We start from the raw sequence: 72,089 nt of genomic DNA, 5'->3' as shown, positions 1-72,089 counted from the left end.
TTGAACTACCGTACACTCTGCTTATTCACATCCCCTGGCATCAGGGCGCTGCGGGGCCATCTCATGGGAGAAGAAGAGGGGAGCACGTCCTGCACGAAGAGCTCTGTGACACACCCCCAACGTAGGGCTGAGCAGCCGGAGGCACTGCAGTGTTGGGAAGATGCTAGCAGAGCGTGGGAAAACGCAGAGGTAAGCAAAGAAATATCAGAGGGGCAGGGAGAAATCGGTGAGGTAAGGCAAAAGCACTCCATATCTAGCTTGGCTAAGTAAAGATGTAAAACTCCACAGCTATTTAAAGTATGGGCTTGGCAGTGAGGGAATTGCCCGTTTTACCCCGAACGATGGAGCATAAGCAGTGTCAGCTAACCGTAACCAGAGCGATACCCAGCGAGTAGTGGTGCAAGCTCCCCAGGGGAGTTTTTGGAAATACCGTTCTTCAGGAGTTACGCAAAGCAGGCCGGGGCATGGCATGGGGCATCACAGCTTTGGCAACTTCAGCAGCCTCCGAGGAACCAAAGGGGAGGAGGGTGGACTGAGAGAGGATGGGGGCATAGGCAGAAGCAGTCTAGATGAAGCTTTCACATTTCCTAGTTAGCAGTCATCCGTGGTTTTCTGCATCTTTATGGTTTGCTCTGAGTGCCAACGCATGGGCTGGGCTTTTAAAGAAAAAATAAAACGAGGGAAAAAAAAAAAAGTTTGAGCACATTGAAGAGAAGACATATTATTAAAATACCACCAGAGGTCACAGAAAAAGCCATTTTGAACCTACCCAGGCTGTCCTGTTGTACAAGCTGCCGGGTTTTTGCAGCGCTGCCTCTGCGACTGTGACCAAGGCACCGCTGGCAAGTGGAGCCTCTGAAGCTCATTGTGGGCAACTTGGCAGCGACAGGCAGTTTATGGCAGGTGAACAAAACTCTTGCGGTTGGCAGGCCTCTATCAAGACTGTGGAAGTAGAGGATATAAAAAGACGACTGTTTTCGGATCAACCGGAGACGGGGCTGCACTTGCGGACGAGCCCCCGGTGGCCCGGCGATGCGGGAATGCTGCTTCGCCAAGGGGCTTGGCAAGGGACGCTGGTGGGAACGGGCTGAGACATCTGCTCTTCGTGGAGCTGGGAAGAGGTCATCAAGGGTTACTACTAGAAAAAAAGAAAACTGACATGGCTCTTCCAAAGTAGCTGATGTGCCGTAAAACCAGTTATGAAAGTACTCTTCATTTTATATACAACTTGGCAACAAAAGCTTTTACTTTAATCCACTCATTTCAAAGTGCCTGGGGTAAAAACCAAGCTCCCTTGAGAAAAGTTTCAGTTTAAACAGATTTTATGGCAGCTCCACTGGGTATTTAAGTCCGGTTAACTTCTTATAAGGCAAGAAAATTTCCAGTGACACCTGGATTCCCCTTTTCCTCCTGCAGGCAGACCGTGCCCAGTCTGTGCTCTCATAGTAAAAGTTTAGAGCAGGCTGAAAAAAAATCACCTGCAGACTTGTAGAGGAGGAGGCAATCTTTGGTTGAAAAGCAAAAAAAAAAAGTTTTAAATGGCATCCTTTCCCCCAGCTGAACTCTGAATCAGTTAGTGGTAGTCCCCATCCTCACCTGGCTGAAGAACTCCTACTGAACACTTCAGGGTTCTCATTTCCCATGAGAAGGATGTATCATTGCCTCTACATCATCGCTCTGGCAGACATCAGAGGAAAGGCCTGGTTTTTCATCACTGAGTAAAGCAGACCACTATTAAGATTCTGGATAGATCCAGCATCCCAGGCTTTTTTCATCTGCTGTCCTTTTTGACCAAGTGAAGAGCTCAGGTTATTCTAGTTCTGAGAAGAAACGGAGACCAGCATCAGATGACTCTGATGTCAGCTTATTTGTTAAGAAGACCACACAAAGTCCTGCTTTGATGGAGAAATCATCAAGTTTTCCTACTAGCCATGCTACATCCCCTCTAGCCAGCATCCTGGCCCCTCCCAGGAGGTCTGTTCTTTGGGTCACAAAAGCTTGCTCAGCCTCCATCAAACTCCTTTTCACATACTCATATGTGTATACTTACACATCCCATCTGCTGAATAATACTCAGCTAAAAAAAAGTGTACCTGAAGCGTTAGATTCCTCAGCATTTGCCTTGACAAAGGCCCATCATGCAGACCAAAACCAGTTTGCCCAGTAAGCTCTGGATAACAGTGTTTGAATTCAGAGTCGGCAAGGTATGGAATCTGTAACAAGACTCTGAAGACAAAAGGTCTAAGCTCTCCTCCGAACTTCCCTGTTAATGAGCACATGCATCAAGAGGCAGAGCGGGCCCACGCTACCTACCAGACTGATTGCTGCTGCTGCTGAACAGCCCTGATTAAAAGCTGTTTTTTTCTGTCCACGATAGTATTCTGAAGGAAGTTCCTCTAGTAAATTAGATCTTGAGCGAAATGATCATTAGAGGGTGTAGGTCATTAAAGTATAGCAGAAAGCTGCTAAAACGGGGGTAGAGTTGAAAATACTTTTAATTAATTTAGGGTCCTATAGTCCCTGGGCTGTCAAAGTGATCTGTCGCTATCGCCAGTCCAAATTATACTTTCAAGAAACAAGTGAGAGAGGCATCAGGACTGATCAGATAACAAGTGCCAGGAGGTAATTAGCGGCTCCACTTCTAAAGCAGAGGCAGCGGAGAGCAGTGTGCACCCTCACGCCAGCCTGCAGACGGCGTGCGGGCCCTGACGGCCGGGCTGCCTCTGCTCAGGCTACCGCAGGATCCTGGCTTCAAAGCCTATGAGCGACGCTCAGGGTGCCGGGAGGCTCCCAGGGGCTGGCTGGTGCTCGCAGCCCTTGCCAGCCCCTTGGGTCAGCGAAAGGGCAGTAACGGTAACGAGCTGCGGACCTGACACCGTCTGTCGGTACCGCGGAGACCTCTGAAACGTGGACAGCAGAACCAGGGAGTCGTTCAAAACAAATTCAGAGCTTTAGGAAACAGTTGGCATGGGAGGTACCACGATGGAGCTGAAAACCGTCAGGGAAACAGGAGAGCGCTGCGGGAGAGGCCGGCTCCAGCCCCGGGCCGCCCAGGGCCAGCTCTCTGCGCCAGAGCTGTCGTAGCTGCGGCTTCCTACGGGCTGTGCAGGCAGGCAAGGCCGCTGCTGCCCCGGCAGGGTGTCGTCCCGCTGCCCGTAAGGGCTGACGTGGCTGAGCTTTTCCCCACGGGAACTGCTGCCTCTGGAAAGAGCAAGGGAGACCTCGAGAGAGGCAGGGGAGGCGGAGCTGGGAGCTGCTGACCAGCAAGGGCCGGGAGGCGTCAGTGCCAGGCTCATCCCAAGCACCGCCACAAAAGCAGAAGAGGGCCGGGGAGGCAATTTGTGAGGCTCGGTGCAAACGGTGGGTCGAGGTGGTGTGGCGGCCTGCCCCGAGGCTTCCAGCACGCCGAGGAGGGCGCGCTGAGGAAGGGCCTTTTGCTTGCAAGGGAGCCAGGCAAAGGGGGCATTCCGTGAACCCCATGGTTGTGCAGAGGAGGGAGAACGGCAAAGCAGGAACTAAAACTGACCTTTCGTTCCTCAACGCAACCCCACCTTCTCCATGCTGGTACGCGGCGTGAGGAGTGAGACGAGTCGGTACAGGCTCCCGAAAATAAGCTCCTCCGTCCATCATACACATTTGAGATCTGAGAGAAAGGTGATTAAAATGCCCAGATTGTTAAAGACTTTAAGCAAGCAGCTAATCTTGTATTGCAAAATAGCCTCTGAGTTACCCTGGAAGAGGCTGGGAGCCTGCCTGAGTTCTTAGCACAGTGTTAATGTTAAGGAATGAGAAAACAGAAAATCTGTCCCACTGCAGGCAGGGAGTGCCCCTATCCTGCAGTCCTTTACCCAGGCAGCAGATCAATCATTCTGGTTTTTGCTTGCCTTGCACTAATTATTTGGACATGTTAATAAGTTCTTTGTCATGGCTAGGTAATTGCAGGAAGCATCTGAGGCCTTGAGAATGGCATCTATAAAACCAGATGCTTAGTTAATGAGGTCTTCGAGAAACCCAGCTAGCAGTAATTAAACAGATAACAAGTTTAACATTTAAGAATAACAATTACTAATTTCTTTCCTTAGCAAATTATTACTAAATTAGAAATTGCCATTGCTTTTCTCTGCAGATATTTTTTAACTCAAAATGACAGCTGGGGCGGCGGGAAAGCAGCTCACAAAGCCTTTGCTTGTCTCAGTTTTTCCGTGTGGATACAAAGCAGGGAAGGAAGGAAGGACAAGTAAACATCACTGAATTGGAAGTAGAGTCATGAGTAGCTGGACACGGAGAGGAGTATGTGGAGAAGAAACTGCAGGAAAGTATTACAAAATTACAGTGGATTTGGGTGGTGGTGGCTGAAGGAGAGCAAGATCTAAGTGCTCCTTATGGGAATTACCAGCGGCTGACAACAAATGCATCCTCAACAGGCAAAGGTGGTGGCACAGGGAGAGAAGTCAGGGACTTCTCTGAGGCTGGAGTAGCTGGGAGGACAAACTCTGGAATATGCAAGAGAAACACCAGAACCTGGCATCATGCCTGCCAGCTCCCAATGCCTTCTCTGATCCTTACTCTAAACATACTCTCCCCTACCGCAAATCTAGACTGTTGGGACCATCATTGAGCACTCTACAGCTGCGTGCCTTGCCCTGTCCTAGAGGCCCATGTCACGATGAATAGTGTAGGCCACTTAAAGAATCACCGCCAAAGATATTAGAAAGCAAATGATTTTAATACAAATTTATAAAAAGCATGACTTAAGAGAATTCAATGGCAAGGTCCACTCTATTACTTACTCGACACGGAAAAAGTATACAAAAGAGAAATCAATCAGAACTGGGTTGGACTGATTTGCACATGGATCAGGGGATGTGATTGACACAGAGCCAGGGAAATCAAGTCAGGATCATGTTGGTGTGATTTGTATATGGACTAGGGAAAGAAAATGAGGGAGACCCTCCCGTTGAGTCAGGAGGTTCAGAGTGGACCCCGTTGCTTCCTAGACTCCTGTTTGGAGGAGTCTAGGGGCAGCTGAATTCACTCCTAGTCCTAGACTTCATCAATGGTTTATGACTAAGGGAATTAAGTGCAGGTATCTTCATGTGATGATTTAACATATGATGTTGTGTTTTGTATAACTTTAGAATGGCAACAGGCTAATACAAAATAGCAACAATTTAAAATTCACTAACACTGTTATGGCAAATCACATTAGATTATATGCTTTTCTAATAAAGCTTAGCAGCACAACAACTTAAGAACTTTAGTTAAAGTTCTCTAATTACACATACACACACACACACGTAGATACAGCCATAGAAGTATATAAAGAGATGTATATATAAAAAGTGATATGTATGTAAGAAGAGATATATGAAGAAAGATAGATATAGCTATAGATACACATATATAGATAGATACACACATATATAAAAAGGTACCTGTTAAAAGTTTCCCCTAGAATTCTGTGAAATACTCATGTTGAATGCTTTTGCATTTCTCAACGGGTGAAGAATTGAGCCAACAGAGGTTTCAGCCCAGGTCCATGAGAGTCCTCTGAACTTATCGCGAACTTGAGAGTTCATGAACTCTGAGAGGCGTCCCACTCAGAGGGAGATGCTGGTCGCAACCCGTTGTGGTCCAGGAGAGCTCAAAGGGCCTCACTGGGAACTACTGTTTATAGGGTCAGGGGATGATTGACTTTAGGCATCTGTAAATTTAATCTTTGTCACAATCAATTGCTGGTAATTCTCAAAATTCCAGTGACATTGACACTGATCTGCCAGTGTCATGATTAGATAAAATATGTTCCAGGGCTACCAGGGGAAGGTTAATTACTCCCACAACTGATAGTCCTGGGACAGTCAGTACCATCCCCTACCTTAGCTATGCAAGAGTCAAGGGGCTCTTAACTGCCAAACTCATTGCACCACGGTCAAGGCTTGACAAGAGTTTCAGGAGCAAAAAGGAGAGGGGAGGGGGGAATGCACCACCACAGCCAGCACGAGCTGGTTGTCTAAAGAAGGAATATGACCCCAAGCTCCCCAAATTACAGGAGTCATTCTCCATACCGCTTCAGTGATGCTAAGCATAGACAGCTACAGCCATTCACCAGCACAGAGCACCATGGAGCCACACAAGCTCCCATCAGTAGGTGAAAAACAGCGGAAAATTTAACTGGAGGGAGTTTCAGCAGGTAGGCACAAAACCTGCCCCGGGACAGCTTGTGGATAGGCTACCACTGTTAAAATGCTTATGCTTAAAATAGTGCCTGTGGTATTGTATCATTCTTTTTAAAGTGAGACTTGTCTGGTGTTGATGATGCTCTGCAGCACAGCAGGTCCAGGTGCTAGCGCCCAGCTGTAGTCACTATAACTCAGCTATACTTACTGGCTCCTCAAGTTCTCTGTGCCATGAATAATTCTACCCCACATTTCTGTAAAGCTGCTGGGCTTCAGTTTTCCACGTTATTGTTTAGCCCGTTCCTGGCTCAAGCATGGGACAAAACACCCCCATCACCCTGGAGCACACGAGAGCTCAACGAGGTGAGAGCGCCCTTGCTCCAGTCCCAAGGTCGGTACGAAACAGCACCTGAGCCACTTGCATGTGTTTGAGCAGGCAGTGAAAGACGAGCAGAGATGTCTGTTGACTGGGCATTATCTGGGCAGCGTTCCTGCAGCACCTGCGCAGAACTTGCTGGCTGCAGCCGCAACACTTCCAAGAGGCAGCACCAGAGGTACATTCCACCTGCATGCGCAGGCATTGGCAAGATGATGCATGTTGTCACAGTTTCTGGCTACTCCATCTTCCCTCCCCCGGGGTTATCAATCATTTCCCCAGGCTGATCCCACTGTTCTGAGGTGGGGTAAGGGCCTTCAAGAAAAAGATGAAGAAAACCCCAGCTCTTTAATAATGAATTAAGACCAAAATCAATTTATAATCATTGAGGTAATGAGTTAATGCTTTGGATTGTGAGCCACTTGATTTTAAAATGGAAACCACCTTGCAGTTCTTCTTGCTCAGCCTTTCCTTGGCCTTTTGCAAGCCCACACAGTCTGTGTGGCAGCTAATTGAAATGGAACTTTGGGATACAAAAAGGATAAAAGGACTTTCTAAAAGCAAACTTCTGTCTTGCTCCCCAGCACCTTCACACTGCACTGCAGCTCCTGTGTTCAGGACAGCACACAGGACTGTACTATGTCCTCAAAGTCAATGCTTTAGGGTAAGGTCCATTAATTGCTGAACCACAGCCTGAAGTTCTTGACTACACAGCACCCTCAAGATGCACATTCCTGGGCTGCCACAGTGGGCACCAGCCAAGTATCAGGACTTCCCATGTGGGCTGAAGCTTTAGACAATTAAATGCATGCTTTACACATCAAGGTCATACTTGATAGATGGGTATTAATATGGGTATTACCAAGAAGACAGACGCAGCAGCGCAGAGCGGGCACTGCTGGCAAGCCAGTCCAGCCTAGCCCAAAACTCTTGCCAGGACAGCTGTTCTTCATTTGCTGTTCAAGTGAGGTGGATCAAAACCTGAGGAGGAGAGCACCCCAGCCCTGACAGACCCAAGGGGGACAACCCAGGGCTGACCAGCTCTGGCTTCTGCCCTACAGCCCAGGGAAATGCTCCCTTTGGCTTCAGCAGGCCCGGGGGACGCTGCAGGAGAACATCAGTGACAGCAGTGGGACTTGACCCTGCATGAGAGAAACCAAATCTGGGCCACAGCGCTGCAACACTGGGAGGGAGGCAGCCAACAGCTGGAGGCTCATTTGCGCTTTCCTCCTTCTTCTGGCAAGGGAGTGTAACCCACCACTGCTCCCTCTGTCCGTCCTGCCTCCAGCACTGCAGCGTCTGAGCCCTCCACAGACACAGCGAGGTGTCTGTCTGGTCAGTGCCTCAGCTAAAGCCTCTCTTCTTATCACCAGCAGGTTTTCCATGGATTTTTCTCACCTGTTTCTTCTTCCAGAGCACGACTAATGTCCCCCAACATGATGCCTGCTGGCAGACACCTCAGTCAATGGGAACCAAGCAGAGGCTCCTCGTCTGCCTTTTCAGCAGCCAAGCAGAAAAGCAAACCAAGCCTCAAGAACGGCCTAAGCTCCTGGTGGAGGTCAGTATCCTGCCAACAAGGGCAGGTGGACCTGCAGTGGGTGGGTGTATGGACCCACCTAAGCCCCATACCAGCACAGACAGGTGTGGCCCAGGGCAGGGAAGGGTGCGAGAGGGATGCAGCTGGAGGACAGCTCCCCCAGCATGTCCTGCAGCATGTACAGAGCTGTTGGGAGGATGGGGCAGGCAGCCCCAGCCCGGGGGCTTGAGGTGAATCTGCACAGCCATGCCACCAAACCCAAAGAGCAGGGACCTCTTCAGCACCTCCTATCCCACAACAGACAGCGAGCATGTACCCAGCTCCATCCTGCCCACCTGGGGAGTGACCATTGATCCTTCCTGAGCCTCCTGCAGTGACGCTGCTGTGACTAACCCCCCAAATGACTCTGGAAGGAAGAGGATGGAGTAAGCCCTGATTGCAGGTTTAAGTGCATAACAGCGATGGGGGCTTAGGGGGCTTTTGTTCATTCACAGGCTGAAGACAGGAGGATAATGTCTGAACAGTTGTACTATGAAATCACCAAAGATGAGCAAAGCCAGGACTTCCTTGAGAATACCTTGGGACAAACTTGCTCACAGGCTCCAAAATAAAGAGGGTGAGGGATGGTACCCCAAGCATACCCCAACACTGCAAATCCATCCCAACTGATTGCTACCTTTGCTTACCTGTTTGCAAATCCCCCATCTCTGTGATGTTCAATCATCTTGCACAGAAGTGAATTTACCCTGTAGTTGTTCTTTAAGACAGAGAAATCCTAATCCCTGCCTACAGACACAGAAGCACGGAGACACAGAGATGACACTGGCTGCCTAAGGTCACACCAACGTTACTTCCACAAAACCACCAGACCAGGGCACCAGAGCTCTGTTTGAGAAGGAGCAGGAGGATGCTGAAGAACCTCTCATCGCACCTGGGATGCTGTGCGGTAGCTTGCAGGGCAGCTGTGCGGTAGCTTGCAGGGCAGCTGTGCACCTCTGGTAACACCATTCAGTGGTGCACCAGCCCCACAGGCACCCTCTGCTCACCATCCCAGAGCGTCTGGGGGAGGGCGAGCAAGGAGAGAGGAGATTGAGGTCTGAGTGCTGGGTCAAGATGAGGTGGAAGAGGGAGAAGAGTAAACAGAAACATGTAAGACAGCTGAAAAAAAACAGAAGGTGGGGAAATATGGGAAGGATAAACTGAGGGGGAAAAGTAGAGGGTGGGGGGCAGGAGAGGGAGCTTCACCCAAAACCTGACTGATTCTTCAGGCTGCGGCAGCAAGGGAGGTAGGGGCTGTTCCTGCAAAGCAAGAGTGTGTCACTGCATTTGTTGTTACCATTAAACACCAAATAAGTATCTGTCACTGATATATAAATAAATACAAGTTGTAAAAAAAGCAGGTTTCCTTTATGAGGAAGCTTTGAAATCCTTGCTCCTCTGAAAGGAGCTGGCAGGCCCGTGCCCCACGGGCCAGGCTCAGCTACGACGCGGACCCCGTACACACACTTACCTACGCGCCCAGCTTTACGGCAGGGAAAAGCCATTCAGGTCTCAGGGGACAACTCACCACCTTCTGTTCAAGTACCCTGTTTTTGTGAGATTTTGGGAGGGAAGAGGGAAAGGGTGGGTGGGGGGTGACCCAGACATGCCATTTTCACCATGGAGGGAAAAGCCCACCCATCCCCACCCCACTTAGGAGGAGCTGCCCCGAAAGGCTGCTCAGAGGGGAGCGGCAGCCCTGCCTTTGCCCCACGGTGTGACCAAGGTACTTCCAGCCTGGGGGCACGTACAGCGCTGCCATAACAGGACAGGAAAACATCAACCCACTCCTCTGCTATATTTTCCAAAGCCATTAAATACATCACAATAAAGGTAGTTTTCTTTTAAACACTTGGAAATAAAGCTCAGACTTTTTTCTTTCCTCCATTGCATTTTTGTCCAGTTAACACTATAGAGATTTTCTTTTATATTTCCCATGCCCCTGTTCCAAAAGGTCACTCCCACCCACCTCCAACAACTCTGGGTTTTGGGGTAGGGACCTCCTGGGGTTATCCACAACCCTCCATCTCAGGCAATGTGGAGCGTCTCTCACCTCTGGGAGGGGCAGTGATGAGCAGCCCAGTATTTGGGGGGCTCTTGGGGGTCTCTGAGAAGGGGGAGCAGAGAGGGAAAAGCTCCCATGGCTCTGCTTGGGGCGGTGAGACCAAACCATGGAATCCATTCACCTGCCTCTGCCTTGCAGGGGCTGGTTAGCCCAGGTTTAGCAACCACCAGCACGCTTCGCCATTGCAAAGGTTAAGTCAAACTTTTCCTACTTAGCTAATAAATCAGCAGCTTCATTATTTCTTAGCTACCGCATCATTATTATTTCATGCCTTACTCTACTCTGCAGGAAACCGTTTAACAGGCAATAAAACAGTCCCTGGGAGTGCAGGGACTTTCACAATATTCCCCAAAGGCAGGGCCTGGGGGACAAGTCACCTCCCTCCTCCAGGGTCACCCTAAAATCAGCACATCCCTGGTCCCAAGGGAGAAGCAGCAACATACCACTTCTTAACCTCATTTACCTACCTGTATGAAGGAAGAGTCTCACTACCTGTGTTTACGTGAAATGCCAGGATCACTGCAGAAGAGCCTTTATGTTGAGAGTTAACCTCCCTGGCCCAAGGCCTCCCAGTGAGCTAATGAGTTGTTAAGGGCTCAGCCAGGTGTTAAGAATAGTCTTTATCCACCTGAGTCTCAGGTGCGCAGGTGAGCCTGCTTGGGCACAGCCCAAAAAGTGGTATAGCTGCTTTGGGGAGCTTGGGGCAGCCTCTCTGCTGCTATGGCTGGGGGGAAAGGACTCTGAGGAAGCTTTCCTCAGGAAGCTCTGGCTCATACCCCGTGGGCAGCTGGAGGGTGAGGGATAGGCTCTCTGCTGGGTGTCCTCCTGGGCACCTCCCAGGAAAGTGTGCAACAGCTCCTTGGCTTGCTCCAGAGAAGGAAAACAAGCCTCTCAAGAGGGTAAGACCCCAAGCATTTTCTCACATTTCTGTGATGGATTTACTTGAAGGCCTTCATAGCCATGCTGGCTATTTTGGCTGCAATAAACTCACCTCTCTCTCCTCCTGGTGGCAGGGCAGCTTCTGATAAATTTTCCAACTTTACAGCACATCACATTTAGTTGCCTGTTCTCACGTGTACCCCGCTCATCTGTGCGGGTCGGTTTCAGCCCCATGATGAAGAGAGCAAGGAGGTGGGGAAGGGTCTTTGGCGAGCGGAAGCCAGGAATGGGCTGTGGCAGGAGGCTGCACAGCTCAGCGGCTCTGCTCTGGCTGGAGCCTGGAGCACCTGGTGTGACCTGTCGGTCCCCACCAGCGCCGGGATGCTGTGGTCAGTCCCCCCTTGCTCTCCTTCCACCCCCTTGCCCCTGCCATTTCGTGCCTGTGCTGTTCCTGACGGCATGGTGGCTCAGGGAACCGACCCCGCTGAAAAACAATCCCATTTTTTGGTAGTTGTTGTTCCAGCAGAATCAGTTCCTTGAACCACCTCACCGCAGGCTTCCTTGCCAGCTGAAGGCACAGTTCTGGGGGGTGAGGGGCAGGGGTCAGTAGGGCCACAGCAGCCCTGCACTGGACCCACCTTCACTGCTGTGTAGCTGCATCCTCAGCTGGTTTTAACTGTGTGTATTTAACTAGCAGAGCACTTAGAAAATTCACCACACACCTGAAAACCTCATCTCTCCCTGCCCACACCCCCCAACCCCTCCGAGGGATGTACGGCCTGTTGCAGCCGGCGCTGCCAAACCGGCCGCTTGCTCAGTTGCTGCAAGAGCCTGAATTGTGCCAGTGGGATTAAAAAAAAAAAATAGTGAAGGTCTCGAGAATTATTCAGTGCCTGGGAATAACTTTGGTGACCTCTAAAAGTGGGCCTTAGATTATTTTGGCATGTTTGCTTGTGCCGACAAGGGCACTTACTCTTTTGTAGTAGTAATTTAGCCAAACTTCACCTAAAGAATAAACACAAAACAGCCTTTACCACCATTAGTAGTGTTTTTTTGCACTTGGGCAGGCTCTCTGGATCAACAGCACAGCTTAAAACAAACCCAGGCTGAAGAGATGCGAGTGGGTTGGTGCCGTATCATCACCTTCCACACCTGGGACCCAGGCGTGAAATGCTGCATGGTGGGTACCAGTGGAGTGTTAAGCTCCTCCCCGGCTTCCCTGCAGCTGAGGTACTGCTGAAAGCAGGAGATTTAATTGCCTGTGTCTTAGCAGGCGCAGCTAACGAGCATTATGAATAATGCCACAGCTTTCCAGCTCTCCCGAAGCCCTTCCCCAGACCCGACCCCCAATCAGCTCGATTCAAAAGGCTGCCAGTGCTGCGTTATTACCCTTCTGTTCATTTTTTACACATTTTTGCTTATTATTCAAGCTAGTCTTTGGAATAAAAGTGGGGCGAGGGGGTGTGGAGGTGGTGCCAGCTTTTATTGTTTCCTTAAAATTCCTCATGGTTATGTGGCCTGCGATGATCTTCTGCTGTGTTTGAAACTAACTCTACTTACCAGAGGAAAACGGGGGGCGGGGGGGGAAATCCACCATGCTTCTATGGCAGGGCTAACCAGCCTGCTCCATGGAGAGGGCTCGGCTTTGGGCAGCCACACTCCGTGGCTGGGACAGAAACGTGAGGACTCCAGCTCCCTTCATCCGCAGCAGCGCTCCTGGGGCACAAAGAGGACGAGCAGGGCTCAAAGGCGGAACGTGGCCTTTTTCTCCTCCTTTTTTCAGGAGATGGTCCTTTTTCCGGGATACGTGAGAGCCGCGTGTCCCACGTCAGCCACGTAGATCCCCTGGAGACCGGCATCCCCCCCAGGCCCTACTGCTGGCATGGGGGGCGGCTGGGACTGAGCCACGGAGAGAGCGTGCGGCAGCTCTCGCTGCTGCAGAGGGACTGGCTGTAGGCTCTGCTGGGCCTCCCCAGGAGGAGGTACCACTCCTCTCAAGTCTCTCCTTCCTTTGCACGTGCTCCACTGCTTCTCCTAAGCAAGCTGCAAAGAAGGGCAAGAAGAATATGAAGGGGCCGCTGCTCACAACGGGAGAGGGCCCCGGCCGGTGCGGTGCCCCATCTTTGAGGACAGCAGCTTCAGCACTTCCCCCGACCCCCAAGACATTCAAATCGCCTTTTCAGCCCTTTCCCCCTGTTCCTTGTCTCCATTGCCCAGAGCTAACAGCTGTCTGGGAAAACCGGGCCATGCTCCCTTCCCCTCCGTGCTCGCTCCAGCGGTCAGCTGGAGCAGACAGCCGGGCTGGCTCAACACATACCCCTTCCAAAGGCCACGGTGACAGGCTGCTGCCGTATATCGGGCACAGGCTGGGGCGCGGGCTGGTAGAGCAGGGCACTGTCACCGTGCTGTCAGGCAGCAGCACCAGCAGCGTCTTTGAGAGGGAGAGTTTCAGGAGGACCCTGGAGTTCGTTGGTAGGAAGGTTGGAATTTGCTGGCTGGGTTAGACCGATGATGGCATCCCCGATGAACGCACAGAAAGCGACTTTCTGATATGTATGTATGAGAAGTAGGAGCAGTATGAGAAACAAACAGGATGAACTGGAAGCATTGGCCTAGTCCCTTATGGGAGATTTCAACTTCCCAGACATCAGCTGGGAATGTCATACTGCTGAGACAAGCAGGTCTCGGAAATTCTTGAAGTTTGTAGATGACTTCTTGTCACGGGTACTCAGTGAGCCAACTAGGAAAGATGCCCTCCTGGACTTGCTATCTGCAAATAGAGGAGGACTCGGGGGGGATGTGATGGTAGGTGGCTGTCTTGGCCACAGTGATCATGAAATGGTTGAATTGAAAATTTTCAGTATAATGAGAAAAAAGGACAGCAGAGTTGCTACCCTGGGCTTCAGGAGAACAGTTATGCTATTCAGGGAGCTATTCAGCAGAGTACCCTGGGAATCTGCTTTTGAAAGGCTTAGGAGTCCACAAGTGCTGATCAGTATTTAAGAACCACCTTTTGGAAGCACAGGAGCAGGCAATTCCACTGTGTTGTAAGTCAAGCAAGCAGGGCAGAAGACAAGCTTGGCTGAACAGGGAACTCCTCGTGGAGCTCAAAAGGAAAAAGAAATTGTACACTCTCTGGAAGCGAGGTCTGGCTTCGCAGGAAGATTACAGAGCTGTGGTTTGTATATGCAGGGAGAAGACATGAAAAGCCAAAGCTCAATTAGAGTTGAAGCTGGCCAGTGCTGCTTCAGACAACAAGAAGGGGTTTTTTAAGTATGTTAATAGCAAGAAAAGGTCTAAAGTAAACATTGGACTGATACTTGCTGAAGATGGTCATCTGACTAATAGGGATGAAGAAAAAGTGGAGGCATTCCATGTGTTTTTTGCCTCAGTCTTTCATACTGATAGACCTTGGGCTGCCCGGTCCCCTGAGTCAGAGAACCACGCATGTGGGAGCAGTGACTTCCCATTTGTGGACACTGAAATCATAAGGGACCAGCTGTATCAGCTGAATGTGCTCAAGTCCACGGGACCCGATGAGATGTGATCGATGCCCCAAGCCTGTCAGTGTTTAAGAGGCATTTGGACAACACCCTTAACAACATGCTCCAACTTGATCAGCCCTGAGTTGGTCAGGCTGTTGGACTAGATGATTGTTATAGGTCCCTTCCAACTGAAATAGTCTGTTCTATTCTATTCTAATATTTCGTTCTCTCCCATGATGATGGATGTAGTCAGACCATTAGCAGGGCAACACCTTGATCATTCAAGAGCACGCCTAGACCTGGGATTAGCATTCACAAAATGTCTGAATTAGCCATGTAAATAAAATTGAATAAATCAAGGCTCACAAGACAGGATCAGGAAGGCGTGCAGCTGTCATCGCACCTCTCCTCTTGGCCTGCCGTTCAGGACACCTAACCTAGCAGCAACCAGCAGGCTAGTCCTCCTTCTGATGCTGGCCTGACACTTACTGCCCATTCATACCACATCATTTACAACCAGTGAAACCTCAATAACTGCAAACAGAGGCTATTTAACTACCTCAGGCCCCCAGAGGAATCCAGCGTGTTTTACCTAACCTTATTCCTCACGGTGAGGTTTTGAAATGTCCCGGCACAAGGAGGATTAAATACCTTCCTTCTGCGTTTTAGGCATTCTTCATAATAATTGTTTGAAATTACCCAGAGCCGCAGGAACCAGGGAGCAGTTGGCAGGTCAACAACAAGGCACTGCATGGGGGAGCGAGATTTCCTTGTGCGGGATTCCCAGGAGGAACCCTCCGGCCGGCCACAGAGGCCACTGCCCCGCGCTGCAGCTGCCGGCGGCAGAAGGCAACACACAGCAGGACGGGCACAAGGCTCTGCACCGGGTAACTCACAGCAGGTGTTTGCAAGAGGGGGGCAAATGCCAGCACGCAAATCCCACAGTTATTGTCTCTGGTAAAGGTGGGCACTCCCACTTAACCGAGGAGAGAGAAACCACCAAGAAAAAAACAAGACCCACATGTAGGAAAGGAAATGTATTTTATTGAAAAAAAAAAATTACATTTCACTTACACACCATGAAAACACTGAGTTGTGTGTTATTTTCTTAAGAGGTTAAGACTTTCACAAGAAAACCACATTCTTTATTACAGCGTTACTCCACGAGACGAAGCTCTGGTGGTATCTGGGTGTTTTCACTGAACAGTAGAGCAGGACTAAATGTGCTTTGGGCAAAAACCCTAAATATTGGCCTCTTCCAGATGCTACTCCCCGCTGAAGGCATGGCACTCATGGTCAATACTGATTTATTTCTGAATTAGAGACAAATCTCAAATTTTCTCTACTCACTTCAATCTTAGGCAAATACTCCTCTTCATTTTTAACAATCTTGATTTGTATTTCCCATTCAGCCAGCTTAAAGCATATTAAAACGGTGTAGAGGCTGACACCCTCCCATCTTCCAGAAAGAAAACAATACTGAGAGGGATACATTGCACTAACAATCCCTAACAGCAAATGACGAGGTCACCGGATGGAGCTAAATTCTCCAGCCTTTCCTTCCGTCATCGCATCTCCAGCAACAAGACCTACAAGTTTTCCTCCCTGGCAAGGCATGTATGCACATCCAGCGCGTGCTAGGCACGCGAATGCATGGGCTGCGCTGATCGCAGGCCACAGGAGAGGATCACCTGTCTGCAGGTGGTATCGCGACGCCACTCGTCACAGGCCTGTCACAAGAAGCGCGCTGTGCTCCACGCCAGCCGTGACGGGCTGTATCACATCGCTCAGCAAGGCATCTTCTGAAAATCCCTTGCAAACTAGAGACCTTTGGTGTGGTAAGATTTAAAAATCTGCAGGCAAAAATAAATATTAATGCCACTTAAATTCCCAGGTAACTTCCCTTATTTATTTGTTTGTTTGTTTGTTTGCTTGTGTATGTATGTATGTATGTGACTCCTTCCTTACTTAAAGAGGACGGGAAGGAAAAGAGCCAGACCTGGACAATTCTGACACTGTGCAAATGTGGTGAAAGTGGACTCGAAACTTTTTCCACCAGGATCTCCCTACTATGTTCCCTAGTTAACTGCTTTATTCTATGCTATTTTCTACTCTGCTAGGCACAAGCGTCACACAGATCATTAAGAACAGTTACAGAAAATCTTTTAGTACTGCAATGTTTTTGCTGTACAGGGGCTGGGCTGGACTGAGAACACCAAACTCAGATTACTAAATCTGCAGCTCTTCCTTCAAGTACTTAGCTGACAAGGACTTCGTTTCTTTACCACTAACAGTGCAGCTTTGCAATCAGGCTCTGCTTACCCGGCACCTTGCTGCCAGGAAAAGAGGCAATCCCCTTCTCCCCCATTTTGTCCAGCTGCATCTTCCCAATCCCTCCCTTCCAGCCGCTCGAGCGCTTATCCGTTCCCAGGAAGAGAAGGTTAAGGGAATGAAAGGAGATGAAAACTTCAGGGTTTTTGGCTGGGCAAGTTCCCCGTTGGTTTAGCGCTTTCACTTCGCTCCTTATGGGGACAGGCAAGTACCAGGGCCAGTACAAGTGACCGGAGAGGTGCAGCTGAGCTGGACAAGCTAGGTCTACCATAGCAGCTGGTAATTCTCTACCTTTCTTTGCCAAAGAACAAGAGCCTAGCCTAAATGATCTGAATAATTCACTTTTAGAGTCTCTTGCTCTCCATCGCCTATACATTAAGTCTAGGGAAATTACACGGCTTAAAGTAAGTTCCTAAAACAGGGAGGAGAACGAATACCCTGCCACCTTACGCCGCAGCCAGGAAAGCAGCGTGCTGTTTGTCACACGCTTGGAAGCGCGTACAGGGTTGTGCTGAACCGGAGCTTTGGTATAGCACTTCGAAATGAACATCCCAGCAACTTCAGGCAGCCCTCACCTCCCACTTGCTCAGAGTAACTCCTCCGCGTTTCCCCCAAGGGAGGGCGCAGGCAAAACAGCCACTCCACCACCACTGCGGGTGTATCGTACCCACGGATTCCCAGGGGAGGGAAACACAGGCACAGCAAAACATGCAAAACATAGCCGGTCCCTTCCGCAGCCCCTCTCCTCAACAAGGCATTATTAATCTCGGTCATAGTTTTCTTGCTAACTCAGCAAAGCAGAAGTACTTTTCTTTTAACATATTCAGAACTTGGGAACTCTTGAGAGAAAAACTTTTGATAAATTCTCCCCTAGCTCTTGCAGCAGTGATTTATTCAGAAGTGTGGTGGGGGTGCTGCCATGTGTTTTAAAAGAGACATAATAAATGACGCTCACAGTTTTTCCAGATCACCAACCGCTGTGGCAGGAGCACAACGTTCAGCGGAGGGCCATACTCCACAAACTGATTTATGTTGCAGACCCTTAACACCTTCTACAGGGCCCCGAAAAGACCAACCAAGAAAATAAATATATATGGACGGTTGTGCTTTAGCCCTGGTCTCCCAGCCATAAGAAACAAATACTCAAGTACAGGAAGATGAAAAAATCATGCTCTGATTTTTAAGCATGCTAACAGCTTGCCTTTTGACGGGATGGGATTTTGTTGGTAAATCAACTCTTCTGAAAGCTAGAATATTTATGAATTTAAATTCAGATCAGCCTACTAAAATTCTTCACATTATTACAACTGGCAAGCTACATGGAAAAAAATCTCCATTTTCTCCCATTTAGCCTACTCATCTCTGTTGCACGCATTCAGCAGAAGCTATGAAGTTAGCTCGGCCAGGTTCATAAAATGTGAACGAGCTAGTTTTGTTCCAGTCTCTTGGCTTGTCCGTTTGCATGTTGGTATTAAGCACTTGTAAGATCCCCCCCAGTCTTATTTAATTAAACAAACAAATCCCTCACCTATTTGTAACCTTCCCTAGATGTATTCGATACTTTATTCCAATGAAAAAATCTAAAATTCAGGCTTATGCCACAACTTACCCGATTTTATAATGGATAAGGTAGCAATATTTAGGGTTTTCTTTTTAAACAATGGTATCTACCATCCTATTGCCTCTCTCTACAACCAAGCGTACAAGCCTTACTGCAGAAAGAATACAACTGATAACTGCCAACCAGAAAATACACAAACACTACAAAAGCCTACAAATTCATTAGAAATTAAGTAATTTGCTATTACACAGAACTGCATTGTTTTTCTGGCATAAAAGTCACTGGATTACTACATACACCTCAAGGACAATCATGAAGATGTGTAAACATATAACAGGGCCACTTAGTCAGTACAAAGCACCACACAAACTTTAAGGACATAGAAAGTTTGCTCATAAATATTTCTTTGTTTAACAATTCAGCACTAAAAAAATATTACTTAAAAAGGCATCTTTTATTAAGTTATTTCAGTTTGTCCAGGGCTGGTGGGGTTGTACTATCCCTACTATATTACAGCCACCTGACTCTTTTTTCCAAACCATTTTACTTTTCTGGAAGAAAAGGCTATGTGTGGCTGGGACCCAAAGCTTGAGCACTATCTATAAAAAATATAATTCTCTAAGACCTTCTCCTCACATCCTGAAGGCCTACACAGCCAGCCCCCAAATTCTGTTTCCCTCCCCCACCACATTGCAAATAAAGCTTCAACATACACACACACAGAGTACATATATTACACTCTTCTACACACGGATTTTTCTAAATAGCAATGCAACCACAAGGGCAATAGGTAAGGAGTACATGTGATTTCAGTGGCAACATACGGCACAGCCTTCTCATATTGCTGGTTTTCTCTATCTGAATTATGTGCTGCCTTATTCACCGCTCTGCAAATTGTGGATTTATTACTGGTATTTGCACTTGTGGAGGCACTAAGTCAGGAATGCGTGCTTATTTAGGAGCACAGTTGGAAGCATCCCATTTGCCTCATGGTCCATTGCTGCTGGAGCAGTAGAAGCACCAAACTAGTGGCTGGTGGCGCTGGGGCTGTCACCTGGCACTGGTTTCCTGGTGAAGCAGACAGGAGCTTTCCTGTGCTGCTGAAAGCCAAAACACATTCTTTCTTTCTGCAGAATGTGAGAACTCGCTTGGGCTCTCCTGAAAAACTCTGCTGACAGCAGCAGCTCCCTTGCATTCTGCACTCAACGCCCTTCGCCGGGCGCTTAGGGCACACTCCTCCAGTTTCTGATTGAACCTCGTGGATTTACCTTAAATCTGCTCCTGCATGCATGTATAAACTCACTGTTTTACTCATTTATTTACAAGAGGAGAGCAATTTTGGGGGCTGTGATTGAACATCTCAAAGCTTAGTTTCCACGGTTGAGTCTTTAATGGACATGTTTTAGAAAGCTACAAAACTGTTCAGCAGTAGGCTCTCACTTACCAGAAACAAATGTCTTCCACAAAGAACAGCTCTCAATAATCTTATCCTGTGATTCTAACAGGGGTTGAATGACTAGTCAATGAGCCAATAAGGCTGCAATGGGATGTAAAAAAAAGGGGTTGTGCTTCCGTTTATGAAGAAATATTTTGAGTTTAGAGTGACCAAAATTTGTAACTCTTGTGTCTCAGCTTCTAAAAGTATTCTTTAAATGGGCAAGGACTTTACTCAGGGGAGGTGGTATTCTTTAGCATAAATATAAGCCAAGCTTCTTCAGTGGGCATACACATAATGACACAGCACCTTCTCCAATAACCGGTGCTCTTGTTAAACTGGATACTTGCTCTCTTCCTCTTGCAAAACACTGCCATAACAGAGACACTGCAGAGAGCCAACAGAAGCACTTGTTCTGACGTGCAGGAACAGTTGTTTCCTACTGTATAGCCTTGTATGCTCTAACTTTCACGGTAAGACAAAAATTACTCTGTGAAGGGGAGTGCAGCTAGATGCTGCACAAGAAACAGACCTCAAATTGAGTTGTGGTTCTTATTCCGAGCCCCTCTTCTCACCTTGTATGCAGGAATAAAGAGCACAACACAAAGAGGTCCAACACATGCAAGCAAGAGGCACAGCAGTGGTACAGAATGCCAGCAGCTGTCTTCCCATGAAACTTCTTTAAGAAAAATAAAATTAAGACAAGGATGTTACTCACTTCCACATACCTACTCTCTTACAATGAGATGATTACAGCACACAAAAGTGCTCTCTTCCATTAACTACCTTTTCTCTATACTAGGATATAACTAAGGAAACCTTTACATCTACTTTATTCAGCAAGACTACCAAACAGATCTTGTTCTGTTTAATTCTGAAATTATTAACATATTCAAAAATAGGATCTAACAATTTGTGTGTGCATGGTATATTAAATGTAGATGCTTTTATTACAATCTTTCTTGCCACATATTTTAAAATAAAATAAATCAATACAATCACCATAACAGTCTCAGACAACAAATTAACACCATCCAATCAAGACACAGTTAAGATACTCAAAAAGGCAGTATGAGTAGCTGGAAATCTTGGTCCTCCAATTCTTTTGTATAACACATTGATTATAGATTTCTCCCATTTATGCTAAAAATCAGCAAACAAACATTAACGTTAACAATTAATATTGCGGATTTCTTAAATGTTTATGTTGAGTGTAATTAGCATTGATTTTAGCACAATGTCTTTATGCACATCTCCCAAAGAGGTATGTGGGAATTTTAAGCATGTAGAGACTAATCCGGGCCCAGAATGGAGCAGATGGTTTGTAAACAACTTTTGGTCTCTCCTGCACGATGGCTCCGCAAATGGGTGCGCTTGCAGTAATCAAAATGGCTGACCACATACACTGCAAAGTTCATTCCAGAAAAAAGGGATCCAACACAAATTACTTCCAGTAAGCGAAAAGAAAGAATAGTGAAGAAGTTGACTAGATGAAAAACACAAAGCGTTCACCGCTCCCATGTGTACATGTACGTCAGCATTAGACAGGTCCTTCACTGCAAACTCCACACGTACGCATGGGAGTACGCGTGGCAGCGAAGCTAGCAGCACCTAACTGGTGAATGCTGGACTGGTGGGTTACTGACACCTTTCATGCTGTTAGGACGGTCATGGAAGATTATCCATTAGTTATTGACTCCACTCTCTGGCCTAAAGTGCTTGTTCTTCTGTAATCAACTGGGAACAAAACTTGTTTAGACTAACTGTTTTTCTTTACTTAAGGATCTGCAAGTGGATCAGACAACCCTGGTAAGTCTCCTCCAAGCCCTTAAATAAATAGTGGGCAGCTGTCTAATAGCGAGACACTTTCCAGCTGCACCAGAAAAACAGTAGGAACTCAGACATAAATACAGATATTATATGCAGGAGGAGACAGGCGAATAAAAGATTGGACAGGACTGTGCTGAGTCTTTGAATTTTGTTCTGCAAACGTTATGAAAAAGCGCTGTGTAACTCTGAACAAATAAAAATGCATCCAAGTATTAAGTATGTATAACTCGACATTTAAAAATACCTGTTAGCCTGCTGTGACTACAAAAGTTAGCTACAGAATATATTTACAGATAATTTCTGATGTTTGCTCCTGGCAAGAGATGTTAAGCCCAATTCTTCACTGAGGACATAAGCCTGACCAAAATTTAGATCAGGTTAGTGGGAGTTTAAAACAGGTATCGGATCAGCAACTCCCAAGGACTTCAGCAGACGCAGCTAGCAGCCCATTACTGCAGAATCCGACGACTGCAAAATATGAAGTTTTGCAAATTGAGCACATTAGTTTTGTTTTTTGTTTTTTTTTTTTTTTAACAGGGATCTGTTAAAAGTGTGAATTACTGAACTGATCCATTCTTTGAAGCAGTGGGAAAAGATCACACCTGATAGGTATAAGCTGCTCCAACAAACATATTGCTTTCTCTTTTATGGCAAGATCACTATTCATCATGGTTTACAGACAAAGCCTTGTTTGCAAGGTAGCTTTAAGTTTGCTGAATTCCAAGCTGCTTTATTTCAGAGAAAACCAGCTTTTGCCTTCCTCTCAATTCCCTTGTGAAAGTCTATTTTTTTTTAGTGGCAAAAAAGATCGTGCTGTCTCACGCTTAGTAAAAGGGCTTTTCTGTAGTACATGCTTACAACAGGTCGGGTTTCTCTGACAGTGCATACTTATTGCTGCTTTTAAAAAAAAAATTAAAAGGCCAGTTTTGAGCTTCTCTTTCCTGCTGACCCCTGATGTGAAGAACTGAAGAATCTCAATTTTGCATTGCACTAGTGCAGGGATGGCCACCATATGGCTCCCAATTTGGCCCCATGCAGCTCCCAAGCCAGGCCGTGTTACATGACTGGCAATGAAGCTAATGCTGGTGCGGGGGGTGCTGGGCAATCCACAGCCCTGGATATAGGGGGACAGTGCACCAGGAGCCACTTCCAGACCCAGCTAAGCTCTGTGCTGGAGCCATGGGACCCTTGAAAGCAAATGTCAGTTACTGCATTTGAACTGCTCCTGGGATTCATCTAATTCTTGGCAATCTGAGGGACACAGTAGAGGTCTCACAGCTTGGCCATCTTAAGACTGTTGTATGTGACCCACAGGAGCTGCAAAACTGCATACAGCTGGGTAAGGGTGTCAAGCATAATGCCACAAAGCCAACCATGGTATGTACAGGCAGGGAAGTTCAGTATGTTGATCCCTTTTTCCGAAGAGGATGGTAGGGATGATACACTTTCACATGAAATAGTCTAATTTTAGAGATTAATAAACTCATAGTTATGTTTGGAATATGGCATGCAACACTTTGTTAATCAATGCTAGAAACATTTTAAATCCTTTTGTGTTCAGCTGTTGAAATGCATCACCAGCTACAGTATTTAAATATCTTTGCTGAAAGCAACTACCTCAAAAAAGGCAATTGTATTCCTGGCACAACTGCCTAAGCAAAAAGCAGCTTATCTAAAAAGGGGGCAAATTATTAACACTGAGCTATTTCCTATCCTATCTGGAAGTTTGTGTCTCAGGAAGAAAAAAAAAAATATTTGCAACAATTTAAAAATACAGTGCTGCAAAGAAAGGCAATTCATTGTACTTCACAGCATCACAGAATGGTTGAGGTTGGAAGGGACCTCTGGAGATCGTCTAGTCCAACCCCACTGTGCAAGCAGGGTCAAGTATAGCAGGTTGCTCAGGGCCATGTCCAGTCAGGTTTTGAATATCTCCAAGTATGGAGACTCCACAACCTCTCTGGGTAACCTGTGCCAGCGTTTGATCACTCTCACAGTGAATTATATTTTTTAATGTTTAAATGGAATTTCCTGTATATGCCTTCGTTGGGCATCATTGAGAATAGCCTGGCTCCTTCGTCAATGCTTCCCATCAGATATTTATACACACTGTTAATATAGTTCATGTCTTTTGACATGTTGGATATCAGCCATGAGCTCATCTCTGTTACTGATTGCTAATTTTAGCAACTGTTCACATCACCAAAATCATTATTGCTAGAAAGTTACTTCATGGCAGCGGTTACTAAAAACTGTGGCAGTAGAGTCATGTTTTATGGTCATCTCTGGGGGTTCTTTCCCCTTAAAATTCTTAAGTCATATGAATATTTTTTTCATTTTTAATGCTAAATACATGAGAGGAAATAACATTATTATTAGCTGTTGAGAGTGAAAGCCTGAAGTTTGCCTCTTACATTTACTGCAAGACATGTTCATCTCTTATATTTCATTTGCTTCAGAGATATGGAAAATGAGAGATTTTAGAAATGTATTCATTATGAAATCTTACTCTATGGAAAAAATCTATTCAGCTAAAAATTTACTTTAAGGATAAATTACTCTTCTACTAGGTGAAACCAATTAACTTTTACAATGGCAGAAAATACACACAAATGGTGGGATAAATGAAGACTTCAGTGGCCAAAGCAGTCTCCAAACCAGCTCTTCTAGGGACTCCCAAGCTATGCCACTGACACTATCAGTTAGGCAGGTGTGATGAAGAAGATGCAGGAAAGGTATCTATCTGGGAAATATCCAAGAGTGAGTTTCCTGAGCATACTCAGGTAATCAAGAAAAAATCAGCTCTTTCCTTCAATGCAAATTGGCTTCATATCACTACAAGTAGAAATGCAATTTTAATCTCCCTATACTGTCTGAGACAAAAAAAGCTCATCAACTGCATTTGGATTTAACAACACACTAGACCTCATCTTGGCAGAAGCAAGAACCTCGGTCCCATACAGAAATCATACGGAAATACGAGTGGTCAGTACCTGTCAGCATATCTGCCCTACTGGTATAATATGTGGTTGTGATGTATAGAATGCTGAAATTAAGAATCCCATTTTGAAGCCTTATGAAGCAGAATTTTGATATAAAGATGCATTAATAACAATGCATTTCTGTCATCTCTAATCAGCTTAGGCTGCAGAGACATTATAAACAAATTAATTTTCTATGTTTTACTGCATTTGGTAAACATATGTAACTTACTAAACCTTACTAAACTAAAAATAGTACTTCTACCACATTGCTTCATTGATAAGCCTGCCATCAGTGCTCACTATTGGTAAGTGGAAGTGCCCTATGCAGTTTGTAAATAGATCCACCCATGAAAAACAAATGAGGATAGCCAGCTTTCCAGGTAAGAGCTGCTTTCTCTTTTGTCCTTAGTTAAAAACTACAAAAAGAATCAAACCTGGCCTTGGAGGTAGAACTACAAACTTCGAATCAGTGTTACTGAATAACGATATTATCTTATTAATGAAGATGTTTCTGGAGCAGCTTTTGGAAGAAAATCATGTGGGCACCCATACACATTATAAATAAGCAGCCAGTACCTGCAAAAACTGAAACTGTGCAGCTGTTCATAGACAAGAAACAGGAGCAGTTATCAGTAACTTGAATGAGACCTCAAGGTCACTTCAGAGTACTTAAATGCCAAACATCTTCAAAGTACTCCTACACACAACCAGACCGTTGTGTGTAGTTTTAACCCTGCTTAGTTTCATAGCAGCCGAGATACTGAGTACCAGAGTAGGTAACCAGATATCTCCAGGAAAAGGGAGCATGGAGCCAGCTCCATTGGCACTAGATGCCATCTTGAAATATATTTTCCAGTCAGTCAAGCATTCCATTAGCAAATTCACATCTGAAGTCTTTGGCAAGGCAGGAACATTGCACTCTCTTGCCCTGGGTAATTACACAGACTAAGTGAATTTGACAGCCATTTTGATACCTGGTAATATGCTTCAATGCACACAAACTGTTCTGTTTTTAAAACTGAGCAAGGCCAGCACATATGTTTGAGAGTGGATATCTGCCTATGCTGGGCACTATTTCATGAAAGTCAGGTTTCTGTCACAGATCTAAGGCAAGTATTACAATTTACAGGAAAGAAATGAGGACATCAATACATTGTGCGTTATTGGAGATGTACAGCCTTTATAACACAGTGGCTTTCACTATGATCTCTGGGTTTTCTATGTCCTTTTTGCTTTGGACCATTCTCAGTTCCAGCTGGGCTGAGTTTGGTTTGTTTCCTTCTCCAGCTTGTGCTAAAAAGATGACATCAGAATGTCATTAAAAACAGCAGTATAAAAAGAAACAAGTTACATTGTTATGTTACCCCATTATTTTTTCCACACTCCTCCCCTCCCCAATCTCCGTTACTATCCCTGGCTAAAGGCTTCCAAGGTGGAAGATCCAGGTCATCACTGTGATTTCTTATCACCCCTGTTCTGCACCCCTCTCCAGGAAAGAAACACAGCTCTGCTGTTATTAAAGTGTCACAGACATGCTCCGAGAACCCACAGATCCCATTTGGATCTCCTTAGGAACTGAAACACATGGGAACTCCAAGGGGAAAGAAGCTGAAAAAGATCACTCCTCACATGGCCAACATAGCAAACAGACAGTTAATTATTAGTTGATAAACCCCCCTCGATACTAAACGCACACACTCAAAGGGAAGTGATCAAACTACACTTAAAACAGAAGCTCTTTTGCATGTCAAACTCAGCATTTCCTCAAGTTCTTCCGCCACTGTTCTGCAAAGCTGTCAAGTGCAGTCAGCATCACTGTAATCCCACTACAAGCTGAACAGTGACATCTTCAGTCAGGTGTTGTCAAAAATAGGCTTGGAGGACACAGTAAGGAACATGCACTGACAAAACTACCACGCTCTCATTCTGTAAATCCTCTGGCTGCTTCTGCACTGAGGGCTGCCTTTAGTCAGGAAACCCAGAAAGCTCTTCGAATGTTTTCTCATGCAAATCCAGACAGAACAAGGGAACAAGACTTGAATGAATTACCTTTTGCACTCTTAATAGTCCTTTGCAGAACATGTTGCATGGCTGACACAGTCTTTTCACATGCCACCTGCATTAACACAATATATTCAGGTTTTAGTAAAATTTCTGTTGCCTAGTTTAATATTATTATTTCAAAAACACTGCTGTTAAGAGGCAAGCATGACTGACAAAACTCAAACAGGATGACAACCATGTACTGTATAGTTTGGGAAAAAAACTCTTAATTCTCCCAAAACAGGGATTAGAAACCATACACCTGTATCAAGAACTCTATATGCTTAAGGGAAATAAAACAGAAAAATAGATCTGATAAATGATTTTCAGTGCTTATTATGAAGTGAGGGTAAAAAAATATAATTACAAACATGCATGCAGTCTCTCTCTCTCTCTCTCGAGAGAGAGAGAACAACATCTTATTTGGCAAAATTACAAAATCCATGTAACTGAAATGTGACTGCCCAAAGTCGTACAAGCTAAAAAGTGTTGGCAAAAGGGAAATTCTGCTTTTTTTCCTCTGCAATGAGCTAAAAAAAGCCAAAACAGAAGAGAGTCTTTAAATAATGTCATAGATTAAAAGTAATAAAAAAGAAGGAAACATAGTCTGAACTTGCAGAAGGATTAGTAACTTCTCCCACACCTTCAAATTGTTTGGATGCTTATGTGTCCATGCCAAAAGCATAGCAGCGAACAAGTCTCCTGTTCCAACAAAGACAGCATCCACTTTAGGAGACTCCACTCGAATTCTTTGTGTCATCTTGGTACCATCTGCTTTAGCTACAACACAGATAGACAGTTAAGTAACAGATCCAGCAATTAATACAATAGCATTTACTATAATTTAAAAGTGATCACCATATTTGAATTCCTTTGTTGTTTGGAACGTAAAGATGCTACGGAGTAGTGCAAACTTTGTACCAGCTCTTTTAAAAGGTGCAACCTTTAAAACTTTGTGAAGTTGGGATAGCATTTATGACTTATATACTGTACATACTTCACTTAAGAGGGAGGAGGTAGCTAGCACCCTCATTTTCATAAAGGATTGAGCGCCACCTATTTTCCTTTAGTCAGCAGCAGCAGCTTGCTCAGGAAACCACATATTTATAGACTGCTGAATCCTAGATGGGGCATCCCAAACCATAACCTACAGTATCTCTGGGTTGTATGGAGGCACAAGAGCACCTGTAGACATCAGCAGAGAATATCTGACCCATGTGCCATATTGTAATTACCATTGGAATGACCAGACTTATTCCAGACCTGGCATGTACTGAGTGCTAAAACCCACTGACTGATTCTTAGTAGAACCTGTTTTAAACATCAAAACTTTTTCGGTCTCTCAGCAGTCCAGATTTTGATGCCCACATTTAGATCCCTTAAATGAACAAGAAAACAAGATCATATACCATCCCACATAACTATGCCCTTCTCAGGTAAAAACATCCTGCAACAGTCCAAACACACAGTGAATCTTGGTGACGGTATAGAAAGGGATATAAAGAAGCAGCAGCAGGACATTTTACAATCTGCCAGGGGAGGAACAATCTGCTAAAAGGACAGTGTAACTTTTCATAAAAGTATTCAAAACATTCAAAGTTCCTGTTCCATACCACTACCACTTGTACTTTAACAGCCCTGATCAACCTCACCTAGGACATCCTCCACCCATGCACCCTCTGCCCATTTGTCCAGGTGCTGCACAGAAGCTTAGGCCCAGGCGCAAGCATCCTTGCCTGAGCTATGTTGTAGGTGTACCTGTGCACAGCCCTGCTGTCCCGACTTAGTGACTGGATTTTCCAGATTAATCTTGGATCTGGCTTGTCTCACCTTCCTGTGATGATCACTGGACTGTCAACGGGACCCGTCTGCCATCACCACCCCTGTTCTGCTCACCTTATTCAGATACTGTGAGCCTGTGCCCTGCTGGTGAAGACAAGTGCTCTGCCTGTGCTACACTCAGCTCCCAGCTTGTCTTCCCTCATGGAGCAGCCCCATTCTTACTGCTTTCTGGTATTACTGCAGGAGAAGTTCACTTAGGGATCTAAGCTCCTTCCATGCACTACAGACGGGTCTGATGAAACTACTTCTTAAAAAAAGTAACTGAAAGCACAGAACAGCTTAAAAGAAAGCCTAGTTTCATGAAGGAATTTATGACTTACTTTTTCTGTGGCTTCCCAGAGCAATTAGGTAGTCATTTCCTAGAGGTGCCTGCAGATCTGAGCTTGTGATCACCACAGTCTCTGGTCCCATGGCATGGAGCATATCCATTACCTTCCCATATGCAAAAAGGCAAGAATCAGTGACTGCAATGTGTGTTGACTAAACCTTGCATCACTCATAGTACTGAGGATTTTTGACAAGCACCTTATTTTGGCATGTTGAAACACTTGCTAGAAAGCCAATAACTTCAGTTCATGAAGTCTGATTTAGCTACTACTTTAAGAGTTAGCAAAAGTGAAGAGTTAAAGAGCTAAATCAGAGGCACAAGTGTGTCTGTCTCAATCTTCTTTTCTCATTCTGTTTCAAACCCCAAATTACACCTGTAAATTATGTACTTCTGCAGATGTATTTCTACTCTGTGTGTTCCTCACTTAAACTCATTAATACTCTACTTCTGACATCACAATTGGTTGCTACAGAAGTGATTTTGATTTCACAGAAGAAAGAATGACTTCAATAATGAGTTTAGCATAAAACACAGATAAAATATTAATTCTCCCAGAAGAGTTTAACTAAAAATCCTCTCAGGCTACCTATGACTCATAAGCAGCTGAATGATATGGATTTATTTCTGCTATTTTTTAATTCTCTATTGCTTTTCTTTCTTGTCTAAGCCTCCAAGTTTCTTCAACTGTCAGACCTCTTTGCACAGACATCAGCTGGGTTTTAAAGAAGCAGTAAATCCACCAGCATATGATGACATAATCAACCTGTGAAGTAACATTAAACTCAATTCCATTTCTCAGTCACAGTTCACCAAGAACCTAATCACCAGTATTTCTAGTTCTAGGAGGATCTAGCCCCTTCTACATTAATATTACATCGTATTTAATTTTATGTTAGAAGACTATACTGTCATCACTAGTCTTGCTAAAGAAATGAATGTCAGCATGTCACCATGGAAATGGATGCCAGAATTCCTAACACCTCCAAAGGGGACAAATTCCAGCATATGGATTATTACTCAGAAGGATAGACCTATATATGACATGCAGCTGGAGAGGCAGACAGGTTAAAATATAATATCCTGTAAGCAAATATTTTAAAAATGTTTCCATTCCTTAGTATCATTCCATCTCTTTAGATGAGATTTTTAAAAACCCATCACAAATAACAGCTATCACATGAATCAGACAGACTGTCAGAAAACTAACAGCTGCTCAGCTAATAATGTGATTCTCAAGACTGTGGTTCCGCTGGTGAGGATGAGAGTAGAAGAATTGAGTTGTAGTTAGCAGCTAGTGACATGAAGCGTAGTTCATCACCCTTGCCAGCAGAGTGGGGTAATGCCAAACTTGGCGGGGGAATATTGAAATAGCAGAGATCTTCGGAGCTACTTCCTGCCATGAAGAGATGATAATCAACCCATGTTGCATGACGTTGCTGGAGGAAAAAAAGAACAAATACTTGGCCTGACAGACCCCAGCTACTCTCCAGGGTGCCACTGCAGCTGCTATTGTTTAAAGATTTTGTGTTCCTTTGAAGTTCAAAACCAAACTGGAAGAAATAACATCAGTCCATTATGAAAGCACTTGACTAGTCAACAAAACAAAGAGCTCAGACCTTTTCAAGACACCAATAAAACCACATTCCTATTTTGTCCTCATCACCAAGGCCTGCAGCTTTTTCTTTTCTTCAGTTTGCATAAAAGGGTAAATTCTTACACCTCAAATGCAATGTATTTGCAGACCATCTATCATCTCTGTATGGCGATGACAGCAGCTATCAACACTGTGGATTTGTCTGTCTTTCACCAGGAAGTACCCGAAGGCCATCACTCCCAGTCTGCTTTCTCATCTATGCAATCTATCCTTTTGCAGTCCAGGTCTCAGACCCTTTGAGTCAATTTAAGGAAAAGAAACAGACCAGCAAACACTGTCAGGAAGCGATTCAGCATGTATTCAATCCATCCTCATAAGAGTTTGCTAGTAAGCTCTCTTCCTTGCAAACGGCCTGTATGGGAGAAACGACTGTCCCAACACTCAGCATTGCCGTTGCACGACTCACAGTGGACGGCAGAGGGAGCGACACACGCAGGTTTCTAATGCCCAAGGTCACCGGGGGTTTTCACCCCAACCAGTGCACTTCCACAGCACTGACCATGTGTGGTTACTTGCCATGTGTGCTGCTGCTTCCCTTCTTACACTGCAGGAAAAAACAAGCTCACAAAGATCTACTCATTACCACTCTAATGCCTTTTTCTGTAGTTCTTTTGGGAAGTTTCTTCAGAAGTCTGACACTAGAACAGAAAAGTGTTTTGTGCCTGGAGTGCACAAGCTTTAATGATAAATGGAGAGAAAGGACAGAGGCCAAAGTGACTTCAACTTTAAAGACAAATGGCAAACTGCAGCATTGCAGGCAGGAATAGAGAAAGAGATCTTACACATTCTACCCCTTGCCTACTTACCTCTAAAGCCTCTTTTTCTGTGTGAATCTTCCTGCCTGTGAGCAACCTGAAAATGAGAGAGAAATCTTAAAAGAGCACATGTACTCCAGGCAATGACTGCTTTGTTTACTCTTTGAAAGGAGGAAAGATTGGACTGCACACCATATAGGCCTAAACACTTCGTAGCTACATGGTCTGCCATACCAGACCACTGTCTTTAAAAGTTATGTGCACAGATCGACAGTGCTTCTGGAGCAGACAACCACCAGCCCTAACCCGCCTCCTGTAGAGGAGACCCCTGTATCATAAAATTTCCTCACAAGTGTCTTCTCTCCATCTCCCATGTAGCTGCTCCCTCCCCTTAGGGGAATAGCCTATGATATATCACAACCAAAAAGTCACAACTAGGCAGACAAAGATGGGCAGGAGGCATTTAAATTCTTAACTCCTATGAGATGTTGCCGTGGTAGTATTTCTGAACCTAATTTTGGGGGTTTGAGTCAAACTATTTCAGTTTTGATATTCTGACATAATAATAAAAATTTTCCTAGGAATGGGTAAGGACGGGAAAGGGAAGAGAGGTATTTTTTCAACCTGCCCTACATACAGCCCTCTGGAGACAACAAGAAGTAATCATGAAAATGAGACAGGAGAAAACAAGAGAAATCTTTTCCTCAAATAGCTCCCAGATTTTTTATTGGTTTCAATATGGAACAGTTGGAGATTTGCTGAAAAGCACCACTTGAAAGTAACAGCTAAAAACCAAACCCCAACACATACATACATATGGCACTGTATTGAGACAAATAAAAGAATGGGTATCAGTCACCCCTGCTTTTATCTCCAGTTTTACATTTGGCTGTAAAAAGAAGTAAGTACTTACTCAGCTTCAAACTGGTTAGGAGTAATTATATCAGCAACAGGTACAACTTTGTCCCTGTAAACTGGGAGGAGATCCTTGGGCACATACTACGGGAGAAGAAACAGTATCAAATGTCAACAGCATCTGAGATGTGGGACTGCAACTCTCCTTCTCTCAACTACCATTCATGATGTCACTGAGTAACTTGACAGCTCCCAGTGTACCATTATGCAGCACTAATTAAAATGGCAGCCAACAGCCCTTCTTTCACTGGAGGCAATGAGAAGCACCACTAAGGAGATAGGCCTAAACTATCAGCATTAAAAGGAAGTGGTGCCTGGATGAAGAACTTTTGGGTTCCCTCTCACCAAGGCGACACAGCAGCACAAGGAAATACAGTGTCCCAAGATGGAGAACTCTTTCTCATGCCCTTACCCACAAAAGAAACTACTTTGTTGCTGTACCAAAAGTACAGAGGTCCTTTGCTGCGGCAGCGTGTTGCCCCCATTGACTGTGTTGTATTGTGGGGCTTAGGAACAAGTAACATCCATGCTCTGTGTTATTTTGTCTCCTTCTTTCAGTACAGTATTTCTAAGGTGTGCTGTACATTAATATGCATGAACAGGAATCAGATTTGTAATCTGTTCAGTACAACTTAATCTAGATAGCAGGTCTGATAAGGACATTAAAAATATTTTGCCTGTGTTGCACCCAGTCTAACCACTAGCGTACTTCACTGCCTGCAGAACCAGCTCTTCCAGTAATGAGTGCCAGTACTCCCCTTTCTGCCTGTCTGTTCCATCTTCCTTAGCTAAATACGGCCAGGCAGCAAAGGGAACTTGGTTGTTTAAGCAGGTGACAAACACCAAGATGTAGCAGGAGCCCACCAGTCTGTATGCTCTTCAGACTCAAAGCTGAAAAGCATCAGCTGTTCTGGCACACACTGGAGCTCAGCTAAGTGTTCGAGTTAGATGGGTACAGGGGTCACCCCCCTTTCCTGAGTCCCACTGTAACTCAATTTGACAAAACCTTTAATAAAGTTCATTGTTTACTAGCAGCTGATATTCTTTGGCATTTGCTACATCAGGATTAATATCCTCTTTTGTCCATGTTTTATTTCTCTGTTAGGCTCATAAGCTACCCAGGGCACACGTCTACATGTGTCCATGTGTTACTGTCTCCCATTCCAATTGTATCAGCAACAGATACAACCCCACCACAGTGTTGACTGCTAGGTGCTACAGGAATACTCATCATACTGATGCTGAGTTCACTCATGCAGTAATGGTGAAGTGGTGATGTCACAGGGACTCTGTCTTTAGACAGAAGTACAAGACTAGGTCATGTCTAAACCAATGTGTTTTAATTAATGATTTTATTACATTTTATGGCAGGAATGAGTTGGTGGGTTATGTGTTAAATTTTCTGCTCTTCCATCTACCCTGTCTTCCACCCAAAAGACCTAGGTAGGCCCATGGTTCTGATTTCTTCCAAGAGCTAAGGCTTTGCAAGGTGACTCTACAGCTATTAGATCTTAGCCTTGTTAGAAAAAGCCAAGGACAATAAATATTGCAATAGACATAAAATGAAAGAATAGACTACAAAAGCAATGGTGAATTTATTACTAAGTGCTATTTCATGCGATGTTTTATGAACACGTAAACTGCAAAAAGGTACAAGGACAAAGAGGAATTCATAGCGCATGACTAGCTAAGGCAGGAGAAAACATAAAATATCATTATTGCTGTTGTCTTCCCATGTTGTATTTTTACTGAAATTATTTGCTAGTTTTGATCAGAAAGGAACATTTCTTTGTCAGTATGCAGTTTGGTATTGGCACACAGAACGTTTCTATCACTGATCACAGCCCAATGCCTAACAGCTGTTGGATCTCACATGAAGTCAGTCATCTTCATTTAGGTTCAAGTGGTATTTCAATCCACATGATCACTGACAATGCCAGCCAGGCTACCAGAGCTCTTGACAGAAGATGAGGGAACTCCAGTGAGACAAGGAGGGGGAGCAGGGGGATATTTTCCTGTGGACAGGGTCTGTATTCCACCTGTTGTCTCAGCAGAGAGTTAGAAATAATCCCAGTGCTATGCAGCCATCATACTTCCCAGGTACTAAACTCATTCAAATACAGGAAATCAAAGTACAAACTTACTTGATGCTGGGATCCAAAGCCACACTTAGGTAAAGTAGCTTAGTTTTGGTGTTTAAAAATCAATAAATCTTTATATAGCAAATATTCACTATACAGAGAATCCAAACAGATTAGTACTAACCATAGAGCCTTCTCCATTCCATTTGTCACCCATCACTGGATCGCACACTGTAACAGAATAAAAGTAGCTTTAGAAATGAGGGACAGTCATAGAGACCCTGATGGGAGGGAAAAGTTTTAGGTAACAGTAGTGGCTATATAAGAGCACTGAGCACCTGACAGCTGATATACTCACTCCTGCAGCATGCTCAACCAGAAATTTCTAACTGGTGGCTGCCAATTCTGAAAGAGTAGGCTGTGTCTTAAACAATTGTCAGAGGGTTGTAGTCACCCTCTCCTACCTGCTTCCATATTGTTATGTCTGAAGTTGATGAGGATGAGAGGGTCTGACTGCTGGGAGTGAAGGGGCTTTTGTTAGGGAAAAGGCAGACAGCCCTACCCTTCACTCTCCAACCTAAAACTCTGGAATAGTAATACAGTGGGGAAGAAATGTGGGAGAAGCTAAAAGCGGTGAAGAGAGTCCTATTTTTACTTGAGCATAAAAAGAAACATGCTAAACGTACACACCAAAATGCTGTGTGTACACAAAAAAGATTAGGTGTATTATAATGAAACAAGAAGAAAATCCATGCCAAAGTACATAAACATACTTGCTGTAATAATATTAACACACATTTGGCACAGGTTCTGAATCATCAGCAGTATTAACAACATATTCCAAGCACCCTCAGTTTCAAAGTGAGGATGAAAACAGCCTACCCTTGTACTTTAAAAAGGAACATTGTTCATTGTATTAAAAGAGCTTTTAGCAAGACAAAAAATAAATACAAATACAAAGGTATCAAATCAATGTCCAATCAGTATTTAAGGAAGTTTCTATGAGTAAGAAGAGGGTAATTTGTTTTATGTTTTAAAAGTATTTTCCTTACATTATAACCTATTTATTAAACATAAAGGATCTTAGAAGCCTAGCTGTGTTCTCACCATCTGACCACTTCCTTCCTGTTCTATAAAGTTAGGTATTTCTTTCTGTTCTCACTTACTAGTACAAGGCTCTGGAGCACCTGATGATGCAACAGTATTAATAAAGGCTAAAACGCAACAAAACCCAAGCTCATAAGATATCTCTGCTACATTTTTCTAAATGACAACTGTGCTTTGTTAATTTTAAGTCAGATATCACATTCCGCAGTATTACACCTTGCAAATCCTGTGAACCATTCTAGATGTTTCAAGACCACACAGTTTACTGAACTTGAAGATGACAGGCTCAAACCATCATTCACAGCTTTTTATACCACTAAATCAAGCCTACGCTGGTTATGTTCAAAAGTCCTGAAACACTCAGAGTGTCAGGAAGGAAAGAGGAGAATCTTTTCTCACAGGTTTAAGCCTGATGTGACACGTTAATGACAGCAGCTGCTAGATTCTGTTGCTCTTTAAGTGCTCCCAGGTAATCTTAGCAGAGGGCACCACAGTTAAAGCCTCGGAGTTTAAGCTAAATTATGAAGCACAGTAAGACACTTCTGGTATGGAACATGAAACCATGGCAGGTCAATACAGGAGAGTCTATCCTGCTTTTGAATGACTTGGAAATCAAGGAGAGGATTCAGCTATCAGCACTTCCATCCTATGCCTCTGAACCACAAACAGCAGCAGTCAGCTGGGATTTTACAAGCCTTGTTTTGATACAGACAATCAGTTCACAAGGCACATTCTCCTTTGGACAGCATAATGCAAGAAACATACTGAAAGGCATAAAATCAGAAAGACAAAAAACCAACTCCCTCAACACCGAAGCACTGCTGAAATGAAACTTCACTGGAGGCTCAGCTGGTCCCGGCCAGACCAGAGCACAGGATGGTTGTGAAATGCTGGGTAACATCAGACCAGCGTTTTCATCTTAAAACATGAAAATGATGGGCATATACAATGACGAAGCAGAAATACAATACACATCCTTACCATAGACTAGGTTAGAATTCTGTTGCTTCAACTCCTGGACAATATCCACCACCATTGCAAGAAATGATGTGTCTCTTGTATACCCTTTGGAGAAAAAAAAGACACTTTTGAAGTCTGTTTTCATGAATGTCTGTTTTGTTAATTTTGGATAGGAATGCCGCATACTTTTAATTCTTTGGAACAATGCATTTTTAGAACAAAGGCATTTTATTATTTCATTCAGGAATAATAGGTGGAAGACAATTTCAGACAGCGCTTGCACAACTACAAATGTAAACTTAAAAACCCATTTATTAAGTATGCTATATACGAATGGCTCATACAACTTCAAAATGCTTTAACATATAAAAAAAGGTCAGGCTGAAAGGAAAAAACATTCTTTTTCTTCAAAACTGCAGTCCAAATCAGTACTATTTATCATGTAAGTAAATAAGAAGTATTTTAAATTCCATATACTTTTCTTATACTCTGGTTTGAAGCAGGTTTTTTATTATTATTGATGTTCCTGCTGAAACAGTCCAACATATTAATCCAATGGAGAATTCATCTTGAACGTTTTACAGCAATGGCCAATATACCAAAAAAATTCCTATTTTTAGGCTTAGCAGTGAAATAAGCTGGAAAGAAGTTTTATTATATCTCAGGGCCCTAATCACAATGCTAGCACCACAACATTCTTATTTAGTCATTAATTTCTTTATTTTATAGATGCTTCTTTATATGTTTATTTTCTGTATTAACTTTATGTACAACATTTATTAATTAATAATTTAATTTTCATTTATTTTAGTTCATTTAATAGTATTATTTTTAGCAAGGTAGCTTCTTCAACCCTTCAGCTTGAAAGATTTAAAAATACGCTTCGGAGATTATTTTTTTATACTCATAAAATTGATCAATTCTTAGATGGTACAGAGAAATGGAAAAACCTTCCAAGATTTTTGGCCAAAATGCTGTGTCTTATGTCTACAAAATGCTGATAATCAGTCAAAAAAGCCAAGCAAAGATTTTTGTTTAAAATGACCTGTGATGATAGACTGGCTGAAAAAAAAAAAAAAACCCACAGTGTAAGATTAACATTATTGACAGAGGTGTTTCAAAAAAATTACATTGAATTGGAGTTTCCTTATCTCTTACTTTGAGTGTTTTACTGTAAATGAAACAATATATGAAGATCTACAAGTAACTAACAGTCACAAAAGTTAATGAAGTGTTATTTTATATCATCAGCCTAAAGATAATGATTTCCATCTCAGCCAAGATATCTACAGTCAGATATACAAGGACAGTCAAATCCTGTCTGCTGACAAATTAATTTATTTTCAGTATTTGAATAATCATATCCAGGTTCTTGGAGGTACAAAGTACAGTTTTTGTAATATCTGTCTTTTGGCCCTGAATGAAAAAAGCTGAATTTTAAGTTCAGCCACAACATAACTGAACACTAAAACACCGTCAGTATTATTAGATTTTAAGAAATTAAGTGTCATTTCTTACCCATGCCTTTGTTGTTGCCCATACTGAAAATGGCTACACTGAATGAGGTTTTTAAACAAACATGAACAACACATTGACCCATCTACACACAACTCATATTTTAAAAGGCATGTTAATAAATATTCCTTTTTCCCCTCCAAAATTTCTTTTTTTGCTGAAGATTTCTATTTTTCCTTATACCACTTTTGACCTCTTACATCTGTTTTGCCAGGACAAGACAGTGATAGGAAAAGAGCTGGGGTCTCTTCAAAGAGTTGAAAGTAAAATAAAAAAAGGGACATTGCAGCTAAAAGAATACTCAAACATTATTTACAAATTTTACATACTAACATCTCCTGAAAACTCCTACAATACAGTGTGCTTTCCCTGTAAATGTCATGTGTGACTTCTTACAAGGAAAGAAAAGGTGTTTGTCTATTTCTCAATCACAAAGAACCCATTTATGCTGAAATTAATTTCTTAACTTTATTTCAGTCTATTTTCTGTTTAGTCTCCTTTACTTTGGAGATATTCCCTGAAAAAGTAAGGAAAACAACTCTTCAGACATGCCACACCCTTCAAGCCAGAATGACTTCTTTGGGGTTATAATCCATACACTTTAAAGTCTCCAGTTTTCCCTATGTATAAAGCACTTCCCTACATGTAGAAGCCATGAAATCAATCAAATCTGGCGATATATTTCTGTTTATCTTTAAAAAGTGACTGTTCACTGCTATAAAAAATTGATAGTGTAATCTAAACCAGATGCATAGCTCTTACTGAGGTGCAACCCGATCAGTAGTGTACATTTGAGAAGCAGGAATTGGATGAGAAACAGTTTTTAATAAGAACTGCACACAAAATCTCTCCTTTCTATAAAGCATTCTACAAGAAGCTCTCTCTGCCTGTATTTATAAACACCTTGCACCTAGTGGCAAGCAAAGGAAAACACTGCACAGTCATTATGTCCTGCAGAACTGTATCCACTCAGAGGACCTACATAGTAACATGAGCAAAAAATCAAGAGATAGGAGAGTCAAAACCAAAATCCAACCCTGCTTATACTTTGCTCTGTACCGAAAGCACTATGCCTTAAAGATCAAGTAGAAAAACCACAGACAGACAAATGTGTATAAAATCATGCTATAGTACTGCAAAGTGTCAGTACCTCAAATTTAGGAGAAAGGGTTAAAACTTAAAAAATACTAAAAAATAATAAAAACTTAAACTTAAAAATAACACTCTGACATTCCTCATCCTTTTTTCAGTAGAGGCACTCCCAAAAAATTAATTAAGCCTGTACATGACTGGACTGCACAAGTCTGTAAACTATACAAGAGGATCGATTTACCCACCCAATTACAATCTCCAGGCTGGAGAACACTGGCTGTTTCAAACTAAACAGCATGAGCGGTTGAGACTGTAATAAACAGATAAAATTGCAAGAGGAATGAAAGGAGGGAAAATGTAATTGCTTGGTTTGGAATAAGGAGCGGTATGGCTTATATCTACTTTTGTTTACACCTCATCAGAACTCCAAGGAACAAGCTCTTCTTACCTGTGAGTACATAATCATACCGGTTGACCTTGTTCAGCTTAAGTCCTTCATACAGTTCATGAAGTTCATCTGAATTTAACACCTGACCTTTCCAGTGGGAATAACCTGCAAAATAAAAGCCACATAATTTTTCAAGAGCTAGATTTTCTATTTAGGATCACATAGATTAGACACTTGGAGGGACCGCATCAGATATTAGCACCAGAAAGCATTTCCACCTCCTCTTCTGTAAAATGCTGTTGCGAATGAAAGCTGCTGTGAGCAAAACAGTTACGTGCTCAAGTTCTTCCTAGCATCTGTGTTTCCCAAAGGAACTAGAGTGACTACGCTGGAGTTTGAGACTGTTCATTTATCAGCAAATCGAGCAGAGCACACACAAGCTCTTGCAAGTTTTCCCATGGAGCCTACACAACTATCCTTTTCCTGGGTGGAAGGGGACAAACATGTTTTAGATTTCACTGGAGGAGAGTGTCAGTATAATCTGTTTTTGTTATTTTATACTACTAAAAAAAAGAAGAAGATTGACCGCTAGATGACAAGCTTAAACAGGTTTGTGGATCTGTCTGGAGACAGGCATGCAGCACTGCTGCACCCATCAGATACGGCGTTCACTGGGACCTGCATGTAACGGAGCGACCACAGCAGAACATTGTCATGGGTGCTCTAAACTTACAATGACATCTCACAGATTTTCTTCCCAAAAATAGCACAATTTTAATACTGAGGATCCTGGAGGCGGCAAATGAGTATCAGAAAGACACTATAAACAGACAAATAAATATCCATACACTCTTATCCTTGAATGGTCTCTAAGAATTACAAGCCAATATTCTTGGCTGAGCAGCAGATGGAGTGTGAAGTTACTTGGGAGAAGCTGCCATGGCAGCCAATTTCAAAGGAAAAAAAATCTTCCTTGACAGACTCTACAAACATTTGTTGAAAAATGTAAATGCACCTTGCACCTTTTCATCAAAGACTGCCCATATAGATGGCAGCCACCACTCCCTTATATAAAAGAATGGGGCTTCCTTCAGGATATTAGATGAAGCACCCACAATTTAACTCTTCCAACCTCCATAAATTCAGATGGAATTTGTCTAACAAACTCCATTTGTTAAAAAGCTTATCCTTTTATTAACTGGAATTAGGAGAAGTGAAGTGTTAAATTAAGTACCTTGTTCCACACCACCCCCATGTGAAGACAATGATATTTTCTTTGTTTTAATTTCTACTCTTGGAGTTAGAAAATTCTGTGACAAAAACTGTTGGCCTTGATTACCACTCTAAACTGTGTTATTAGAGTAACTGCCAAAAGGTGCCTAGAGCCTAGGATAAGCACATTTTTCAGTTTTCCTTTTGATGAATGCAAATACACCCACAGTAGGGTGAGCAGATGGATCATTTTGTTCTCCTCAGCTCTCAAAGGCCTAGCCTCTGAAACACGACTCACTGCCAGCTGGCTGGGGGACTGACTCACATCAGCCACTATGATCCCCTCCATAGCAAATGCTTTTTAAAAAGTCTCTGTGAAGAAATGGACAAAGTGAAGGATTCCTGTATGTTAGGGCTGTCGTTCCACTCCAGAATACAGTGATACTCAAAATGGCAACGCCTAACACCTAGGCATGTGTCTAACCCCAAGCAGATGAGGAACCCTTGACTACAACTGACTCAAATATTGGGCTGCTTTAACGCATATGCAGTTGTTTGTTCTGTTACATCTGCAGCTTCAGAGAGAAATAGCCTGCCCTCTCTCCTCTTGCCCAAAACTCTACTTCTATTAGCACAGCAAAACCAGTCCATACAGGGACACAACACAGTCCTCTTTATTCCATTGTGCCCATCAATGAAACTGAGTTTTCACCCAGAATCAAGGTCAGGTGGCAGAAGAGCAGTCATTCATCTTACACATGGCCATAAAAATAACTAAAATAGATTGTCCAGACAATCCAGATACTCTTGGGAGCCATTCCTACAGAGGGATCTTGCAAATTCACGTTTTCACTACAAGTTCCTCTTCCTCTGTCAAGCTGTCCTAAACAAGTCACTGCATAGGGTCCATGTCACACTGATCCTCCACCAAGGGAGGGAAATAAATATGGAAACAAAATGTTAGGTAGCAGCCTGGCTTTGCTCAGGAATTGTTAAGTTACTCACATGGGGCAGGGACACTGGCCAAACTCTGTAGCACTGCCTTCCAAGGGTATCTAGAGGATCCTTTTTACCACCTGTAATACAACCCAAAGTCTGATCACATGACAGCTGGAGGAAAAAGAAGCCCTAGGGAAGCCCCAACTATTCAGACAGAAGAAAAAGGGCAATGCCTCATTGGATCTACAGAAAACTGATTTCGCTAGGAGCTGATTCATGTTTGAGTAAGAAAAAACAAACAAAATCAAAACTGGCATCAAGATGGAAACCATCCTAAGCCCTTTCCCCAGGGTAACTTCATGGAACATGATGAACAAGGGGCAAATCCTACAACCCAGTATTTATCCTACTCTCCTGGTGGAATATAAAACCAAAAAGCAGCTTCTGTAGGGGGACAGAAGAAAACGCCAGTTACTCATGTTCAAAAAGGGTTTCAGTAATTGAAGGATGGATACCTTGGGGTCTCAAGAAGAGGGAGAGGTACTATTCTGGAAGGGGAAAGGCAAAAAATCCAGATAGATACCGTGTGGTCAAAAAAACAGTGCACAGCCCTGAACCCAAAGCTAGTTAGCAAGGAATGCCAAGACCAAGCTTAAACATGTGAGGTCCAATCGGCTTCAGGGAAAAGCGTGAGTGGTTGGAGTTATAGGTGATAACAAGGAATTGCTGTCTTCTTTGGCTAGACGTTAGAACTCGGCTGGCAATGAGCACATTTGAAGGCCCTGAGCTGCTTTGCAAGACCTAAAAGAAAATCAGCATCCTAGAAATGTTATCCCTATGCCTACGCCACTAAATATGGGAAACAGCAAGAGAAAACTTAAAATCTTCTGTTTAACTGTCCACTTACTATAACTCCTGCTCTGCAGTAGTATTTCCACTGTGGCACTCAACAATACAGAAGTTCAAGGTCTCTCAGTACCTAGCTATTTGTACACATTATACAACAACCACTGCAAAGAAAACTAAAGAATGAATTTCAAGTTTGTACTTGGCAAAACAACTGCATCCCAGTTGGAGACTGCAGAGCTGGTTAGGCAGAGCAGCTGGATCAAATTATTACTCTTTTATCTTGGGTATTAAGGTGAAATCTCGGCGTGTATCTTCCAAAACCGAAGAAAGCTCAGTCTTCCTTGCTTTTGTTACAAAACCACCAGATAATTCCCCTCAGTGCTGGACTGATAGAGCACTGCAAATCATGATACAGCTCTCCAAAACTGCACTTGGCTCAGACTGACCACATTCGTCTCCCAAATTAGTAATAATTTTAAACACATAGATGAACATAAACATTTAAACATCTTTATACCCCTTCTGCATATCTGTGTTATAGCATTTCATTGCAATTAAATGTTATATATTTGCTTTTAAGCAGATAAGGGAATGAAAAACAGGTAAGATATGATGCCTCTTGTCACTTATTCCTCTAAAATGATAAATGTATTCATTAGTCTACAAGGAAATGTCTTGGTTCATCTGTAGGAAAAAGAAAAAAAACCAAACAAAAACACAATCAAGAGAGGCAGCTAATATTGAATGCAAGATGAATTTACATACTTTTCATTCTTGCCTCCCTCTACTGATACCTTCCAAAGGAGAAAAAGAAATATACTTATAAGCCTCTTAATTACTTTCAAAAACAAAAGAAAAAAGAAAAGAATAAAAATCCCAGGCATACCAGAAGTAAAAAAAAACCCAAACATCAAAACCAAACAAAAAACCCACCCCAGACCCCAGAAACCAAGCTACCATTTAAGTATAGCAAGGCTTGTAAGAGTTCTTTGTTTTCCAGCCCGGAACATTCTGTTCTGAGGTTTGAGTTCCTCCTGTCGTGCTCCCTGCAAAACTATTCCAAGTGGCTTCAGCAACCAAATATTTTACACAGAAAAAAGGAAGAAAGATATAGTGTTTAAGGCACATGATGGGCAGGTAGTCTGGTTCCAGCTGTGCCACAAAATTCACATGCAAACTCTGGCAGACAACCTGGTCTAAAAACAGGGCTTAATCTTCAGCTACCAGGATGCCTTCAACAAAACCAGAAATACAAGTACCAAATTCTCCATTGGATTTTTCACAGCTGCTCAGAGTGGAAGTAATATACTACCAGTGTTAGGCACAAGTGGAGATCTTTTTTTGTCCCACACTGCACAGGTGTGAACGGCTGCATACGGGCGGTAGACTGTGAAGAATCACATCAACATGACATAATTATAATTTCACATGTATTGGACCTACCAGCCAACCCAACCACCCACTACACACCCACTAAGTGGAAGTGCTTTGCTTAAAAATAAAAAGGAACAGAAAAAAAACAGGCTATTTGCTCTGGCACAGCTTCAAAGATAGGACTTGGATGGCAAAGTAAGCACGTTATATGTTTACCATTAACCTACCAATTAAAAACAAAAATGCAAATCACTGAAGAATTAAAAATGCACCCCAAAAAAATTCAACAATACAATACATTTAAAAAAATCTAGATTTTTATTTTTGCACATCAGATGATGAGATGCTTCTGCAAACAATACAGTAAAATAGAATAAAAAGCACAGATTCTTTGTAGGTTGCATGACAGCTTCTTTTATTTGTACATGAAGCATGATGCCATTCAAGGGTGAGTCACTCTAATCATAGAAGTTCTTCACCAAGCAACATGACAAACTGTTCTCCCAGGGGGGAGATTTAAAGCACATTTTCTGAATTTCATGATTATCAGAGACTAAAGAAAGCTGAATTTTCTGAGCAGAAGTCAGCAGAAATAGGCCTGTGGTACCTTACTTATTTAAAGACAGGGCAAAAAAAAGCAATGATGATTCACCAAAGAAAGGCTGTTAGTCAACAATTCTCTCTGCATTCTACCTTTTGCTGACAAAACCAGGTTTAAAGATGGGGATGGAGAAGGAAAGAATGCCATGTCCAAAACCTCACACACTTTGCCACCTGTGCCCCTCTGGTATGTGGCATTATTTTAGAAACTAAAGTTCACAGCTAGATTTTGAAGCAGAAATTTGCCCTTCAGCTTTAATGATGACCACAGAAAGGGTTCTCACAAAGTCTTGTTCTTGTAGGAAAATCAAGCTATCTTCACCCATTCATCCAGCACATGATTCTTGTGTATTGCAGCACTGCTCCAGACAAGCCACAGCCCAGCACGGCAGTTTCTGCTCATTAATCCCTGCAGTGGTACATCGATTTCCAGGTACTGGTGCAAGCTGATGTGCAGGCATGTGTAAATGTTCAAGCTTGGAAAAGTCTTCATATGATGACACCACACGTTCCTACATGCCTCTCTCAAAGAGAAGGTGGAAAGCCACTAGGCTTAGCATCTATCCTTCAATTTAAGAGAGAGTAGGAAGGATTTAATGGAAAAACTGCAGTGTTAGAAAACTAGACATGTCATAAAAAGGAATGTGTGACCTTCCTTTTTTTTCCATTCCTTCCTCTTTCAGCCAAATGACCAATACTTCTAAATAGAATCTCCTTTTACTCACGCTTGGCAAGTGCCAAACATTTACTCTATTGCGATGTTTTTCTGAAAGCCCTGCTTCCCGAAGTCATGAGGTTGTGCGCCAACCTTTGGGATTTTTTAACACATTTACTAAGACAATCAAGATTACAAAAAACCTTGATAATGTGACTCCTAAACACCGGGAGACAAAATAAAAGTTCCAAATATTTTAAAGGTTTATGATCTTTGAGACATTTTTGGGTTTGGGATGTTCATTTAGGCCTTCTAAGGGAAAAAAAAAAAAATCACTAATTTGTTGTATCTTCTACTATCTTCATTGTCTGCCAAACCTTGAATGAAGCACTGGTAACCCTTCTCCAGCTGTGATACTATTACAAAAAATCTTCCCTCTTTTCTGTTTGAAGAATCTGGTCATCCTATCGGTAATGTAATTTTCCTACCTTCAGACACATTCAGCTGATGATCTAATAAAAACTCTGTTAAGCTCTTTTAATGCCCTATAAAGCTGATTTAATCTTGAAACTGAAAGCCAACAAACAACAGGTGCTGATCCATTTTGAGCGCTGAGTTCTTTCACATGAAAAAATTGCTTAATTTCTGGAAGATTACTATTGTTTTACCCAGCTATCACAAACTAAACAACAAAAAATCCCAAGCTCCAAAACTAAATACATTAAAGAAACATAAGTCACATCTAATCATCTCAAAAACATGACAGAACCTTTGTATTGTGTCAAAGGGTACAAGCAGAATAAGCAGCTTTTTTCCTCAGACAGGAAAGACCCCCACCTTGTTTAATTATTACCGCTTTCGTGCCTTTCCTCAACAAGCAGAGATGGCTTTCTAGCTATGTTTGAAACATTAATTTCTTCTTCCCAGGGTGACACTAAATTCTTTCCATGATAAAAACATCTTATAACCTTTTGAAAGCTCCACGGAGCTCAGTAAGTAACATAGTAAGAGAGGACACAGGTTTCCCGATCTGCTCGTTGTTAAAAAGCAGTTTATTAATAGAGCTGTACCTGTGAGATACTAGCAAAGAATCTCAACTTTAGGTTTTGGGGCTTTCTTCTTTGTCAGACACAATGTTTGGTCTTTTACAAAATGTTAATGTCTGAGTTTGTTCCTTGATTATTTAAGACACCCTTAGAATTATCTAGAGTAGATCCCTCCTCAAACAACCTGTCACCACCATATCCATAGACATGTCGCTTGATCTAAAATAGTAAGTCACTTGGACCTCCTTTATGGATGGAAGGTATTTCTAAAATAAACATAAATTTCAGCTTTCTTTTGAAAAATAAAAGTCCTCTAGCACTGTGAGTGTTAGGAAGTCTGAAAGTATTATGCAAGTGCATCGTGTTCAGGCTTAGAACCCAAGTAAAAATACACATAAATGTATTAACACTCCACTCCCTTCCTCCCTCCAGAATGTAATTTCAGGATAATTTCTAGCCATCTGGGTGGGCACATAAAGAGAGGAAATATTGCGTCTAACTCAGTATTCGTATGATGTTTGGGTTGGTAATACGATTATGAGTGACATAGAACATACTGCACAGAAAACAGTACTGAAAACAACACTCATCACAGGCCTGCCTGCGTAGATAGCTGTATTTATGTTATTTCACTGTCTGACTTAATTAAATTACTGCCTAACGAAAGAAACTCACACTCTGAAGTAGCAGAACAGAACATTACCATGCCATATCATGTTCTTATCTCAAATCCAGACTTCTCTAAGACTTGAATCAAAACATGAAAATTACATTTCTGCCCTGTATTCTGAAAATGTGAGTGAAAACCTAAGACTGATCTTTCCACTGTCATGTGATGAGGTGAGCCACATGTTGAGTGGAGCTGAATGACTGTGGAGCGTTTTCTGAAGACACGTGTAAAACTTTACCTGTGTGGTTTGAAAACTGGACAGAGTTCACCGTATCAACTTCAAATCCCAAAACCTGTAACGGAACACAGGAATATTTCTTTTACTAACACAGCTTTGTCAATATGTTATCAATATCACAAAACACAAGAAAGGCTTCTTACTTCCCAGTACTTGTTTAAAAACCTTGAGCACCGTTTTAAAGCAAAAGTTGAGTCAACATAGATGCAACATAAACAAACAACTCGGTACTTTACTATAGCAGCGGACATGGAACAAAAGTCACACTGGCAACAGCACCAGAAAAACAGAGCTCTGGATCCTCAGGTTAGAGTTCATCTGGGGATAAGGATGAAGAGGCTGGTCCAGCAGCAATCACAGAAGCCCTAAAGAAAGCCTTGACTAGTCTTTCTTGGCAGGAAAAGCAGTGTAAATTTCAAGGTACTAAATTAATGCAAAATATAGAGGGAGGATGCTGTGAGTATTCCAGAAAGCCAATCTTTCTAAAAGGGGGATAGAAGAATCTTAGAAGGGATCAACGTTATGAGTCACACTTGGATTTCACAAGCAGTTTCTTCACAACTGAAAGAGAATAGAAAGAAATCACAGAGAATTAATTTGGGGCATGATTAGGCAATCAAAGAGAGAGAGCTCTTAAAAACAAAAAGTAAAAAAAGCCAAAAGCATGCTCCAAAAGCCACCTGCTACCTTGCATACCAGCAATCCAAATATTGAAATATCCAAGAATTTGCTAGTGCAATCAACAAACACATTCTTGTTGCACAAAGAGATAAATATTATGAAAATAAGAGCAACGAATCAGGAGAAAACTAATGAGGATTTTTAACCTGACAATACCTGCTTAATACAGACAGGCATTGCTGTTCAAGACATTTTTAGACATTTTTATCTGCCGTGAAAGAAATTATAATGCTACAGTGACATAACAGTCTGACATTTAGTATTTGTTTTCACATGCTACTTTCTCTGAGTAAGAATTCTCCTCAAAACACGAGCTGCTATATATGGCTCAGTGAGTCATATCGGGAGGTAACAGTAATGATGCATCGCTGTTTATGATCCACTTTCAGGCAATTTGCTGGGCAGGAGGGAGTGAACAAATGAAGCTTTTGCCAGTCACGTTTTTCACTGAGATGCACGTCTCTCTCTTTCCACCATGAAGGCAACCCCTTCACATATATTAAAAATCTCTGAGTGTATTGTGGCAGACTAATTTAGGTTTTCCCCACGCATGTACTTTCTTTCACACATGAAAGCCATTAAGTCATAAGCCCCTTATTTCAAACCCTGGGCCGTTACAAGATGGAGGTATGTACCGCAATGGGTAGTTCCTTCTGCCTGCCGGCACTGCATTTCTGTCACTTCACAGCTCAGAGTCCACACAGGTCTTCACAGAGTAAGTCTCTTCTTTCAGTATATGATAAAGGTTTCTGTTCATCCCTAACCAGAAAGCAAAGTAATCTTACATGATACTAATGATCTAATGATAGACAGAATGGTGGGTTGTCTCAGCCTGATCAAGTTAAAATTAACCTAGCTTCTACTCTCACCCCATTTTCTTGTTTCACTTTGGTGGATTTTATTTTAAAGACCCAGGAATTAAAGGAGTGAGAACATGGCAATACTGTTACGACCTTAACCTTGATGTTTGCACATGCTCTTCAAAGAAATAAATGAGAATACTGCCTCTAACCACACTGCCATCCCATATTCAATTCCCGTCCCTGCAATAAACAGACCTAAGAAGTTCTTATTTCCTTCAAACATCTTGGCAACAATTGTGAATTAACCCATTTCTGTGTAATATTTAGATCATGTCTCTCCAACTATTTAACACCTGACACTACAGAACACACTTACTATGACTTACTAACTAGTCAGGTTCACACATAGTGCTTTACAGAGGAAGCTTGTAGGGAGTAACACAGGGATAGACTATTTACAAGCTGGTATAGAGAAGCAATAAATGAAGCACTACTGTGCATTTCATAGTAAGCTCAGTCCTCACAGTAATCAAATATGATCTGAAGGCGTTAGTTCTGACATAGGCAAAATCCAAGTGGAGCGAGTTCCTTCAGTTTATTTACACAAGTGCAAGGAATACATAAGTGCGTACACACACAGAAAAATGACAGTTTTAACACCCAAAGTTGGGTCATTTTGCAAACGTAGCAGATTGATAGGCAAAGAAATTCAGGAAGCAAAGGGAAAGTGGTACATCAGGGAGTATAAGGTGAAACTGTCAGTATCTCAATAAAGGCATTTGTCACACAGGTGGACCTGGCAAAGTGCTACTTGTGGCTTCTGCTTTATTTTTTTAAGCAAAGCGTAGAGACAACTGCATACTTCAGTGAACTATGATAAACCATTATCAGCTTGAATTTGGTCTCTCAACTGAACACCACAAAAATACTATATAGATCTCACTTCATGTTTGTTTACCATATCACGTGTAGTCTTTGCTGAATTGCAGCATTTTGATTGTTCATGAAATAAGGAAAGGTGTTGAGGTGACAGTTGAACTGGTGCATATATATATTCAGAAACACGAAGAGGTTTGTTTATATAGAAAAAAACATCAGTAACTGGAGTGGATTGATTTTAAATCCACGAATTAAAATAAGTAATTTAAATGTGTTTCATATTAACAAGCAAGTAACTTGATATAAATAATTGAGTTTAGTGCTGTGTTGAATTTGTACTTTCTTGTCATTTTCCAAAGGAAAGGTTGATTCTTATTGGTTTATAACATTGAAAAAAATGTTGATATCCAGCTAAATGCATAATTTTGTGTGATATTTGGTACTTTTGTGTACAAAGATGAGAGATAGACTTTATTTTGTATGATTTACCTGATTCAATACATTTGCTCTAATCTCAGTTTTCTAGGTCTGTACATACAAAAATTGTCTATTTCTAATTAGGTAGTTAACTTTCACTTAAGATATTTAACCTCTGGTTTGGGTAGAATTTTTTAATTAAATTTTAAAAATCCTCATAATCAGTGCTTTTAGTTAGCTCTGCCCAAGAAATTAAAAATATGGGTGTATTAAAAAGATTTAACAAGACATGTTTTGAATAGAGCTCCCCTTGTAAGCAGGGGAAGTATTCGTCGTTCAGTGAATCAGGAACTCTTTCTGTTATGTACAGTCCTTTAGATATACAAGGATGATAGTTATTAGTACTGGCTTTTAATCGTTGGTTGAAGGAGGAAGATAACATTTCCTTATCCACTTTAAATGATCAAGTTGTTAATTTTGGTTTGTGTAGTTCACTTTAAGACAGTTTTCTCTGTAGCCATAGATGACTGATGTCAAAAGCTGCTTTTAGCACTTCAGTACACACTCTTTTCAGGTTGTCTTCTGATGACTAAATTCCATGAGACTTTTCAATTCAGTTTGCTTTGGTAGCAAACACGTACTGGCTGAACTTGACTTCATCATTCTTTTTGATTATTTTAATACTTTATACTAAGCCTAGACCTCACCATGTGTAAGTCTCATTTCAAAGGTAGTACTAATTATGTTTTCTAGTTATACTTTGTTTTTCAAATGGTATTTTATGTCTTTTAATTACTCTGTTTTGATATGTATCTTTGTAAAAGGAAATTCCTTGAAGTAGAGTAACCATGGCTTATTTTGAGGGTTTAGTCAGAACTAGAGAATCGCATCATTAGGTGTGTTAGATTACAGTCATGTACATTTATTCAAAACAATACTTTAGGGCAAATTAGTAACTGTGACAGAGTAGACTAATGCCAGTGATTGTTATGGAGATCTTTAAAGACTTTTTAGCCTGTTTTGCACCGATGAGAAAAGTGAGAATATCAAGCTCCCTTCCTGAATTTGAATTGTCTGTGACTTTTCCTCAACTACTCAAAAGCACTTTAACTCTCTTTTACCAAGCATCCAGCTAAGCTAACCTGACACCTAGCTGTTTCCATGAGAGGTGGCCTCCCTTGTATTTTCCCTTCTGCCAGTTGAAGCAGATTAACTAGCCAAAACAAAACAAAAATCCCTGATCCTACAGAAAAGCTTGTTAAGACATCAAATGATAGCAAGTGCTGGTGGAGACAGTAAAGGAGGACTGCTCTTTGTGGTGACTATCAGTTGGTACAGTGCTTATCAATGCTGGAGAACAGCCCCTGTTCCCTGCAGAAAGAGTCCTGTAGTGATACTCCTTGCTCTGGTTTTGGAAATGTAGGTTACAGCAGCTACTCTGCAAGCGTCCAGGGCTCCAGCTGCCAGGGATACACATCACCTACGTTACCATTATCCTCTGTTTTGGATGATCTGGTCTCTTACAGGCCTTCCAGTAGAGAAAAATTCCTGGTTTCCGTGCTCTCCCTCTGCTGTCATTATGTATAAGTATAATTTGCCCACAGAACTGCAAATCCTGGGAAAATCTAAACCCATAGTCAGTTTGGGTAAGGATGATAAGCACTCTTCAAACAAAAAACATAACTGAGTTCACCCTAAATCTCTCGGCCTCCAGTCTAAGCATAAGTCAAATGGTGTTCTTAAGACCCAAACTAAGATTGCCTGTATCACCTCATATAGTGACCTTTACTGCAATTGAAGTCTCAGAGGAAAATGGGCAATTCCAACACATTTTTTAAGTACCTTCAAGCAAAGGAGGCAGAACTGTTGCATTTCTAAAAATAAATCACAGAACATGAAAGCCAGAGGAGTTTTATATTTGGAAGATACGGCTGGCAGATCTGAATGACACATTTCAGAAAAATATCTGAAACATTAAATCAAAATACACACACTGGAGCAGAATGGATTTGAAGAAACAGCTGGCATGAAACACATACTCCAAGATTGTGCATGAGATCAAATTGGGGTTAGTTCTTCCTCACAAGTACCTGAAGGAAAAGGACAAATGTCATCCAGTTCTTCCCGCAGTGCAGAAAGAGCTACCCCAGCCTTGCAAAGAGAAGGTGCATCACCCATGCAGGTACTCAGTCTACAGAACTAACGGAATGCACACCTTCAAACTAGCAAGTGCTCAGGGGAAAAATGAACACATAAAGAAGACATGTCAAAATACATGGACAACCTCTGAAGGTGTTGGCTCTTTTTGGAAAACTGGACGAACAGCCTAGTTTTCCTAAAAGCACAGTATTAATTTAAACTTATATCCAGCCACCAAACCATAAATAAAAAGCTTAAAAAATGGATGTCCTTCAAGATTCAAATTTTACAAATGATACCAGTTGTTTTACTAGTAGAACAACCTAAAGACCCAGACATAGAGAAAATGTCTTGAGTTATATAGGTTATATATGAGCTACATCTCAGTTCTGGTTCACCTCTAAAAATGCAACCTTTTGGACTTTGCCACTGTGTTAACGCATGAATTAGAGCTTTGTGTAAAATTTACAGTCTCCCTTCCAGAAAACATTTCAATCATACATACACTGAAATATGCTATTTCTTCACTGCAAAGAACCAGTACCTAAGATTGTTAGAAATGAAAGATTACAAACATACGTTACCTTCAGGAGGACAGCCTAAATTGTGCCTGTTATGTAAAGGGAGGGGGATTGTAAAACAACAGAAAGAAAACTATTCCACATTATGGAAAATTGTGAGTGTAGCAACAGAGAAATTAACAGGAAGATTTTGAAGCAAATGCAACATATCAAATTCAGTTTTAATGATTGCTAAGCTTTATGTTTATGTTTGCGTAATCTACATTATGTACCAATGGTCTGGAGACAAATAAAAGTACTCATTTTTACCTTCTAATCCTATTTGGTATTTGATTGTTAACACCGGTTCAGACGGAAAACTATTAACTTCAAAGACTAGCTCTGCCTCAGAGTAAATATTAATATAAATTCTCATTTAATAATTTTATTTACTCTGAGAAATCCTTAGAGAAATGTGAAAAGCTGTTACTGAACTGCCTCTGTTTAAAATTTGTATTGCAGCTTTACTATGCTTCTACAAGGAAAAAAGTAAATTTTCAAAAGTATCACACACTTTATAGTACTCAAGAAGTTCTCCTTTTTCCTTACTTGTATTCAGTTTGGGAAAAAATAAGGTTTTGTTTCAAAAAAACCCCAAACCTTTGTTTTATATTAAAAAAAAGGATAAACATCTTAATTCTCCTCCTAAGTGTGTGAGAAAAACTTGAATTACATGAACTTCTGAACTGAACTACGTTTTATTGCTTTGCTGGGTACTAAACGTTACAAGCAAACAAAAAAACCTAATTTCCAATGCATTATATGTACATATTTAGAGGAAGAGAAGTTTAGAGGAGGCTGAAAGAGATGGTGTGGAATTGCTATCCTTGGAAGTTTTCAAGACCCAAGAGGACAAAGCCCTGAGCAACCCTGCCCGAATTTAGTGATGACCCAGCTTTGAGCAGGAGGCTGGACTGTGGACTTCCGGAGGTCCCTTCCAGCCTGGGTCACTCCGTCACTCAATGATACCACTACATCCAAAAAGCCCAGCTTTCCTTGTTGTAGAACTCCATGTGTAAAATCACAGAAAATATCATCACCTGCTACCCATCCTAAAGTTCTGGTTATAAGGATAAAAACCCATGGTATGGTATGTTTACACTACTATGCAAGCTTTTCCAGTAAAGATAATATATCCTTTGCTGTTAAATGATCAGTGGACCAGTTTAACTAGAATGCTTTAGTTTGTACTTAATTTAGACAACCTTAGAGAACAATGACCTAGTTCTGTGAGAATGAAATTAAATTAAAAATACCTCTCTGTTCTGCAACATGGTCGGTACATATTTCCCTCTTTGGGCACTGGGTTTATGCCTCCGGTAGTATTTCAGTTTAAGGTTTGAAACTAAAGCCACAAAGCAGCACTGCAGCTCAAGTTAGAGGAAAAATCTGGAACAATGAGTGAAAGGCAGGAAAAAGCAAAAAGCAGTGTGAGTAAGAAAAGAAAAAAAAAAAAGATTGTATAAAACCAGACTTTGGAAGAAACATGTATGCAGTTTACATAGTATTTATGTCCTCTGATACATGTTTATAGGTTGCTATCTATATTTCATGAAACAAAGCTGAGAACTCCATCCAAACTCTCCAGTTCCTTCAGAGTTCCTAATTTTGGAGAATGTTAGCTTTACCATACCAGAACACATCAAAAACAATCTTCCCAAGTGAGCCCACAAACCAAATGGCTGGTAAACCACAAATCCAGTGAAAATATCAGACGCTGAGGTTGTAAATCAAGCTCAGACAATCATTCATACAAATTCTTTCATTGTAAACACAAGGTACCTCATTTCTTGTATGCATAATTAAAAGCTCCACATCCAGGTCTGTCCCACTGGTGAAAATCTCACTACATAATTTGTTTGTTCATTTATCTAAAAGGTGATTTTATCTCCAAGGGAAACACAGTATGACAAGAAAAGAGCACTGCCTAAGAATAAAGAAGGAACAAGATTCTGTTAACCAGGAGAAGAGAACCCTTCAGACTCAACTACTGAAAGGAGGATTTGACTTTCATGCATCTAGTTCTCCCCAAAATAAATGCAGCATTGTATTACAAAACTTAACTTCCTTGCACTTCAACTCTTCTGCTTTGTAGCAAGACACTTACTTTGTAAATAAAGTTTATAGAAAAAGGATTATTTTGTTTCAATTAATATTCAAACGATGAACCATCCAAGCCAGGTATGTCCTGTCCTTTGTGCCAATGGATGGTAACAGACTGATGAGTTAGAGCAAAGTAGCAGTAAATAGTAAGAATAGCGAGAAGAAGGTTAACACACACTAGACATGTGAATCAAAACCATCCAGATAGAGCCTAAAAAGGCAGCACGGTGAATTATGCGCAGAATGCCAAATCAAGGATTCAGATATGTAAACTCAACTTGTGCTACTGATTCATTTTACTTTACCGGGGAAGATCAACATGCAGGTATATTTTCCGAAACAACCACTAATTTCAGCTGCTTTCCTACTCGATGACTAAATTGTGACGCCTAAGAATGAATCACTAAATCAGAAAAACCCAGGGAGATCTCACTGCTTTCACTTAGAAGTGACGGTCAGGCTTGTCTTTATCGCAAGCTGGCTCAGACTCTGACGTATGCTCCACTAAAATCTCTTGCCTGAGTTTAGAGTGATTGTCTCTGCAGAGAAAACATGTCCTTGTGAAGAGCCTGAGAAGCAAGGAACCATGACAGGTATTAAGATGTTGTTTTAAACCAGTTCTAAAAGAGTGTATTACCCTCAAATCTTTTAGGGTATGCACTCATCCTCCTGGTAAAAAGCAGTTAGTGCTATTGGAGGATTTCTCAGCTAGCTGCACTCTTTATCAAGATATGGAAGTTCTAAAGCACAAAGAAGATCATCACATTCTGACCTCCAGATCATTTTGTATTTCCAAACCCTTTCTAACCATTGTGCTGTCATTTAAAGAAGTAGAAGGAAAGCATCTCGAGAATATGGTCTATCATCCTACCTCAAACACAGCACTAGTACAGATTTCAGCAACAGAAGTTGTAAAAAAATAAATGTTGTTTCAAATACTGCATATTCACCTCCTTAAAGCATTAAAAATATAAGCCTTCATAGAGCCCTGTGAACACGAGAAGTGTTATCCTCATGCAGAACCATATTATCAGTAAACACTGTCAAAGAAAGGAGACCATCACTCTGCAAGGCATTGTGCTTAAACTACCACCACTTGAATTCAAGATGTAAAGAGCCAATGTCTTGTTTCTTATACACACACAGTAAGAATACAGCTAGGAACGAGGCACAGGTCCCTCCCTGCCACCAAAGAAGAGCTTAGGGAAACTATGCTGCACAAAATCAATTATACTGCATTATATGTACTCTATCTGTGTGCTGCCATGATCTCTACAGTACTGTATAATATGTGTGGTCTTGTACTTTGTTTCTCAGAACACAGACCATGCCACCTGCTGCAACAACTGCAACAGACACAAACCCCCTCTATTTTTATCTCAACAAATTAGTGTGTTTTTTATGGAAGCCTCCCGATACACTCAAAACATAAGTGTTTAATTTTCAAAAAGTAATGCAAGCACATGACAAGCCTAGGGGTGCTACAGAAAGGAAAAAAAAAAGTCCTCAGTATCAAAAGCCAGTCAAGTTTTCCAAGTAATGGGGAAGTGCTTTGATTTGTATGATTTAAAGCACACAGCAGCATTTTAAAAAATAGATTAGTATTTAAGAGCAAATCCTACAACACAAATATATACACACAAAATACAAATATATACACATACACAATTTTTTATTAAGCTTAAGGATATGTGAAGTTTTTCCCAACAAACTTCTTAACTATGACTATGAATTATAATTAACAAATACTTAATAATTGCCTAATTACAGTCTTACTCCTCTGCCTCCATAAATACAGTTAACATAAGGAAATTCAACAACAAGGTAAGTCGGCATAAGGCATTTGAATAAATGGATCTGGGCCAAAAAAAGAAGCTAATAGTAGACAGGTGTACTACCAGAGCATGTCCGGTGCCCCATGCAAGAAGAAAGCATCTCAAAAATATCAACCAGCAGCCCACCAGGATACGATGTATGTACTGCAAGCAGAAAGTTGGCTTGCTCAGGACTGCACAAGGCACATCAGGTTAACTTTAGAGGGCCTTTATCTGAGAGTACGTGACAGCAATACAGAATCAATCAAAGGATTGAAGAGCCCCACTATATAATCGTATTTTCTTCCAGAGGACCTCCCTCCTCATCTGCATTTAGATCACAAGTGGCTTTACTGCTATTAACAGGACACACATATGGTAGGCCCTACATCAACAGGAAAATTACTCTTGTAGCAATGTAACACTGACAGATGCATCAGTCAAAGGACAAAGTTTTACAGCATAAAGCCATACATAAATGAAGGAGGGTTACAGAGACTTAAACATACACAATTTATGAGAAGTTTTCAAGAAATCTTGTGGTAAGTCCCCAAACTGCTGACTTTTAGCAGTGTGTATTCAGATTGTGGATTAGCCAGTAATACCTGTATTTGTCTACAAAATCACTGTATCACATAAACCAAAACCATTCCATCCCATTCAATTTTCTTATATATATTAAAACCAAGCTTAATTTAAAGTCATTAACAGAATTAGCTTCAATGCCACAGTTAAAATTACCCTGCCAAACAAGTTTTGGGGTTTGTTTTTTCTTGCTAAGTAATGGCAGCGATACTTTCCAACAAGAAAGTCTCCATATCAGGCCATGAAACACTCTTTGTAGCCGTTGTACTACAAGCCGTTTGCATATATGTGCTGACGTTTATGTACTACAGTTTGGAACTTTATCGTACACAGCCATCACTGTAGTTCCAGTGAACATCATTGCTCCACTGTTTTCCTCTCGACATGGAACAGAAACATACTTTAAAAGGCTGGATTTCTATAACCAATTAATCTGGAGGGGGAGAAAGAGAAAGGATTTCCCAGTTGCAGTTTGCACCTCTCACGGTGTGCCAGCTCTTTCACTTAATTGCATCTCCTTCCATTTGATACTGAATCAAAACACATACATTGTACTGGGTGTAGAAAATTAGAACACAAATTCAGTTTGAGAAAAGGAACTTGGGAAAAAGAAAAGGCATGTCCTGGCAATTAGTGAAGCAGCCATAATTGCTGGCGTGGGTTGATAAACCGAACTGAAACTTCTATTGACTAACCCTCTCTCTTTTTTCTATTTCTGAGCTTTTAAGAATCCATACCAAGTAGATAATGAGAACTCTGTACATGTAATATAGCTGTATTTTAGTGCAGCATTTGACAAGGCACTGCAAAGAAAAATCATTAAGATATTGGAGATATTGTGCCAGGATAAAAATACAAGAGCAAATAAACTAGCTTAGGATCAGGGATGCTGAAGATACTGTTGGTGGTTCATTAATCCAGAGTCAGGTACCAAAAAGGCCACTTCAAATGCTGAGGTTAGAAATAGATAATCACAAAACAGACAATAAAAAAATACAGCAGATTACCTTGAGAAAAAAAAGTTATTTCACCAGTGACAGACACAGGAAACACAGGAAAGACTATAATGGATATAAAAGAATAGTATTTGAATAGTAACTGATATGTGTTAAAAATGAGAGAACTTTATACTCTTAAAAAAAAAAAAAACCTACAAAATACACTATACGACGACCACACAAACCATACACACACACACACACAAAAAAACCAAACACAAAACCAAAAAACCCAAATGATAACAAGAATCTATGACAAACTACCTGGTTAGAACTGTTCAACCTCGCACTAAAAAAAAAATTAAAAAAGAAAAAATCCCTGGAAAACCACAAACCTCCATGCCTTTCCATACCTGAACCTAACTTTCACCTCAACTTCTGGTAGGAAGCTAGGTGTGAAGGAGTCTGGGATATTTTATATACACTGCAGCCACATTTGATGCTTCACTGTTGCTCTATGGCCACAAGTTGTCAGACCCAAAAACAACTAGCTCTGCATCAGCAAAAACAAGACGAGATATTCACCTCAGGTAGCCTAATGGCTGTTTCTTGAGTGACACTGCCTTTTCACCTCTGACCAACTGCATACCAATCTGCAGGATTTACAAGCTGTCTTCAGCACAGGACACCACAGAAGACATACTAAAGACTGGAGCAGAAAACAAATGCCTCTCTCTTCTGCCAGAGCAGAATGCGATTTTTGTCAAAGTGCTCTGGCAAAACTGGTACTTACTGAGAATCTGCAGATGGGCTGATCTAGCTGCAACATCACGGCCATCTGAATAGAAAAGACTAGACAGCCTGAGACCACGAGTTTGTTCTCAAATAGTTTCTTTCTTGATTTTTTCTGAAAAGACTTGCAATATAAGTACATATCTGAAACATAAGCAGGCCAAATTCAAGGTAAGGATAATAGTGCCTTAAAGATGCCTCTCCAAAGAAGCCTTGGAGATACAGGAATGCTTCAGCGCAAATACCACCAGGTCACTGTTTTACTTTCCACCCTGACAGACTGATTGGTATGCATTGCTAACTATACAGTGCAAAATACTAAGATGTCATAAAATTCATGCGTTTATCAAAATTCCCTCCTAAGCCATTCTGTTCAGCACTAAGAAATTCCTTGTTCTATATCATCAGCGTTTTTTCATAGGCTACTCAAACAAACAGCTTCTTGTGTGTGCAAGAGGCACATGCTCATCACCATTACTCCATGCATTACACCAGTTCAGGATCGACCCGACTGCAGTGTCAAAGGATTTGTGATGTAGCTGCTCTGTTAACCTACCTATGGGCAGGAGGTCATTCCTGCCATCTGGGGTGGGATCGAGTGATAAATCACTGTCTTGCAGATCCATAAAGGCTAAGGCAAATGCAAGACAAGAAAAAAACAGCTTCTGTTTCCCCCTTCATTCTTCCCACTAACGGAAAATCATAAAAAAAGGAGAGTGAGGCAGTGCTGTGGGTATCTGACTGCCTTCCACCCAAGAAATACATTTATCCCCCCCGTTCTGAGATTCTGTTTACTGTTAGGTAACAGTGACTTTGGATACTGACTTCAGATGGAAAAGGTACAGTTCGCATATTCTTTTGAAGAGTTATAAAATCTGCAGGTTCACTGCAAATTTCAGATTCATCATCTTCATGCTGCTTCTTTCTACACTTGGATATAATTTGACAAAAACACCACACTTGTCACTGCAAACTCCTGCCAACTGGAATCATGCACTGCTACACAAGGAAGTTTACAAACACCGATTAAAAGAGGCAGACATACACAGCACCAATAGGTCCAATAAGCATGGACCTAATCTCTTGTTTATTTTAGTGAATGAAATGGGGGCGTGGATCCCACAACACATTATTTTCCTCTGATTTTTATTTTATTTTCAGTCCTGCTGTTCATATTTTGGATAGCTAGCTCTCTAACCACCAGGCCATTAGCAAGGCGTGGCAAGCACATTACGTACATCTAAGGTAGAGTTATCCTACGAGAGAGATTTGTTTTATCCAGCACATATGCTTCATTTGGCCTTCTTAGGTAGACTATGAATGGATCCCACTCTCCTACCAAAGCTTTAGATGTTAAACTGCAAGATAACAAATGCTTGTAAAAAACGGAATGGGAAACAACTCCCTGAAAGAGGCGCCACGTTATGCAAAGATCACATCAAGGCCACAGCAGGGAAAGAATGAAGCTTCTAGAGAACAGTTAAATGTCTCAGCAGTTCCTTCAGAGCAAGCACACGTCTTGGATAAGAATGTACTCTGAGGAATGTTTCCTTCAGCTGATGCCAGGTGCAGGAGCCTGGGGCTTGCTCCTGTTCTGGCACCTCAGTTACGCCAAAAGAGCTGTCTGTGAGGCTGTGCACAGAACCGGATCAGGAAACTGACTCCCAGGATAAACAAACATTTTCTTCTTTTCCCTCTTTGTCATGTTATTTATAACCTGGATGACTTCTCAGAGCAGTTTACCACATGGCCTCCCAAAATTACTTTCCTTGAAGAGTTGAAGTGGACAGCAAAATAGCACAGGTGGAAGAACCAGCTGGTGGCGGTAAGGAAGGGGCAAGAGTTTCTCAAGCTGGCTTTGCTACTGAAACCAGCAGATCTTGAAACTATACCCTAGAGGACTGGTGACAATATAAAACCGCTCAAAATTTAAACACTAAGTTGCGATATATTTATTTGGCTGTTGTATAAATAAGCAGAGGCATGACCACACTTCCACTAACTACACTGAGAAAGAAACAACCATCCCCAGTATAAAGGTACCAGCAATATTTGGCTACAGAAGGAATGAGCTGTGACACAGGTTGTAGCTTGTGCTGGCCCACAAACAGCAACAACAAGTAATTAATGTGCTGCAGGAAATACTATCCCTCCTGGCCTCAGTTCTGACCATTTTTTAAAGAAAAATACATTTTTTTCCATTTCTCTTAGTTGCTCAGAGTCTCTGATGGTTTCCGTGGGTAATGTGGTGCTTGTGCCTACAAGATGGGCTGTATTCTACCAGAAAAATGAGAGTAACCACAGTGAAGAGCTGGATGGATGGAAAGAGTTTTCCTTCAGCTTGAACTTGCTCAGTAATATTCAGGACCCATAATAAATGCTGTAAAATATATGAAAATAAAGAGATTTAGAAAAAATACATAAATTTTAATCAATTACTTAGGCCACACTGTGCTAAATACATCACCATAAAATCTGTCATATAATCTTGACAAACAGCATCAAATTTTAAGAATTAGCCAACATATGTTTCTGTTATAACTTACTTTCTTTTTCTTGCCGCTTTCTAGAAGATGGGGACAGAATAACCATGCACAGTAAGATTCAGGAAGAAAACGAATAATTTAGTGTTAACAATAAACAAATAGAGAATTTTGAAGGGGAGTATCAAAGCAAAGATACTTGGCTTCACTGGCTAACAATCTGCCAAGGTAAATAGCAGAAAAAACGTTGCCTCATTCTGATATTGTGGGATTGACCAGCACTTCATTTCTTTGGCAGTTTCAAGCACAATGACCTACGAACTGGAGAATGCCATTATTGAAGATTGCCATGGATTCCTCCCTTCAGCTTACTAAAGTCACCGATGTCTGTGTCATCCTTGCTTGAGATTTCCACATGGATCCTCTTCTAAGAGTTAAAACATTACTGGACCCCACAGTGGGCAGAAGGGGAACAGCTGTGATCAGACTGCAAAGGTTCTACTGGTCAGGAAAATAATTTACTTCTGCTTTCGGAAACCACTGCATCTACACACCAGAAAGTGGTTTTCCAGTTTTGCTTTGCCACAGAGGAAACTCTTACCATTTTCCAGTATGTGCTGTAGCACCTCCTCAATACCACACATCCCTCTGGCAAGAGGTGCTTTGCATTCCCAAAAGAGGGAAATTAAATCACCATGGAAAGATTTCTACTCATCCCAAACTAGTCCATATGCTTAAAATTTACACAGGATGAGAGAAGGTGAAGTGAGGGTTAGTTTGTTTGTTTTCTAATGAACCACGTATAAGGTTTTGGTATCACAGATCTCTCTCCTACTTTACAGAGAGTTGTTCCAGATGTTAAGGGAACTGGAGCTCAGAGGTGTCAGAGACGAATTAGCATCAACAAATACGAATTTGCAACAAAGGCTTGCAAAAATGTGGGTAGATCAGCATAGCTAAATTTCAGTTCAGTAATACTTTTTTGCTATGACAAGTTACCCGACCACTGCCAAGCCACAAGATGATGAACTAGTCTGGCTTCTGTGGGGGCATATATTATCTATCAACATGGATCTGCTTGGCATGTTTCAAATTTTATCCTCATCAATCCTTTTTTTTTTTTTCCCCTCTCTGTAGATTACTATACAGCTGCACACTCTTACAGTAATTTTAGAAGAATGGACATTTTATGTACCACGACTAATGTCCAACTCCTCACATTAACCTTGCTTCACCAACTCAAGCCTATTTTCCACACAACACAAGCAACTGAAGTGGAACTTCCACTTGCATCTTTTCAGCCTAAAGAGGCTAAAAATACCTGCCTGGCATGTGTTCAGTCAACCATGGATAATGCTGTAACCCTTATCTAAAATGACTAAATATGCTTTTCAAGGAAAGGTGATCATCATTGTGGATATAAATAGAAAAAATGAAAAGAATGTGACAAGACGTTACTAAAAGGGAGATTTTAAAGAAGTACCAGTAGCTTTGTGTGCCACCTATTTTTCTCAGGTGTATCTTTGTACCATCCGTACACATACAATTAAAGATTCATTTTATTATTTCAAATTATACTTTTATTTTTTAATTTATTGCAATACATTTTAATACATAAATTAACTTTAACTTGAAGCTCACTTTTTTCCCAGAAATCTGATCAACATTGACTCTGTTGTCTGCCCTTGTTTGTTTATATAGGAAAAAAATATTCTCTCAACTGTTTCATTTGGAGCAGATAAAAGACATAAAAACTGCAAGAATCCAAGCAGTCAAAAAAATCTAAGGCTTACAGATAGAACATAAGGCCATTCCCTAGCTAAGAAAATGCCTTAAGCAAGTAAACACTTGCTACTGAGTTTCTGAGTACATGATATTCTCCATACAAACAGTGAAAATCCACCTTTAGGCAAGGTTTTCCAGTCCTTTAATAAGACTTGCAATTTCTTGACAATTCCTTTTTTTTTCCCCCGAAGAAAGTGGGTGAATCAGGGTAAGGCAGTTTTGCTTGCTCTGAAGTAAAATATTTGCATGTACTTGTAGGCACCAAATGGGATCCTGCTTAATCTTTCTACTTTGCTGTGTTGTGTTAGATCAAAAGAGACATTTAAGTCTGAAAAAATGCTACTATTTCTTCACTACAGTACACACTCCAGTGTAAATATTATGTCGAGTATCAGCCTATGTATCTGCATAGTTCCCATTTTCACAATGTACCATGAAAAAGTTAGCAAATTATAATAATAAATCACTGTAAATATTTATCATCTTTTTAAAAAGCTTAAAATGGCAACTGGATAACTGGCCCCATACACACATGGTAAAATAAATTTTAATGCACCTTAAAATGTTTTTCTCAGATTTTCAGCTGTAATATACAATCAGGCTGTGGCAACATACCTCAGCATTTCTGTATTTTCATGACAAAAGCTTACTTAACAAGTTGTCACAATTAAGTGATTTGTAGGAACAGTTACACATACCACCATCACACACAGACACAACCTCAGACAATGACCGTTTGGTCAACCTTGCTCTCTCTTTATTAGAGACTCTGCTCAGTCCTGTCATTTAAGAGTCCATAGCACATCAACAGTCCCAGATGCACTTCTTTTAGGCAGGTTGAAATTACTCTAATTTTTCAAATTTATTATTTTTGCATTAATAGTTGAAAAGATTGCTGTAAAAAGTTTGTAAAGAAATTTGGGATCTCTTAGTTAACAGTGCTGCTACACCAACGTAAACTAGTACTGTTAAGTAAGATCCCAATATTTTTCACAGTTCTTTGCCTCAGTCTAGTCTGTCTTCAAGCAACATTAAGAGCTGAAAGAGCGACAACCACACCCCCCCCATTTTACTTTTTTCAGTTTCAAGGAATTTTCTACTTCCTTGTCCTCTCTCAGACCTGTTCTACTCCCCTTCCAGCTTACCATACAGGTCAAAAGTCCATCTCCTACAATCTTCTCGGAAGTTCAAAGTTCTCACAACACATGAGAGCTCCTAGAGGGCCAGAGCCATCTTTTCTTCATAGGTGGGTTAATCTGGACAAGCACTTCTAGAAAGTTCTGGTAAAGCCTTTTCCTAGAAATCCAGACTGCTAGGAACCACCTTGTTAGGACCTTTTGGATTACAAGTCTCAGGGCCTCACCTGCACATGGTATTCACCGGACTTCTGCAACTAGACATACTGACATCCACATAACAAGAAAATGGTTTTATATAGCTATGAATAAGCTTTCCCAGAGGCGCTGCTGTTTTTTGTCTTTTTTTTTTTTTTTTTAAACTCATCAGTCCCTTGTTTACCTTGCTTAAAAGAACAAAACCAGAGGCAAGGAAGAAAAACATACTTCTGCAAGCTTCATCTGAAGTATGAATCTAGAGCCACAATTCTTGTTTTCAGATACGTAATTTAGGATGATCTTTGGATATTATAAAGACAAAATACATTCTTTTATCTTTGTATTTGTTTAAAGGTTAGGCTTTTTTCAGCCTTTGATCTGTAACAAAAATAAGAGCTAGCCAGTAGTGACATCTCTTACTGTTATTCTGTAAAGACTTTTGATTGATTCATCCTTCTTCTGACTCATATAATTAACACGATAGAAGTAGTTTTTGAAAAACAGAACCAGCAGTCACCTTAAATAAGAGATACTCTTTATCTATCTCTCTTTCTTTTTAATTAATCCATTTGACTACCTTGTTCAACAAAAGAAAGAAAGAAAAAAAAATCCTTCAACTTTTTTGCTAGAGTAGCAGATAATCATTAAAAATAGGTTGATAATGGTTTTGGTCTCAGTGTATGAAAGCAAATTATACCCTTGTCTGAACAATGCACTTCAAGACTATCTTTAAATATCACAGAAACAACTGTCTGTGCTGGCCAAAAGTGTTTTTCCACCTTTTTTACAATTAAGAAGGAGCTAAAAATGCAGGCTTACTGTTTCTTTTGTGGAAGAGAATCTCTGAGGACTAGTCTAAGAATGAGAATCGCCTGCTCTTCTTAACACCTGAATAGACAACCATTTCCATTCAGCAAGGAAAAAAAAAAAGAAAAGAAAATCATTAAACAGATTTCAAAACGCTATCTTAGCCAGTATTGTAGAAGCTGTTATGGTGGTATCCTACAATTCGGAGCAGAAAATTTCATTCTTCAGACCCACATAATAGATGGTATTTGTCCATGCTTTTAGCTCCATCTTCAAGGTAAGCAGATATAAAAGGAAATCAAGAATTAAAAACTCAAAACAGAGACAAGATTTTCTCAAATTCTGTCAGTGTTAGGGCAGACAAAAAAACAATAATCATGTTCCATTACCATTGTGAACCATAAATTAGGAACAGAAAGTACAGAAGTCTCCGGATCTCATTCCTACCTACACATACACAACAATCAACAGTCTCTGGCTTGCAGACAGGAGTATAACCTAGTCCAATGGCAACCAAATGCTAATGTCCAGTGCCCAGGTGTAATTGGCTGGGACCTTCTCCCTTCCCTGTATTTTCCAGCCTCTCTCTTGGAAACTCGGAGAGGCCCAAAGGACTGAGCATACAGAACAAAATACTCATTCACAAGAGCTGATATTATGATGGGTGTAGTATATGAATCTTAAGTTCATCTACCTACCAAAATTTTCCTGACAGTCAGAATTAAGTACCTCTGCAGAACGGAAATGAGCTTGCCCTTGTGTATGCACTCTGTGGCTTGAGGAGGACCATAACTCTCTGCTTGCCAGGACTGCATCCTTCACCTGCTGCCACATTCTAACCACATTCCTACTTACCTAGAAGGTCAGGTAGGAAAGGCAAGTTAAAATGGTATTTAAAATTAACAAATAAGAGATCACTTCTAAGGAAGAAAACATATATAATAAAAGTAATGTTCAATGGCATGGTAAAAACATAGATTTTTATTTTATATCACAAAAACTATGACAACTCTTAGGCCAGCAGGAGAAACATTCTTTGGTGCTTTAAAACAATTTATCTGACTGCCAGTGACAACTGCCTAAGTTAACGTACACCCTATCGCTCTTCCTCTCTTAAATGCTGGACAATCCTAAAGCACTTCCCAATACCAAAAGCTGCTCAGGTTACATGATTGTGAAATAACTTATGGCTATTTTTAAAATAATTCAGAACCACCTTCCCAACTTTTAAAGAGATAGTAAAACCATGCAAGTAAAAACTACTTAAACTCTTGAGAGAGTTCAGAAGACCGAATTCAAAGCACAGCTGAGGACAGTTCACTTCCTGGCATTTTACTACCTGGAAAATCCAGATGCACGTTTCCTCTAAGACCTATTAGTTAATCTAGAATCTCAAACTACTTAAACAAATGTATTTTAACCTGAAATGGTTAAAGGGTTCTAACATTTCTCACTCAGCTATATACTTCCATTATTATAACTGCTCTAATATATGGTCTAACTCCCTTTTGCTGTGTTTGTTATATAGAAAGCATTTACCACATAATTCACAGAGAAAGCATTTCCACACACCTACTTTTTAAACACTTTAGCTTTTGGTGTAATGGAAACCTAACAAAGCAAAACCAACCAGCTAAAAAAAAAGACATTAAAGAGTTCTTTGTCGTGCATATTGCTATGCTGGCTATTTCTAATGATGTCATGGACTTCCACCAAAGATCAAGCCACTCAAACATGACCGATGTTTTTTCAGAAGTCTTCAAACAGCAGGTTTGCATGCTGCTGTCCAAATGCAGATTCCTGAACTGTTAGGATTTCGGCCTATCAGACCTCATGTGCACGCACACACACATGTATCTACATACGTCTTGCCTTGCAAACTCAGTACTGATGAGCTAAGAAGGAAGCCTCATTTAACTGTTATTGGTTCTGAAGAACAAAGTAAAAAAAACAGAGAATGGGAAATAACATAAGCATGCCAGACTGGTACTCATCCTCACAACTAGCATCAGGTTTCATTTTATATATATATATTTTAAAGAAAGCCAGACTCAGCTTTGTAATTTCTTTCCTTGTTTCAAGAAAACATAGAAAACGAAAGTTTCACTTGGTAGCAACTTGCTACATCTGATGTTCTAGCAAAACCAAGGTTTAAATAATTTTCTAGCAAGCGCAGCTTCATTAAGGGTTGCCTACATAGGATTTTCAGGTGTAGCCTGTAGTGATAGGAGTTCAGTTGTTCACCAACTATCTTTCTTCTCTGCACCCCAGCAACTTCTTGTTACACTATACACCGAGCAACATTAGACAGTGTGAGTGTGATAGTCTCCTAAACAGAACCCAGCTACAACATCAATAGGACTTCTTAACTACAGTCGTGTTTTATATTGTCATAGTCAAGGATTTAAAGATGCTTTACAGGAACCAATATGACAAGTCATACGAGACACCCATACAGAGGCTCATATGCCACAGAAAGGTTGAGTTACAGAAGAGTAAAGAGAACCTTTGACACAGAATTAAAATGAAGACAACAGTTTAAGAGACTGGAGGCGTCTGGAGTAAGTACTACTATGTGCTCTTCTGCTACCAGAAAAATAGACAGGGGACATGAGAGGAAGGAGCACAATTCAGAGATCATTCTATCAGGAAAGGAGAGACAGTTGGCCTGCAGATCATGACTGCCTTTCAGGCACAGATTTTTCCACAATACACGGATTTCATGTGTATAACACCCTTCAACATATACTAGTTTTCAAGAGACTTGGTTACATTATAACTGCATGGTGATAAGGGGGTGTGATGTAAGCTTGTTGCAGCCCCGGTCTCAAGTGCATCATTTATCAGTGTATACTATCTCGAGTCTAGTCAAGTGAGATTACAGCATCGTTTGTTAAGCATATACCAAGATAACCAATGTCACAACACACTGTGTTCTGACAATGAAATTCTTAGACAGCAAGCTTCATACAGACACATGCGTGTCAAGGAACAAAGAGCCCTGGACGCTAAGGCCCCAAATTAGCCCCTTATGATATGGACGCTTCACAAGAGAGAACAGCGAGACGTACAAAGGCTCGCCCAAAGCACACCAATATTTTCCCGCCGTCAGCTAAACCTTAGCAAGCAACTCTGAAGTCAGCACATGACAGCCATGAAGGCCAAGATCCAATTATACACTCAAGCCCCGGGTCATGTAAGCTAGTTTCTCTGGCCCAGCCTTGTACAGTCATTAAGTGGTCTTACACTCTCCTACAGCTTCCCCAGATCCTCAGAAACCGAGGGGTGCAGGTTCACCCAGCTCCACCGCCCACCAGGACTAGAGAGGTGGCATAGCTTTGTCCCAGCAGAAGGCCACCGGTGCAGCACGCCCAGCTCTCCGTCCCCAGCGGGGGGACACCCAAACCCAGACTGCGTACGCCTGTTAACAGCAGCGTTAACAGACACCCTCACGCAGGAGCGCCCGGCCGACGCCGGGGCATGTGCCTCGGCGACAGGCACAAGCGCCCGCAGAGCGCCCCACTGTGAAGCCCAGCAAACCCACCAGAAACACTCCCCTCACCCCCACCCCTTTACAGCCGGCTCGCCGTACCTCAGCCTTCAGCCAGCAGGGAGAAGACCTTACGTTAGTGGAGCGGAGGCGGCCGCACCGGCCCCGGCTCGCCCAGGGGTGCGCGGAGCCCCAGGACGGTCGCTGCCCCCGGCTCCCCCCGCGCTCTGGCGCTGGAGAGGGCGCCCGGGCGGGCTGCTCTCGGCCGTCCCCCGACCTTACTCCCACTTGGCAGGAGGCGCCCGCCCGCCCGGGCGCCGGAGCCCCGCCGGGCAGCCCCGCCGTCACAACCACCTGCCCGGCTGCCCTCGCCGCTCCGCAGAGGAACAGCGGTGGCGGAAGGCCCGTCCGCACCCGCTCACCTGCAGGGGGAAGGTGGCCGCCTTGTTGCCCACGTAGCCACGGACGACGTGGCTCTGGATGGAGAGCACCCGGCACTCGCGCTCCTGCTCCATGGCCGCACCACGCGCCCGCGCCGGGCCGAGCTCGCGGCGCCGGGAGCAAGGAGCGGGGGGCGGAGCGCGGAGGGCGTCACGCGCTCGCCCTCCCCTCCTGTCACACACACACATACCCTCGCCCCCCTGCGCGCGGAGAGGCGGGCCCTGCGCCGAGGCCGTGAGGCAATCGGCGGGGATAGCTAATGGCCGCCTCCGCCCTCACTGCCCGAGGGAGGGCGCGGGCGCCCAACGTCGGTACCCAACGTGTCCTGTCGTCCCCCCCCCCCGCCCCCGGCGCTCTCACTGCAGATCCCGCCGCGGCTTCCGCCCCGTCGTCATGCGGCACGCGCCGTCACGCGCCCCAACGGCCGCCCCTGCCGCACTCGGCGACGCGGCGGGTGCCGTTGCTGTCACAGGCGCCATCCCGCAGGATCGGCGGCCCCAGCGCCCGCGCCTGCATGGCTACCCCCTCTTGCCCCCGCTTCGAGGCGGGAAGGCTGTGCCCCTCCCCCCGGTACTGGTGGCCCGCCCAGCCCTGCGCTGAGGCACTGGCAGACCCCAATGTCGCCCAGCACTCCCCAGCACAGGGTACCGCGGGTACCACAGCCAACTTGTACGTGCTGGTGCTCTCACGCATCAGGCCCTATGTCCCATGCCAAACACCAGCTGGGGTGCCCAAAGTCCACACACGTGGACCCCCATCATTCAGTCCTGCATGTCACACCGGCTGCCATTGTTGCCTCTCTCCTGCCCTCACTGCGCAGCACCACGGCACCTGATAGCTCAAGCACACTTCCAGCGCCTGTCGGTATGCCCAAACGTTGGCCAGTACACATGGCCTGGGCCACCCAACCCTCCTGCACCGCCCATCCTGTGCACTAATTGCCATTTGCTGTTCATGCTCCCCTGCGCCACGGCACTAGCCACCCACACCTTCCCCACAGCATGCTGGAAACGCAAGAGCAGCAGACATGTCCCACCTGTGCTGCAGCTTCCCCTCCTCAGGTGTTCAGAAAGCCCCGTGGAGCCAAGGACTCCGCAGTCAGCCCCACGCAATGCCCTGTGGTGGCACGCCAGCCCAAGCTGCGGGTGCCCTGACAGAGCACCACCCTCGCAGTTGGGTTTGGAAGTGAATGCAATTGCATGTTATTGACACAAAACAACCCCTTTGGAGGGCTGCCAAAGAGTAAAAGAAGATGTATGTGTTAGCTGACAAGTGCTACAATACATCAAGACTCTCCTGAGATAGGACTTCATAACATGTTTGGGAATTTCATCTTCCTCTGGCCATTTGTCATTATTGACCGTCACACATTCAAAGACCACAAGAAGAAATGATGCCTGATGCCTCTTGTTCTTTTTTGTGGATAGCTTTAAATCGGCTCTTGAAATAGTGTGATTATTTCTCAGCAGCATGAAAGAATATTTTCTTCATCATAAGTAATCTGTTAGAAAATGAGGGAACATACTGTTCTCTTTTCTGTTGTCACTCCAGTCGCAAAACTTAGGGCTTGTTCTAGGCCAGCCTTACTACTAGCAGTTTCTTCATCACTTATAAATTTAGGTATTTTCTTGAATTGTAGAAATTGGTGCATGTCCATGAAGTATAGGCCCAGAACAATGAATGATCTGCACCATGTACGCTCCAGCAGTCTGGAAAAACGTTACAAAACAGCATTTCACACGAGGAGGTTATCTCAAGGGGACGTTGGTCTGGATGGCAGGGTAAGCCAGAAGAATTAGAGAGAGAGGTGTATCTTGGGACGTGATCTTCCTCAGTTTCTGGCCACCTATCTCCATTCCTCACCTCCGGGCTCCTCGCCTGCTTTCCCCCACACAATCACTCTCCATATCCCTCAACCTGCAGCATTCAAAGTCCTAATTTTCTTCCTCTCATCATCTTCGTATTCTTAGAGCCAATGCTGCTTGCCATGTCTTCTACCTCATTCACATTTCCTCGCATCTGTAACTTTTTGTGCCAGTCTTCCCTCTTATTTTTCGTCTGATTTGAGCTATTCGGCCCCCCAATAACTCCACTATCTCCAGTAACTCCATCTTTTTCTTCTTTCTTTCTCTTTCTTAGTCCATGTCCTTGACTATCTAGTGATCACTATTCGAGTGAGCACTATTCAACTGATCACTCTTAGCCTAGTGTCATTTTGTCCCACCTTCCTCTTCTGCTTCAAACTCCTTGACTCATTCCCACTCGCACTCTCCCCACCAGCACGTCTTGCTCTGGCCCAAATGAGGCAACCTCATTGAGGTCAATGTTTTCTCAATCACAAGGGAGGAAAAGGGAAGGCTCCATTTGCAGTGGTGAGATGAGACAGGATATTTGAGTCCAGACTGGCAGCTGCAGGTCAACTCTGCTTTAAAGATGACAAAACTTTGAAGAATTTAATGCACTAGCAAATCTTAACAGAGCATAGACAATGACTTTTTTTTCCCCTTCACAAAGGCTAACAGAACTGGGTTACATTTGGGGCTGCTTTTCATAAGTTGAGCCAAATGCACACTCTTGACATGAAAGCGTTGTCTTCCCCCAGAGAAGAAATGCAGTGTTCCAGAGCTTAAGATGTCATCACCTTTTACAAGAAAGGTTGCCAAAAATATGGGGGGGTTATTCTGTATCTTCTGCAAGACTGATTTCCAGGCATGACTCGATTGTTCTGGCTTATACTTATTCCTTCTGTCCTCTTTCCTTCTCTTATCCCAAAATGAACCTGAGACAGAAAATTTCTACGAAAACACTCAAGAGCTGTCAAATTTATAAACAACTAAAAGTAAGGTCTCACATGGAAAAGGTTAGGCAAGCAAGAGAAGTTTCCAGCCCTGCTTATGACTGACACTTGGCATAAACAAGTACAGAACGCACACCCTATAAAGAAAAACATGTACATGCAGTAAGCCGTATGCCACATCCATGTGCTGCTCCCGTGATGCACATCCGAAGGACGCAGCATGACCTGTAACACATACTTGTACAAGATACACACTGCAAGCAGTTAACATGAAACCTGA

The 72,089-nt window shown here is 42.4% G+C and overlaps 1 protein-coding gene across 1 annotated transcript; it reads right to left on the bottom strand.

Annotated features, from left to right (window-relative positions):
- Positions 1–25,878: 25,878 nt before the first annotated feature.
- Positions 25,879–69,086, bottom strand: PDXK (pyridoxal kinase; the record flags this gene model as incomplete). Its single annotated transcript, XM_082012801.1, has 11 exons — positions 25,879–25,991; positions 26,748–26,814; positions 27,385–27,521; positions 28,904–29,015; positions 31,372–31,417; positions 32,234–32,319; positions 34,501–34,547; positions 36,405–36,488; positions 39,439–39,543; positions 46,962–47,016; positions 68,994–69,086. The coding sequence occupies 11 exons, from the start codon at positions 69,084–69,086 to the stop codon at positions 25,879–25,881; spliced, it is 945 nt and encodes a 314-aa protein (XP_081868927.1).
- Between the last annotated feature and the right edge of the window lie 3,003 nt (positions 69,087–72,089).

This window comes from Phaethon aethereus (assembly GCF_964289735.1).
Source record: "Phaethon aethereus genome assembly, chromosome: 1".
Taxonomy (NCBI): domain Eukaryota; kingdom Metazoa; phylum Chordata; class Aves; order Phaethontiformes; family Phaethontidae; genus Phaethon; species Phaethon aethereus.
This window is presented reverse-complemented; position numbering and strand designations above follow the sequence as displayed.